The 72,089-nt window shown below is 39.4% G+C and overlaps 2 protein-coding genes across 2 annotated transcripts in view; one reads left to right on the top strand and one right to left on the bottom strand.

Annotated features, from left to right (window-relative positions):
- LOC110202527 (uncharacterized) overlaps positions 1-18,931 on the top strand; it is a 28,005-nt gene extending 9,074 nt beyond the window's left edge. The window contains exon 2 of the mRNA XM_020978730.2: positions 12,482-18,931. Coding sequence (XP_020834389.1) covers positions 12,530-14,380 — 1,851 coding nt within the window. The 5' untranslated portion in view covers positions 12,482-12,529 and the 3' untranslated portion in view covers positions 14,381-18,931. The remainder of the gene's footprint in view (positions 1-12,481) is intronic.
- Positions 18,932-48,597: 29,666 nt separating this feature from the next.
- Positions 48,598-71,274, bottom strand: LOC110202523 (uncharacterized). The gene is made up of 5 exons (XM_020978726.2): positions 71,070-71,274; positions 63,984-64,077; positions 56,434-56,560; positions 55,229-55,324; positions 48,598-51,456 (listed from the first exon to the last, which is right to left on the bottom strand). The coding sequence occupies exons 2-5, from the start codon at positions 64,017-64,019 to the stop codon at positions 49,166-49,168; spliced, it is 2,550 nt and encodes an 849-aa protein (XP_020834385.1). The 5' UTR covers positions 64,020-64,077; positions 71,070-71,274; the 3' UTR covers positions 48,598-49,165.
- Positions 71,275-72,089: the final 815 nt, after the last annotated feature.

Here is a 72,089-nt window from a genome sequence, read left to right as displayed (position 1 = left end):
CAACAACCCTGTGCGGTTATGATACTCATTTTGCAGTGGAGGAAATGGAGTTAATTGACTTGCTGGGTCACACAGCTAGGAAGTATATGAGAACTCAGGCCTTTGTAACTCCTTGGCCTTTATGACACTTAGCTTCAGTGTCTAAAGTATTTATTGATATATACCATATTAGAAAAAAAAATGGATACAATTTTAAAATGTTTATTCATTTAAAATTATAAACCCATTATATGCCAACATGGACGTTTCTATGAAAATAATTTTTTAAAAAAATTTCAGTGAGAAGAGTGGCATTGTTTTACGTATTTTTATAAATCTCTTTAATATCTAGCTTAATGAAAGATAGCTAGATTCTCATTTCAGTTTCTGCATGTGTTTGGTTGAAGTACATAAAGAGAATCTGGCCTCACTCAGACATGTCGTTGGAGAAGGCAGTGTTTTCTTGGGCATCTTCCATCTTAGTATTATTTTAAAAATAGTTTTGGCCTCAGGGTGTCCCTGGGCTCTGAGGACAACACTTTGTAAACCGCTGCTCTGTACCACGTTCATTGCCTCTTCATCTCTCCCTTTGTAACTGGGATGCTGTAGTAACAAAAGCAGGCAGAACATTTACAGATTGCAGAGGTAGGTGCTCCTCGTCCCTTGTGCCAGCTTCAGATAGTTAAGTACTGTCCTACTTCTTGATTGGGTCTGCCAGTTCATTCCTGTGTGGGCCAGATGTTAGGTCAGTTCAAGGTTATTTCTGGTGAATTTCGTTTAGAAAGATTTTGGGGTGTCTAGAAACATCTAGATCCTTCCAGAATATGTTGTTTTAGGGATAGAAGCCAGAGCTTCCAGCATGCTATGTTCTTATATGACCTGCCCTGCCCCCTCTTTAGGGAAATAACATCTTTGACCCCTTGGCTGCGGCACCATCTGGCCTCTCCAGAGTTCTCCCCTTGAGCCTCAGGTCCCGGTCACTGTTCGTGGAGATTGATCATTCAGTGTGCGCTCTGTAAACTGTCCTAGAATTTGCACTGTTAGGCAGTGGGGGTGATACGACAATATGTCAATTGTAGGGAGATTTCTATACTCTGTTCGTGGAAGTGCGCTCCTCTCCACCACCTTGCCTTCTCTCCCTGTTGCCCCAGATTTTGACCCTGTGTCTTTGCTGTGCCTCTCATGGCTCCCATGTGATTGGTGCTGGGAAAACCTGTCACTGTTTCTTTTGCTCTCCCTTCTTGACCAGCTTCTGTCTCTCTGCTTTCTGCTTCCTCTAACTCACACGCCACCCCCTGCTCTCAACCATCATACCCAGGGAGCAACTTCCTAGAGGTCTAGGCTTGTAGTTAGAACAGTTCTTTAGCACATCCCAGAACACCCTTCCTAAAGGGAAACAGCAGGATAGCAATTTGGCAATACTTCATGAGAAAGTGCCCCAAAGAAAGTGACTGAATCTTTGAATCTGTGGGTGGCGCCTGGCTGGCTGTACTCTTCCAGATACCTTCAGATTGCCCTTTGCTGCTTCTTCCTCTTTCAGTAATTGAAACTTACTTTTTTGTGTGAGCACCAGAACTCAAGACAAGTTAGCTTCTGAAATTTTGGTTTTCTCTTTTTCTTAATTTTATTTGTAACTACCCAAAGTTTGGCAGGCAGCTCCAAAGTTAAAAATATCATAAACTAGGCCAGTGGAGTATAAAAACCAGAGAGAGAGACTATTCAGAAGTGCATACCATAGAAGGCAAAAACCAGCCGTCGCCAGGCCTTCCAATCAGCTGACCACTGAGTTTGCTTGTTAGTTTCTTGGCAACCCTTTGGGTCATGTAGTAGTCATTGGCCCATCCAACAAAAGAACCTCAAACTCAAATGTAAAGACCTTTTTTTTTCTCCCATGAACAAAACTCAAGATACACAAAGGCTGTTTGGGTGACTCTAGTCTTTAGCTTCTGTGAGAACAGAATATTAAATGGTCCCCCAGTAAAGGGGAAGTGGCAGAGCTCTTCCCTTTGGGGTCAGAGCTGCTTTAGGTTGGGACTTGGTAGTGTCCTGTACCCTCCCTGCAGAGCTCCCTTGGGAACTTGAGTGACACCAGAGACAGGAGTCTGAGAGCGTTGTTGTGGGAGCTGGCAGTTCTAGGGTCTTCTTCGTGCTGTGCCCACTCAAACACAGTGTGATCCTGCCCAAGTCGCTGCCTCGGGGGCTTTCTCTTTCTTCCTCTTTTAACTCAGGTGGTTGGATGATCTCAAAGACCTTCTGGGACTGGGATGGTTCTGGTATCTGGGAGAGAAAGTGGCTGAGACAGGCTCCCTTATTTTTGCCCCTTATTATTTTAGTTTAATAGAGGCAGCTAAATGATGTCGTAAATAGAGGGCCGAACTTGGAGTCACACAGACTTTAGTTCTAGTCTTGCTTCAGATACTTATTGACTCTGTGACCCTGGACAAGACACTTAACTCCTATGCCTCAGTTTCCCCATCTGTGAAATGGGGAAAATAACACCTGCCTTCTAGTTAAGATCAGATGAAATAGCATATATGTGTAAAGCATTTCACAGACCTTAAAGGACTATGTAAATGTTATTATCATATAGGATTTGAACTTGGAAAGTCTAGAGGAAGGAGTACTTAACATGTCCATTAAACTCTTATTCTGTAGTGCTAGACGTTTTAAGCCAACTTTTGGCAAAATACTGCAATTCCGTTTGTTGAAAGTGAGAACTGTGCATCTTGTGTGCCAGTTTGAAGTCATTAAAACTTTTATCTGTATGTACAGTATCCTGAGTCTTGTCCTAACGTGCAAGTCTTTCCCCTTCATCTGTATTCCTGCTATGTTTCTTCCTTCATAATCCCTCTCAGACCTTAGCTTTAAAAGGCTTAGGCCTTCTGCATCCTGGGCCATCTCCAGTCGTCCTGATGTGTATCTTTCCACTGGACCCAGAAGGCTGCAGAGGAGAAAGTGAGGCTGGTGACTTTGCACAGCCTTCCCTTCTTTAAATCCAATTCACTTGAGTGTCATGGCATCACCTCCCCTGATGTCGTGGTCCTTTTCCAGAACACAAAGGGCAAATAAAACAACAGCTATTAGGCTCTTGCCTCAGTTGGTGTGAGTTCAACACAGGTCTAGTTGTGGTCTGTTTCTTCTGGGTCTGCTTCCTTTTAGAGTCCTTGTTTTTTGTTCCTTATTCCTGCTGTTTCCAAGAGCTGCTCTCTTCCTGGGTTCCTTCTTTGTCCAGATGTCAGGGCAACTCAATTTCAGACAGTGTGGTGCAGGAGAAAGAGCTCTGGATTTGGGTCAGAGGATCTGAGTTCAAATCCTAGCTCCGCCACTTACTTGCCTGTGTGATCTTGGGCAAATCACTGACCTTCTTTGGTCTTCAGTTTCCTCTTCTGTAAAATAAGGGGTTACAATCAAATGATGTCTTTAAATTTCCAGATTGTGAACCTTGGTTGAAGAAAACCCCTCCCTCAGTCCTTCTACTCCCTTGTGGGTAGAAAAAGACCAAGAGTATCATTAATTAGATTAAATATATTTCATTTTAAGTTGTCTTTTCACCCCTTTGCCCTCATAAATGATTTGGCATCATCAGTCTGTCAACAAACATTTATGCTCTAACATGTCATGATCTGTGGATCCTGTCCTTATTCCTAGTAGTCATCCCTCAACTGTGGGTTACCTCCAGATTTGATAAGAATTCCATTTATGCCTGTATTTAAGTCATTGATAAAAATATTAGGGCCAGGCAAACATCTGTGGAGCATTACCTTGATGCCCTTTTTTCAAATTGACATTAAGCTATTTGAATGAATGACTACCTTTTGAGCCTGGCCGTGTAACCAGTTCTAAATCTGTGGTATTGACTTTCATGTTACCTGCATTTCCACAAGAGTAGCACAACCAAGATAAACCGTAGCAACATCAATTCCTTTACTAGTCTAGTCACTGTCAAAAATGAGCTTAGTCTGGCCTGGCCTGGCCTGTTACGAATGAAGCCACACTGACTCTTTGTGATCAGCATTTCCTAATCATCTCTTTGATAAAACATTTTAGCATTTTGCCAAGTCTAGCTCACTGGCCCATATTTTTTCCAGTTTTGTTCTTTCTGTTTTTAAAAACTGAGTTGAACATTTGCCCTTCAGTTGTGTGGTTTCTCTCCCATGCTCCAGTCTTCTGATATCACTAATCCAATGAGTCAGCTAGTGACATGGTCTGGATCTTGCAGTACCTTGGGATGTAGTTCATCTGAGGTAGTGACACAAATTCATTAGTAGCGGCTAGGTATTCTCTTACTGTTTCTTGATTAATCTTTGGTTTCACCTCTTTTTTATTCCTTTTTATTCTGTCCTTTCAATTCCGAAGTTCAAAGTTTGTTCTTCCGGACGTAGAAGACAAGAAGCAAAATAAACCTTGGCCAGTCTAGTCTGCCTTCACTGTCTTCTATCACCTGTGTCCAGTCTACCCTGAACAGCGGTCCTGTTTCTTGTTTGATCTTCCTTTTTTCCATCATGCATTAAAAACAAGGCATCCAACCCGAACTTCTTTGTTGCCTCTAGCTTTCTTCACCAGCATCTGCTCATTCTGAGGTTTCGTGCTCTTGACACTGGTGCCTCAGAAAAAAGCCTCTTGTTATTTTTGTCTGCTTTCACCGTCCTCAAAATAAGACATATTGGTGATCACTTGGTGTTTAAGATTGGACTGAAGCCAGCAGCATATTCCTCGTGCGAGAGAGAACCAGGTGTGCCAGATGTGTGGAAAATCCAGTCCTACGTGATATTGAAGAGAAAACTTTTATAAATATTGTACTTAATTTCTTTAACATTTTGAGTTCCAAATTTTCTCCCTCCCTTAGTCACACTCTCCACCCATTGAGAAGGCAAGCAGTGTGATACCCATTATACATCTGAAGTCATGCAGAACATTTCTACATTAGCATGTTGCCAAAAAAAGAAAAAGAAAAACTAATAAAATGGAAAAGAAAAATGAGTGCTCCAATGGGTACTCAGGGTCCATCAGTTCTTTCTCTGGAGGTGGATAACTTCTTTCATCCTCAGTCCTTTGGAATTATTAGGATCATTGTATTTATTAAAGTGCTGCTATAAAGGGGTTTTTTGTTTGTTTGTTTTTGGCTAGGCAGTGGGTTAAGTGACTTGCCCAGGGTCACACAGCTAGTAAATGTTGTGTCTGAGGCCGGATTTGAACTCAGGTCCTCCTGAATCCAGGGCCGGTGCTCTGTCCACTGTACCACCTAGCTGCCCCTAGAAAAGTCTTATGTATTTATTTAATTTTTTTTTTTGGTGAGGCAAATGGAGTGAAGTGACTTGCCCAGGGTCACACAGCTAGTAACTGTGAAGTGTCTGAGGCCAGATTTGAAGTCAGGTCCTCCTGATTCCAGAGCCAGTGTTCTATCCACTGCACCACCTTGCTGCCCCTGTCTGCTATAACGTTTTGAAAACATGTTAAAACCAATAAGGCTATACTTTAGAATTATAAATATCTCCAATTTAAAAAAAAAAGGATAGAGCATATATCACTGACCATCCCATTGATGATACATTGTAGAATTTTCCCCAAGAAGTCCAGTCTGGCCTCTAGTTTAAAGACTCCACTCTCTTTCTCACTGACTTTTGTGACTTCATTTAGTCATGGTTCTATTGCTGGTAGTGTAGAGGTTATGTTTTGGCTTTCTGACTAACTTTATCAAATCAAGAGCCTCAGTCAAACTGAGACCTGTTAAAGACTTTAGCTTGAAAAGACTAAGGTTCCCCACTGCATCCTGGGCCATTTCCAGTTGTCCTAAGCCGATTCTGGCCACTGGACCCAGATGGCTCCAAAGGTGAAAGGTTGGTGACTTTGCACAGCCCTCCCTCACCTTCCCAATGTCATGGCCCTTTTCGAGAACAAAGGACAAAAAGCATCAGATGAAGAGATTGTGTAACCAGTTACCACTGTTTCCTCTGGGCTTGGGTTGGTGGATGGAAATAATAGAGTTCTCACGATTCCGTTCAGTTTGTGGATGTGAGAATTATGACCATAAATATTGAGTTTCCTAATAAATGATCACTTTTAACTTGAGGTTATCCACCTTGTAAGTAGTAAAGATTTGTTTGTCAAAGGATTACTAACTCTTGCCCCTTGGTTAGAGATTCTCACTAGTTGCCATCTGATATAACAAATAAGTGGTAATGAGTTGAGCAGATATTTTCTTATTTGAGTCAGTACAAGAGAACTGTATTGCTGTGTGAGCCTGCAGTTCAGAATTTTGTTTACTTGCTTAATTTCTTCAGTTGTAAAATCACTGATGATATACAGATTTGAATACTTGGACATTGGTGAGCTGAACCGCAAATTAAAGATTCATTATAATACTCTAGTAATATATGAAATTTGGTCTCATTTAGACCTAAAGAATGTAAGCTTCTTGAGGGAAGGGACTATTTTGGTTTTGTCTTTTTGTCTCCAGTACCTAGCCTGGGGCCTGCCCCCTAGAAAGCACTTAATATATTTTGAATTGAATTGCATTGAACTTGAATTTTGGAATAGAAGGATAAATGTGAAAAATGGAACTGCTGAGTTGAAGCATCGGTCAGTGAATATAACAATTTCAGATATTCTTGAGCTTGAAGGTATGACTTTTACCTTTGAATTGTGAAAATTACCAAATCTAAGGAAGTCATTTGCTGCAGACATAAAGGCAGACATCACCTCAAAGCTTATGGTCTTTGGAGGAGTAAACATTTCCATTGTTACTAAATAGTACAGATGAATGAATGATTATGTCCCCTAATAATTTGTCTCAGCTCTTATGTAGTTATTCATGACATATCCCCCATAACTCATGATAAAAAAATGCTATCCACATCCAAAGAAAGTACTGATGGAGTCTGAATGCAGATAGAAGCAGACTATTTTCACTTCCTTTATGTGTTTTTTTTTCTTTTGGTCTGTTTCTTCTTTTACAACATGAGTAATATAGAAATATATCTTACATGATTGAACATATACAGCATCACATTGCCTACTGGCTTAGGTAGCGGGGAGGTGAGGGAGGGAAGCAGAAAATTCGGAACCCAGAATTTTTTTAAATGAATGTTAAAATTTGTCTTTACATGTAGTTGGAAAAATTAAGATACTATTTTAAAAAAGAAAGAAATATATCTAATAGCTATAACTGATGTTAAAAAAGAAGCAGGAGAAGGAGTGGATAATGATAGGTTTTTTTTAAAATTTATTTTGATTTATCAACAATCACTTCCATAAGCTTTTGAGTTTAAAATTTTTCTCCCCATCCCTCCCCACTTCCTTCCCCAAGACGGCACTCAATCTGATATAGGCTATACATATACATTCCTATTAAACATATTTTCACACTAGTGATGTTGTAAGTAAGAATTAGAACCAAAAGGAGGAACCACCAGGAAGAGGAAACAAAACACAACAGAAGAAAAAAAAATAGCAAATAGTATGCTTCGATCTGCATTCAAACTCCATAGTTCTTTCTTTGGATGTGAATAGCATTTTCCATCAAGAGGCCTTTGGAGATGTCTTACATCCTTGTATTGCTGAGAAGGGTTAAGTCTGTCGATATTATTCATCACACAACATGGCTGTCACTGTGCACAATGTTCTCCTGGTTCTGTTCACTTCACTCAGCATCAGACCATACAAGTCTTTCCAGGTTTTTCTGAAATCTGCCTGCTCATCATTCTTATAGCACAGTAGTATTCCATTACTTTCATATACCACAACTTGTTCAGCCATTCCCCAATTGATGGGTGTCCTCTCAGTTTTCAATTCTTTGCCACCACAAAAAGAGCTGCTATAAATATTTTTGTACATGTGGGTCCTTTTCCCATTTCTATGATCTCTCTGGGATATATCCTTACAAGTGCTATTGCTGGGTCAAAGGGTATGCCCATTTTTATAGCCCTTTGGTCGTAGTTCCACATTGCTCTCCAAAATGGTTGACAACTCCACCAGCAATGCATTAGTGTTCCAGTTTTCCCACATCTTCTCCAGCATTTATTATTTTCCTGTTTTGTCATGTTATCCAATCTGATAGGTGTGATGTGGTACCTCAGAGTTGTTTTGATTTGCATTTCTCTAATCAGTAGTGATTTAGAGCATTTTTTCATATGACTATAGATAGCTTTAATTTCTTCATCTGAGAACTACCTGTTCGTATCCTTTGACCATTTATCAATTGGGAATGACTTGTAGGATAATGATAGTTTTGCAAAACAAAAAAGTAAAGTGTCCATGAAATATTGAAACAATAAAGAGCAGGACATTCAGAAGAGAACAAAGGGAAACAGTAGTTTTGGGACTGTCATTCAGTGTTAGTCAGCTAGTGTTTATTACACAGCCGCTAAGTGCTGTTCAATGTGACATAACAAAAAAGTATCATGAGAGTTCACAATTTAATGTGCAGTCTTCTTTTTCTCTTTTTTGTGTGATGAAATGTCCATTTTTTATGTTAAGTTCATGATAAAGAGATAAAATTAAAGGAGTAACATATCTGCATAGGCTTTTAGATATTCAAGCAACTAAGCTGTTATATGCACACATATGAAAAATGGCCAAATACTTGTGGTCTGATCATTGTAATAGCAGTATTCATAAAATTTTGATTTACTCAGTGGCATAGTAGAGCATTCAGGAAGATAATTAAGTTATTGCAATAGTGAGTTGGATGCTTTTAAAAGATATTGCGCAGGTAGGATCAACAGGACTTGGCAACTCATTAAATATGGTGGGTAAGGGACAGGGAAGTATCAGAAATGAGCCCAAGGTTGCAGTCATGGGTGATGCCCTGCACAGGGTTCTCTCAATACTCAGATCCAAAATTATTTATAATGCTTTTTCTTCCTTTCAGCCACTAGATCAGTTTCAGATCATCCTTGGGCATTCTTGTTTAGCAAAATTGCCAGGGAGCTAGAGAAAGAGAGAAGATTCTTTCTGCCTTGGTAATGCCACTGATCCAAGTCTATGCTAATCTTAGGAGCTGGGTAGGGAGGACTTGACGGTTACTTTTCTCCTACAACTCAGTTCCTGTTATGAATTCTTTAATTCTTCCTGGCAACAAAATCCTTGATCTCTCCCTGCTAGGATAAGAGATTGAGAGTTGCAAACCGCCTTAGAGGATCCTCCAGAGCCTCTAGCCTTCTTGTTGTATAGTGAGAAAATGGAAGTGCAGAATGGAAGTGACATCCCCTTGTTCATCCAGGCAGTAACCCAGGAGGCATGGCCAAGACAGTGGGTGACAGAGCTTGTGTCCAAAACATCTTGGGTTCTTTCTCCTGCTCTGATAAATACTGGCTGTGTGACCTCTATAACTAATATAAGTTGCAAGCCCATTTCCAGTCTTTATTGGGAGAGAGAGTTTTCTCACTCTGGAGTCCCTTATTCTCTTAAACACTGGTCTGTCTGAATGCCTCCAAACCTTGTCCTCCTCGTGCTGTACCCCAGCCCCCCAAAAAAAGAAGTCCCAAGACCTAAATGGGCAGATCCAGGGGTATACTGATAGCCCTGTATATATATATGCCCAGTAGGTATAATTTCCCTTGATTTGGGGTAATTGTTTGATAAATATCTCATAATGTTCTTGAGGAAAGATGGCGAGATATGAACTAAGTGATTGAAGTGTTTGGACCTTTGGACGGTTGCACTTAAAACAGTTGTTAGTGGTTCAGTGTAAGCTGAGCAGGTGGTCTCCAGTAGAGAGTGCCTGGTGATCAGTGTTTGGTCTGTTCTCTTTCACTTTTTTTTTTCATTGACTTGATTAACGGCATAGTTGACAAGCTGATCAAAATTGCAGATGATGCAAAACTGATGGGGATAGCTAACCCAATAAAGTATTACAGTCAGTATCCAGAAGGATTGTTGAGCTGAATTTAATAAAAAGGAAACTAGAGGCAGTGGGGTTGCACAGTGGATAGAACATTAGACCTAGGGTCGTGAAGACTTGAGTTCAAATCCTGCTCAAAAGCTAACTAGCTGTTTAACCCTAGACAAGTCACCTAACTACCTCGATTTCCCCATCTGTAAAATGGGAATATTAATAATGCATATCTATCAGAGTTGTTGTGAAGATCATTTAAGGCAGTATTAATAAAGGGCTTTATAGCCCTTTAAGTGTGCATAGGTACATTATTGATTTTATTATTGATATTGTTGATTTTATAGGTTATCTAGAAGCTGTTTACTGGATGAATTGATGAATTAGAAGGTCAAGAAATGGGAAGAGGGCAGGCAAATTTCTCATTAGCACATTGCTAGAATGTTCTGTGTGAGATGTGGAGGATCTGATCCCAGACTATTTATAGCAATCTCTTTTCATTGGTATTTCCCCTTATTCTCATTCTTTTTCATTAGCTGATTTCCCAGTAACATTTGCCACTCTTCCTCACTAATGGATTGACTTGTGTTCAGCCTTTTTTCCCATCTTCTTCCCAGATTGCAGAGTCAAAGCCACAGGCTCTTCATAGGCATTAGCTTTCATTTCCTTATTCCATTCAAATGACAGCAGTTCATGCTACATACTGGAAAGCTCTTTTCGTCATTCCAGGGTATAGGTTTGCATGGTAGGCTTTAGAAATAAATTATTATTCAACTTGTATCACTTTTAATTGTTTCAGACATTTTGCCTTCACCTGCCATATGCCTAATGAACAGTGGTTCATTCCAGACAGGTGGAGAGAGCATTTCAGAAACCTGATGTTCAAGAAAACCCCTTGAATGTGAAGGAGATGCAGAATTAGTTAGCCCTATTGTTCTTCTTTCTTTGTTTTCTCAACCCTTAGGGATGTGTCCATGACAAATAAGGGAAATTTGGAAACCTGGAGTCTTAGTCATGTCAGAAAAGTGAATGCCAATTCAGCTCAACCTTTCAGACTTCTCTGGATCATTCTTTTTAAATAATTTTCTTTTCAACCACTAGAATTCCACTCTCCCTTTCTTTTGTCCCCTTTCCCCCTCAATTGAGAATGAAAGAAAAACAAATCTCTTATTACAGACGTAGTTAAGTAAAGCAAATTTCCCCATTGGCCATATCTGAAAGAAAAATATGGCTAACCATATGTATACACACACACACATATCCGTGTGTCATTCGACACTCAGAACCCTTCTCTACATCAGGAGACAGGCAGCGTATTCCATGTGCTGATCAGAGTTCGCAAATCTCTCAGAGCTGCTGGTTTCTGCGTTCTTGTCACTGTGCGAACTGTTGTGGTTTTGTTCGCTTTGCATCAGTTCATAGAGGTTGACCCAGGTTTCTCTGAAACCACCTCCTTCTGTTTTCATAGCACAGTAATATTCCATCATATCCAAATGACCACAACCTATTCAGCTCTTCTCTTTTGCCTGAGATTCCTGCCCAAGTTATCCTCCAGGTTTTAGACTGGGCTGGAAGCTCGCACTGAAACTGCTCTGCTGGAAAGTGGGGAGGGCAGGGGCAAGGTCTAAGCCACATTGCTCCTTCTTGCATGTGAACTTGCTCCTTGCTCAGTACGTAAATAGGACTCAAGATTGTTCCTTACCAAACAGTCTTATACCCGTGTGCAGATCCCTTCATCCACCCTGAATCTGTAACCCAAAGCTGAGTAGTGGGAGGTGATACCTGTTCCCATATCCCATAGGGCCCCAATATGGGTCTGGAACCTTTTGCCCTGGTTTTGAGCTTGGAGTGTTCTCAGCAGCCATGCTCTTGCCCAGACCTTGTCCTTACTGTTCACAGATCTCTCTCTCTCCCTAAGCTGACCTGTGTTGGAAAAATAACTCACTTGACTTTTTCTTGGATGTTGCCATCGGGATTTTGTCTGGTGCATTTTTTAGGTATGTTTGGATGAGTTCAGTGAGATGGGAGGGAAGCTAACTGTACTTCTTGCTACTCTGCAGTCTTGGCCCTGCCCTTATCTGTATCATTCTTCAATGTTGGTTTTCCAGCTGTAGCATAAATATTTCTGGCTGAGAATGGATTTATTCTTTTGTGTGTAGGTAACAGTGTGGTGAAAAGACTATTGGGTTAAAAGATTAAGTAATGTTGTGTACTAGAAAGAGCTTTGGATTTTGGAGTCAGTAGAAACTGTTTTGGGTCTCAAATTGGACATTGTTTATTAACAGTGTAACTTTAGGCAGGTTGCCCACTCTGAACCACCCTCATTAGCAAAGTAACTGAACTACCGGCTTCATACAGTTGTGAGTTTCAGTGTAAGGTATTTATAAGATGTAATGACTAATAATTTATGTTTATGTCTCATTTTAAGGTTTGTAAAGCACTTTCCTTACACAACCCTGCAAATGTAAGACTTTTTTGTCTTAATACTATCCTTTGAAATTAGAGAGTTGTTACTGGTTTGGGTTTTTTTTAATGAATATAATAAAAAGGGAAATCAGTGTATAGTACAGGGCATTAGAGATACTTAGATTTTTGTTTTTCTTTCAGATTAGGAGACTAGGCTAGAAACCAAAGTTACTATGGAATATTGACATTTCTTCTGTCTTTCAGATTGGCAGATTTGACCTGTAAAGAAAGCTACTCCAAAGCTGGGCACCTATGGAAGAATCATCCCAGGAAAAACTCACAAGCGATGGTCCTTGTGACTCTAAATTGAGTGAAGCCTGGGAATATGAAGTCAAGTTAGAGGAGGAGCAGAGTGATGAGGAGAAAACCCAGCATGTAAAAATCATCCAAAGGAAGGCACCTAGTAAATTGAGAAGCCATGAATATAATAAATATGGTCGACTCTTTGGTGTAGGACCAATTCTCTTTCCACAACAGAGAGTACCCATAGGAAAGAATCTTCCCAAATATGACACACACAGAAAGAGCTTCAGACTGTATTCAGACCTAAGAAAATACAATAAAATTTCCTCAAAGAAGATATTTTCTAAGTATAATGAAAGTGGAAAATCCTTCAGTTATCATTCAGACCTAATTGAATACCATAGGCTACATACTGGAAAAAAACCTTATGAATGTGGGAAAGCCACATTGTGGAGAGCACAGCTTATTCAACAACAGAGAATTCATACTGTAGAAAAACCTTATGCATGTATTGAATGCGGGAAAGCCTTCTGCAAGAGGACACAACTTACTCAACATTTCAGAATACATACTGGAGAAAAACCTTATGAATGTACTGAATGTGGGAAGACATTCCGACAGAGTGCACACCTAACTCGCCATCAGAGAATTCATACTGGAGAGAAACCCTATGCATGTAATCTGTGTGGGAAAGCCTTCAACCACAGCTCTTCCCTTGCTTCCCATCAGAGAATTCATACTGGAGAGAAACCTTATGGATGTGATCGATGTGGAAAAGCTTTCAACCACAGCTCTTCTCTTGCTTCTCATCAGAGAATTCATACAGGGGAGAAACCTTACGAGTGTAATGAATGTGGAAAAGCCTTCCGCCAGAGCACGGAACTTACTAGACATCAAAAAATTCATACTGGAGAAAAACATGAATGCACTGAATGTGGAAAGGCTTTCCATCAGAGTTCACACCTTACTCGACATCTAAGAATTCATACTGGAGAGAAACCTTATAAATGTAATGAATGTGGGAAGACCTTCAATTATAGTTCATCCCTTGCTTCTCATCATAGAACTCATACTGGAGAAAAACCTTATGGGTGTATTGAATGTGGCAAAGCCTTTGGTAAAAGGACACAGCTTATTCAACATTGGAGAATTCATACTGGAGAGAAACCTTATGACTGTAATGAATGTGGAAAGGCATTCCGTCAGAGCTCACAGCTTACTCGACATCAGAAAATTCATACAGGAGAAAAACCTTTTGAATGTGATGAATGTGGGAGAGCCTTCCGCCAGAGATCACAGCTTACTTACCATCAGAGAATTCATACTGGAGAAAAACCTTATGAATGTAATGAATGTGGTAAGGCCTTCTGTCAAAGCACTGAACTTACCCAACATCACAGAATTCATACTAGTGAGAAACCTTTTGAATGTCATGAATGTGGTATGGCCTTTCGCCTGAGTACTGGACTTACTCGCCATCAGAAAATCCATACAGGAGAGAAACCTTATGAATGCAGTGAATGTGGGAAGGCCTTCTGTCAGAGAGCAGAACTTACTGTACATCATAGAATTCATACAGGAGAGAAACCCTATGTGTGTAATGAATGTGGGATGGCCTTTCGACAGAGCTCACAACTGACTCCACACCTCAGAATTCATACCGGAGAGAAACCTTATAAATGTAATGAATGCGGAAAGGCCTTCAATCGCAATTCATCCCTTGTTTCCCATCACAGAATTCACACTGGAGAGAAACCTTATGAATGTAATAAATGTGGAAAGGCCTTCCGCCGGAGTACAGGACTTACTCGACATCAGAGACTTCATATTGCAGATAAATCTTATGAATGTAATGATTAAGGGAAAGTTTTCCTCCAAAACATATCTTAACATCAGTTCATTAGTGAAGTCTTATGTTTTGATCCCTTTTAAAAAAAATATGTAGTATTACATTTTAATGCGAGACACCTTCCAACAAACATCCTCCAGAAAGTTTTTTGCTTTTGTTAACAGGAAGATTGGATGTTCTATTTACTTTGGATAGTATGGTAGTAACATTGGCCATTGTATTTGACGAGTGTTTTTTTGCTTCATAATTCTGACTTTTATTAACGTTGTTGTAGTCATTGTGTGTTTTGTGTTTTGGCTCTGCTTTCATTACTTTGCAATGCTTCATGTAAGCTTTTCTCCATGGTTTTCTGAATTTTTTATTCTTCCTTACAGCACAGTAATACGTAATTACATTCATATACCACGACATGTTCAGTTATTTCTTTGATTGTTGACCGCGTACTTTGTTTCCAGATTTTTGTTGTACATCATGATGTTACGAATATTTTTGAGCCTCTGGGTCTTTTTGTTGTTAATGCCCTGTTTGGGGTATGGTTACCAGGAGTAGAATCTCAGCGTCAGAGGGTACGAGCAGTTTAGTAACTTTTCTTTTTTCAATTTTCAATTTTCTCTTCTTGTTTGATTGAACCATTTTATAGCTTGATTAGAAGTGAAGTAATCTGTCTGCCTTCCCAAATCCTTTCCAACTATATGTTTCCCGTCTTTTGGGATTGAGGTGATTCATCAGAGTTATTTCAATTTGAATTTTTCTGATGATTAATGATGTTGAACATTTTTCAGGTGAATTTTGTTAAATTATATCTTCTTTTGAAAACTGTTCCAATCCTTTGATCATTCATCTATTTCAGAGTAACTGTTGATCTCAGATTTGTATTCCTTTAAGGTTTTGGATGCAGTGCTTTTATACAGAGACGTTTAAAGGGAATATTATTTCTCTCAACATGTATCTTCTGGTTCTAGATGCAGTGAGTTTATTTGTGCAAAGGTGTTTGTGTTTTTATTTTGTCATTTTATTTGATTGAAAATGTCTATTTTCTGTTTTGTGATCTATCCCATAACTGGTTACAAATGTTTCTCATTATCCTTAGTTATGAAAGAGACTCTACTGTTCTCTTTTTGATTTTGTTTTGCTTTTTGTTTTGTTATTTTTTCTTTTAATGGTATGACTTTTTATATTGTTAGTTGAGCCATTTGGAATAGAGTGTGGTACATGCTGTAAGATGGTTATCTCACCCTACTTTTTGCTAGATGTTACAGTTCTTCCAGCAGCTCTTATTAAATAAAGAGTCCCTACTGCTGTAGTTGGTGTTCTTGAGTTTATCAGGTACTAGACTGCTCCTGCGTGACTTCTTTTCTAGGCTTTGCTTACCTGTTCTGTTCTATTGATAGGCTTTTAAATTGTTTACCGAGCGCCAGGTAATTTTGTTGCTGATAATAGTTGTTGTTCATCGAGTTTGAGATCTGATATCACCGAGGAACCTTCTAACTACCATTTTTTTCCCCATTATTTCCTTTAATATATGAGCTTTACAGAAATTGTTTTTAAAAAGTTTTTCTCCCCAGTATGAACTGATATTGATATGAGGGTTTACTTAGACAACTCTAAAGAAGCAATAAAAAAGTTGAAACAGCTTCAGTAAAGTAGCAGGATATAAAACAAATGCACAAAAATAGTACTTTTCTGTATAATAAAAAAAAATCAGGAGAAAAAATCCATTTAAAGTAACAGAATGCAGTAAATATATGGAAATTAACCTACCAATATACATATAGGACTTGCATAAATGAAAATTTTACAGAAATAAGTCCTAAATAATTGGAAAAAAATTCAATGTTGATTACTAGGCTGTGCCTGTGGATAAATTATATTTAGTTGTATATCAATATACATACCAAAGGGATATTTTATAGATTTAGACAATATAAAATTAATTTCAAGGCATAAAACATCAAGAACGTCTAGAGAAATTTTAACAAGATCTTTAAATTTGTGAGGTTACATAATGTTTAGTAAAATTTAATGACAGTAGCACTAAAATTGAACTGTGGCCATTGATTTTTCATATTATCCATAAGAAACTGACTGCATGGTGGACTGAAGTGTGAATTATTCTGAGTTTTGTGATCTATTTTCTAAAGTCTGGATGCACATTGAATTATGCATGGATCTTTTTGGAACCTGTATTAATGGTCATTGAACAGTTAGAGGATCCCTTTTCATTTAATAGTTTTGATTTGTTTTGACCCAATAGCTACCTCTTCTATATTGTTGCGTACATTGTTTTACTCTTGTAATTTTTACCGCTAATATTTGATTCGGAATATGTCATCATTGTGTGGCATATTATAGTAATATGATGGGAAGAGTTCTTGATTTGGTGACAGAGGACCTGAGTTTAATTCCAGTTCTGGCCACTGACAGCCTCTTACCTTGGACAAGTCAGTATTTCTTCAGGCCTCAGGTTCCTCTGTAAAATGAGGGCACTTTACTAAGATGTCCTCCAAGGTCCCTTCCAGTGCTAAGTCTGTGATCCAATGAAGGAGAAGTGGGACTGGAAGTTTAGGGAGAGCAGAGAAGAGTTAGGAGCTTTGGAGATTTCATAAAAGTTCAATAGATTGAAAGAATGCATCATCCACCAAGTGCTGGATGCTCTGCTGTGGCTATAAACCGATTAGGCAGCTAGCTGAATTGGATGTAAAGATAGAGTAGTTCGTCTGCATGACTATAGGTAGTTCAGTGCATCTTCAATGCATGTAGATTGTGGCATAGCTGACATTTATAGCACTTTGGAAAATGCGCTGTGTATGTTGTCCCATTTGATCCTCACAACCCTGATTGATGCTATTACCTCCATTTTATAGATGTGACAACCAAGGCTCAAATAAGTGACTCATCTAGGATCGAATGCTAGTAGTGTCTGAGGCAGAATTTGAACCTAGGTCTTCTTAACTGCAAGTACAGCACTGTCCACTACGTGGAGCTACCTCTTAACTCAGTTGGGAGAATTGCTTCTTTTTCCCTATGGTAGTTTGGTCATTGGGATTACACATTGGTGCTAGAAAATATTATTGGTATTGTGAATCAGCAACTCACCAACAAATTGAAAGATATTGGTGGATTGCTTTACTAAAGGGCTTCTAAGAGACATTTGGAAGTCATTGCTAATAGTTCTGAGCACTGTGTCTAAGTATTGACTCTGTCCCTGGTAGGTGGATATGAGCAGAAGGAAAGGTTGGAGAAATTAGCCTGCAGCTATATTTTTCTGAAGATTCTATTGTTCTTACTCCCAACATGGTTAATCACGAACTTTACTATTGTATTCCTTGAACACTATGCAGATCTCTCACATGAATTGCATGGATCAAAACAAAATTAAAAGAAATTAAGCCCATAAAAAGCAAGTCCAGTCTAATTCCCAGACCAAAATTTAGCAGAATACAACCCATTGTCAATCTAAGAATGCCCTTTCCCCTCCATGGGACATTCTGATTCTTAGAAAGCTATGTAGCTGCTCTCTAATGAACTTTTGTGATAAGGTCTTACATAGAGGTGAAAAAATAAAAAGTTTGCAAAGCCAGACTGATGTTTGAAGAAACCTGCTAAAACAAGAACACTTGGAAGGTGGTCCAACCTTGGGAATCCACAGGGGCAGCAGTGGGGAGAGATGAGGCAGGGAGTGGAAAATGGGAGAAGTGTACCAGTAACAACTTCAAAATTCCCATAATTTTTCCTTTTTTTTCCTGCCCTCATGTATGCCATTTGTAGACCTTCTGTTTTTAGCGTGCCAATGAAGCCCAATCTCTCAATGCCAGGATTAGCTGGTAAAGGCATAGTTGTAACAGAGGCACTGCCTCAGATAACCTGAGCTGTAATTTGCGGTCCTGATCAGGTTTATTTGGGATAGTCCCCTGCCTTTTTATTTTTTGTTGCTTGTGGCTTTGGTACCACGAGCTCACCTATTCGTGCCTCCTCAATGACGTATTATGTTATACGTGAGGGACAAATGTGTGTTATCAAGGAGTAGACTAACAGCAGAAAGGCAAGATGCTGTTGTAATTACCTTCTATATTGTAGACATTCTATTCAGAATTCTGTTCTTCTGCTTAAATTTGTTTCCCAGTAATCTGCTTATTAGCTCCTGGCTTTCCCACCGGATTGGGAAGGTATGGACTACTTATCTTGAACTCCTTTTTTTGCAAGTGCTCAGTGCAAGGCTACCGAGAATATGAACTTGAACCGATTAAACTCAGGGTCAGAGGTTCAGTTGTATTCCTTCACCCTGTGGGAAATATTTGTCTCAATACTTAGCTAACCCCTTAACTTCTGGGGTGTGGGCTTGATTGGAGGGGCTCTGAGTCATTCCTTGCTTGGTAGTTAGCGTCTAATTGGTTTTATCATTGGGGCTCATGTGCCTCAGTGATCTGAAGTCTGGGGTGATGCATACCTGTTTGGACTGTTGGTCCGAGTCTACCTGCAGTGACCTGCACTCTGCTTATGGGACTGCTGATGGACAACCTGTTCCTGTTTATGCCTTTAATAAACCTTACTTGGTTCCATGATGGTGTCTCGTGTGTAATCACTTCCTGTATCTCTTAATTTGAGTCAGATCACTGGTCATCTTGTCCCATCAGGCTCACACAACCTGGAGTCGTGTTTCCACTTCTGATATGTATTGGATGTGGGATGCTGAGGCAAGTCGCTGAGTATACTCAGACTGGCACCGCATCTCAGTTTCCTGATGTATGAAACACATAATGACTGATGCCTGCCTCACAGGGTTGTTAGGTGGTGTTAGTATGTAAAGCACTTTTATCAGTCCAAAGATACTCTGTAGGTGGCACCAAGTAGTGGCGATGCAGGAGCAGCTAGGTGGCACGGTGGACAGAGCACTGGACTTGGAATCAGGAAGACTCATCTTCATGAGTTCAAATCCAGCCTCAGATACCTACTAGCCATGTGACCCCAGGCAAGTCACTTAACCCTGTTTGCCTCAGTTTCATCATCTGTAAAATGTGCTGGAGAGGTAAACGGCAAACCACTCCAATGTCTTTACCAAGAAAACCCCAAATGGGGTCATGAAGAATCGAACATGACTGAAAGATGACAGAACAATGAGCCTGCCCACTCAGGCCCTTACCTGACTGGCTGCTCAACTGCCCTAGTCACTTCAAAGATTGTCCTTTACTCGTTTATCCTCTCCATCCCTGCCACTTTGATATTAGCTACTAATGGATGACTTGATTGGCACTGGAGGTCCTCCGAACCATCTTTTACAGTTTTCCTCTGTCTGCTTGTGTTTTGTGATCTATACAAACTGGCCTAATTATGGTCCCCAAAACTAATGCTGTAATTATATTGCTTCTTTGACTTTGTTTATGGTGATTTGTCTTCCTGGAATAACTTCTCGCCATCTTCACCTGTTGATAAGCCCGAACTCTAACGCTACCTCAACAAGCACAGACTTTGTGTTTGGAACTTTTAAAACGTGAAGACATTCGCCTGCAGGAACGGAACTCGGCTGAATAGGTTGTGAGTAGAGACCAACCTTCTTGAGTTTGAGTCTCGGTGATCCAGGTGTGTTTGAATTTTTACTTAGGCACTAGCTGCGAATTTTAGTTTCAGCATCTATAAAATGGAGGGAAAAAGTCTTCAAAATATTCTAGGAATCACTTGAGATGTTTGCAAATCTAAAAATGTCAGAAATAATCCAAGATCAGTTTTGTCTAATCACAGTTTTGAAGATCTTTTCAAGTATAGCAATACCAACCACAAAATGCTCTGTTTTCTCATGGTGGGTTTTCTTTTTCTCAGTTTCCTGTCTTTGTTTACAGAGCTTCTTCTGTAAACAAAAGGAAAAAAATATGACTGCATTCCTAGACCTATTGATCTGGACTATGAAAGGCAAGAAAGGGATACATAGTTATAATGAAAGTTTATGCAGAGTCCTCAATGGCAGCTGACTTAGTGAATTTACAAACATAACCCTGTTTGGTCAAGAACTTCGTTTTACAAATCAGGCAGAAATGTCTGTAGGATGTCTTATGCTTGACTGGTTTCCATCTGCTAGTGGATATGGCATAGTTTGGGGGAAGAAATATTCAACATTCAACAAGCATCAAGTGCCTGCATTGTATTGGAGGTACAAAGGGAAAAAAAGCAAAATGAACCGAGCCTTGTATCTTAATGTTCTCTTGGGGGAAAACAAGAAAATAGCTTACATTCTACTGACATTTTCTAGGGTTATGTTTTTGGTGTAGAAATGTTAATTGATAGTAAAGACATTACATAGTAAAAAGATTTTCCCTGAAGAAGCCAGAAAGCATTTCAACATTCTTCACAGATTCCTTCCCACCCCCCACAAAACTCTGTACAAGTATGTCACTGATAAAGTAGCATTTGGAATGTAACTAAGGCAAAATGCTTTACGTACCTAATCTCATTTGAGCTTCATAAGTCTGCAAAGTAGGCCTTGCATAGACCCCCATATTCTGGGTGAGGAAACCAAAGGTAAGAGAGGTTATGACTTGCCCATTGTGGAGACAGGCTTCCTAGTTCTTCCTGATTCCAAACCTAGCCTTCTGTCTATTATACCCAACCCTGAGCATGTCGTGTAGCTTGTCTCTCCATTTCCGCAGCTTAAAAAATTAGTGAGTTGGACGACATGGCCTTTTACGTGCCTTCCAGTTCTAAATCTGATCCTAACTCCTAGTGGAAGTGCTTAAGCTCCACCCTCCACCCCCCACCCCCCACCCCCGTTAATAACACAAGACTTTAGAAGAAATGACAAAGTTCTAAACTACTACCATTATCTTAAGACAACACGGTTACTTGACATGTTACTGTGTGCTACCTTGTGGATGGAATAGAGCGTTGTCATTCATTCATTCATTTAGAACATTTATTAAGCATTCACTGTTATAGCACTGAACTTGGCATCGGGGACATTAGAAACAAAACCAAGGAATCCCACACTCCAACCCCAGTTAACATAACTTCACGCTCTAAATTATAAAATGTTCTACACTATCTGAATTAAAGAAGCCAAGCTGAAGGATTCCTAGATATCCCTGTTGAATCAATCTGACAAAGGCATAAACCATCCAGGTGTGAACAGCCTAGTTAAGTTGGGAAGGAGTGAAGTATTTTGGGCCATTGGATGAAATCAGATGGTGAAATGTCTTGGGATTTGTTGAATAAATTAGATAACACCTCTACCTCTGAGTCTCTGTATAAGATGAAGAGGTGATTACAGTAGAAAACATTCCAGCAACAGCTTTGGTAGTCAAGGTTCTGAAATACTTTGAGAAGGTCAACCTTTTGTGCCTGTACTAGAGGGCAGCAAGGGAGGGGAGGAGTGATCGCAGAGGGGTTCTTAACTCCAGCATTGATCACGGCAGCAGACTGCATCAGTTATGAACCGTGAGTCTAGCTGTGAGCTGAGAAGACAGACACATGAAAAGAGGCAGCTTCAGTATTCAACAGGTCACCCTCAGGGTGCACCAGAGAACTCCACATACCTTAGGGGGACAGAACTGCAGGGACAGCTGTAAACCTGTTCTGGGAGACAGACACCCCAGTTCACCCCTGGCATCTTCCCACTGAGCCCCTCAAGTCCACAAGTGGAGCAGGATCACTGCTTACCTCCCACCCCAGTAGAGTTCTGCCCATGCCCTTTGCCAAACTTTGCTGTGGACAAGATTTCTTCTATCTCCTGCCCTCAGGGCCTTTTCTAGAACTAGCCAGAAAATATGGTTTCCCAACCAGGCTCCCATACCTACACCTCTTCCTGCCTGCTGGGAGGCTGGCCTCTGGATCTGATAGGATATACCTGGAGGGGGAACCTCAACTGTGGAGCCCAAACTATCTAATCTCATGCCTCCCTCAAAGAACTTAACTCCAAATACTGATACTTTGCCAGGACTAATAAAGGCTCAGTGGTTAGTATGTGCTCATCCCCTCTTACTCTATGCCAGTAATCCTGAAACTCCAGCAGCTAATGTACACTTTCCCATCCTTGACTAGATACTTCTTCAGACCTATTCACTTCATTCCTGATCTCTCAATGTGCCTGCTACTTTCACTGTGTCCTCTGGAATGCATGTTCTATAATTAATAAACTTTCTGTTGAGGTATGACTTCTCCTGACATTATTTCCCTTGCTATCCTTTGCAATATAAGGTACACTTTTTCCTCCTACCTTCCTTTCCACACTGCACCCCTACTCTCTGCCCCTTATGGTTGTGGTACTCTTTACTCTCCACTGCCACTTTAAGACTCTTCTTCAATCACCTTCACAAAGCAAAGTCCACTGAGGATCACTATAAATATGCCACCCATCCGAAATCCTGGTAGCTGTTATCTATAGAGCATTCTGTTACCTTACATCATTCTTCCTCTCTTAATGGGTTCAGTGTTTTACTCAGAGTCTTTCTTCCCCATTTATCTTCATACCAGGAAATGTGAAAATACATACTGATATTTCCCCATATAGCCTGTCTTAGTTCCTCTGTCTACACCATTCCCACTGCCTTCATCTGGATTATGTTTCAGCTACACAGAGAGTTGATCACTCTGTTGACTTTGACATTGTCTACATGAATTTTACTTCAGAGTGTGTGTGTGTGTGTGTGTATGTATGTATGTATATCTATGTATGTGTATGGGTATATGTGTGCATACATATATGTATATAGCATCTGTTGTCTATGTATCTTGCATATCAAACTCTTCTGAGACACTTGATACATTTTTTTTTCCTATTAAGCTGCTTCCTTTCTTACCCTAGATGAACTAATACTGTTTGTGGAGAAGCTTTTCAGATTTACATAATCAAAGTTATCTATTTTATCATTTGTGGTTGCCTCTATCCCTTGTTTTGTTGAAAAACAATATTCTTTCCTTGTCTGTGGAAGGTATATAACATGCTTTTCTAGTTTTTTTTTAAATCATAAAATCTTTAATATTAAGGTCATGTATTCATTTTGAATTTGCTGTGGCATATAGCATAAGATGTTGGTGTAAGCCCAATTTCTACTAGGTAGATTTCCAGTTCTCCCAGAAATTTCTATTAAATGTGGAATTCTTTCCTAAGTAATTATGTTTTATATTACACTAGATTATTTTATTTCCTTGTTTCTGATTCTCCCTTGTCTAGTGTAGTCTATTGATTTACTTCTCTTTTCAAATCAGTATCAAATAGTTTTAATGACTGCTGCTTTATAACATAATTTTTATAAGTTCTATTAACAATTGTTATAAGTGCTGTTCCCCCCTTCTCTACCTCTTCATTATTTCCCTTTATATTCTAGATATTGTTTCACCAAGTGAATTTTAAAAATTGTATAAAGTTCTGTACAGTATCCTTTTGATAATTTGATTGGTATAGCATTAAAATTATAAATTTACTTTGGTAGTATTGTCATTTTAAAAGTATCATGGCCTAATGAGGAACATTGAATATTTATCCATCTATTTAAGTTGTTCTACATTTTATAACTGAGTCTACAAAAGTATTTTGTATGCTTTGGTAAGTTGAACTCCAAATATTTTATGTAATCTGTATGTTTTTAGAAGGATATTTCTCTTTTTACTGTTGCCTTGTGGGTGGGTGTTGTTATATAGAAATGTTCTTGATTTTTGTGGGTGAGACCCACATTCTAGTAAATGATTCATGATATGAATAATTAGGTAAATAGAAATATAGACAGAGTAGATGAAAGATGATCTTAGGAACACGAGTGAGTTTGATGATTAGGAAATGTTCAGAGTATATTCAAAGAGAATAACATAATAGCTTTTTAAAGAGAAAGGGGAGCAAGAACAGCTCTTAGTGGTATGTGTCTACTCTGAATAGAGGGTTGGTTTGGTCCTGCTCTGTGATTTTATTTGAGTTAGGGAACTCCAAAGTTGGAAACTCACTTGATCTTCCTGTTTGGAAATCCCCTCAATAAATACAGATGAGTTATTTCTTTGTAATTTAGAATCTTAGAAAATTCGTTATCTTGGTACCAAGCAATTCAGTAACGTGCCACTGGTCACACGGTTGTATTAGAGGTGTAGTTGAGTCCAGATCTTTCTGGCCCCAAGTTTGTTTCATTACACTAACATTTGTTTGTTTTGTAAAGAAGCTTGTATTTAATACTTACTATTTTTGCCAGGCCATAGGAATCCAAATAAAAGCAGAAAGAAAAACAGTTCTTGCTCTCTAGAAGCTTTTATGCTGATGAAATGTAGGAAGGGGGAATGAAGGTACACACCATGGTGGAGATGGGGGAAGCGAGGTATCATTGAAAAAAAAAAGTCCTGGAGAAGAGTCCTGGAAAGAAATAAAAAAAGTAAAGGGTAGAGGCTTGTGAAAATATTTGATGAAGATGAGATAGGCTGACATTGGCCTTGGAGACAGAATACCTAGGAATCAAGCCTGCCTCCTGCCAACACACTAGATCTGTAACCATGAGTAAGTCAGTCATCCTCAACACTCCCAAGAAACTCAGAGATGATGTGTTGCTGATCAATACCAAAGGAGGGAGGTTCCAAACCTGAAGTTCCTCCACCCTGATGAAATCACAAGTCCACAACAATGAAAATAAAGTAAGGACAGAAGTTTGGCAGCCAGAGTTATGAAAGACAAAACCAATGTCTGTAGGTAGGCCAAACCTATCTGGTATTTTTAGAGCTATTAAGCATGAGTGAATTTTGTCTTTTCAGAATGTTTCACTCTTTAAAATAATTTGTTACAAGTAAAACACATCTCATTTCAGCACAAAGTTCCATCTAATTCTATGGCAAGGCAAGAAAAAACGTGGCTGTTGATTGATGGGTTTTCCCATCATCCTCCCTAAATAGAAACTTTGATTTGTGTCATGAAAGGAATTTCATAGGAATCCTTCTCCACCTTTACTGAGTGTCTCTATTTGTCATAAATTAGGCATAATAAATCCCAAGGGCAACCAGGATGAGCAATTCTTTTTATTTCATTTTCCTTTTGTACTAGTTTCCAGTCAATAGGCATGAAGAGGAGGTAGAGAATTTGTTGTCCATATTTCAGAGGTCAATAAAAGTTTAAGAAGATATCAGGCTTAGTGGCATACTTGTCTTCTTCAAGCTGATTATGTACTGATTCCTTCAATCAGCTGAACGCTTACTCAGCACTATTTTCCAGTCACTCAGCTAATGCCTGGGAGACTAAAGAAAAACTGTCCCTGCCCTCAAGATGCTTACATGAAAGGTGTAAATAACCAAGTAAACACAAGATACATATGAAGTAGAGGAAAGATAGTGTCAGAGAAATGCCGAAGTAGTGATGACAATTTGCAAAGCAGTATAGGGCCTAGGTGGAACGTGAGGATCAGGATCATGAACTCGTCCCACTACAGAAGATGGGATTTAAACGGGGGGGTAGAAGACAGCAAGGACAGGTACATGGAATTAGGACAGTATCATGTATAAGGGATGTTAGACCAGTGCAATTGGATCAGAGTGGTCAGAAAGGAATAAAGCATAAATGTCTCGAAAGGCAGAAGGCAGGTTGTAAATGTGGCCTTTTACCTCTTCATCCAGAGAGCAGGAGTCAGCAAAGTCCTTCTCCATCATTTTCCCAGGGCCACTGAATGCTACTCACCCTAGTGTCTCCCTCCTTCCAATAAGACAATAATTGTCACCAAACTCTTTGCTTAAAATAGGCAAATCTTTAGGAGGCTCTGCAATGCTCCAGGGCTTGATTATTCGCTGTATCATCTGTAAATGGAAGCATTTGATGGATATTAACATCTAAAAGAAGTGAAGTTCAAATTGGCTTCTGTGCTGGCTGTATTGCTTTATGATTGCAAACAGTTTATACAATTACTCATCTGATGTCATCTTTGAGATTAATAACCAGTGTGAAGCCCAGGTTTCCATTGCTATAGCTTTCAAGGAATCTCTTATGATTTTGACCTGCAGGAGACTTACCTTGTGGTTGTCAGGACAACATTTTGGTCTATTGAATTTGGTCTGTTGAATCAATTGCCTTCTGTAGCCCCCCAAAGAATTGCTATAGTGCAAGTGTGTATTCTCTATGCTGTCTAGTTGACTCCCTTTGTATATCACTGGCAGGTACCACTGTGGGCAGCAATATTGGCTGTTTGCTACTAACTCTGGTCTAGACATTTCTCTCATCTGGAAAGGTATGGAACTGTATCTGTGTGGGATCAGCCATCTTCTTTAATAAGGCTGGCCAATGAGAGTGGGCAATGCCCTACCCTCCTGGTCCTTTTCCTAATCGTTTCCCTGTTAGTCCAGAATTTTAATTAAAATAAACCCTATCACAATTCACTAACTCTAAGCCTAGCAGTAATAGAATGGCCCTCATCTCCACATTATCCATTCTCTGATACTTTATGTTGTTTCTGTCTGAGGGAAAGTTATTAATATCTCAGAGTCTCCCCCCTCCTTAGTCAGGAAAATTCCTACCATGTAGACTGAGCTATAGCTCACTGCTCCAATTTCAATTTTTAATTTAACTACCTAAACCTTGAGTTCTTCCATGGGAAGGCAGAGAAAGGAGAGGGAAAAGGAGCTTGCTGTTCATTCAACCATTTTGTTTCCTGATCTTAACTCTGCCTTAGGTGAAGTGGATAGAGCTCTGGGCCTGGAGTCAAGAGTTCAGAGTTCAAATTTGGCCTCAGATATTTACTAGCTTTTTGATCCTGGCCAAGTCAAGTTCTCTTTGCCTCAGTTTCCTCATCTGTAAAATAGAGACAATAATAGCACCCACTTCTCAAGGTCAAATAAAATAATTGCAAGTACTTAGCACAGTGCCTGGCACACGGTAAGTGCTAAGCAAATGTCAATTATAATTATTCCTACTGAAGTGACCCGTGACAAATCACTTCCCTTTTCTGATCCATGGTTTTCCCATGTGGAAAACTTTGTATCACTTTATATCACTTACAAGTATTTCTGAGACAAGTACTATGTCAGTCATAGAAAATGGTATGCCTTCTCATTCCGATTCTGTTATAGTCCCCTTCTTAGATTATTTGTTGTTGTCATTCAGTCATTTTTAGTCATGTCTGTGACTCTGTTTGGGGTTTTCTTGTCAAAGATACTGAAGTGGTTTGACATTTCCTTCCCCAGCTCATTTTACAGATGAGGAAACTTAGGCAAATTTAAACTCGGGAAGATGAGCCTTATTTTTTTATTTGGTATTTTGTTTTTTCCCCAATTACGTGTAAAAATGATTTTCAACCTTCATTTTAAAAATTGAGTTCCAAATTCTCTCCCTCTTTTCCCATCCCTTCATTGAAAGTGCAAGTAGTTTGCTATAGGTTATACATATGTAGTCATGTAAAAACATTTCTGTATTGTCATTTTGTAAAACAAAACAGAACAAAAAAATTTTTTTAAAGTAAGTAAAAAAAGGATGCTTCTGTATGTATTCAGACTCTATCAATTCTTTCTCCAGGGATGGGTAGCATTTTTGATCATAAGTCCTTCAGAACTGTCTAGGATCATTGTGTTGCTGAGAATAGCCAAGTCATTCACGGTTGATAAGCATACGCTGTTGCTGTTCCTATATAGAATGTTCTCCTGGTTCTGCTCATTTCATTTTGCATCAGTTCATGTAAGTCTTTCCAGCTTTTTCTGAAAGCATCCTGCTTGTCATTTCTTTTAGGACAATAGTATTCCATCACAATCATATACTACAACTTTTTCAGCCATTCCCCAATTGATTGGCATCCCCTCAATTTCAAATTCATTACCCCCAGAAAAGAGCTGCTATAAATATTTTTGTATGTCCTTTCTCTTTTTCTTTTTTTATCTCTTTTGGGATACAAACCTAGTAGTGGTATTCCTAGGTCAAAGAGTATGCATGGTTTTGTAGGCTTTTGTGCATAGTTCCTAATTGTTCTACATAATGGTTGAATCAGTTCAAAACTCCACCAACAGTGCATTGGTGTCTCAATTTTCCCACATCCCCAACATTTGTCATTTTTCTTTCCTATCCTACTATCCAATCTAATAGGTGTGAGGTAGTTCAGATTTTTTTCATTTGCATATCTCTAATCAGTAGTGATTTAGAGCAGTTTCTTATATGGCTATAGACAACTTTGATTACTTCATCTGAAAATTGACTTCATTGTTTTTTTATCATTTATCAATTGAGGAATGACTCTTATTCTCATACATTTGACTCATTTCTCTATATATTTGAGAGATGAGGCCTTTATCAGAGAAACTTGCTTCAAATTTTTTAGTTATGATTGCTAACTGTATTTCCCTCCATCTTTACCTGGTAGTCCATGGCTATCAGAAATAAAGGACTTGTTACTTTGTCCTTCATGTTCCTTGAATAAATGACCAGTACAGATGTCAAAGGGGGTTGCTGGAGGAAAAAAAAAAGTTGCAAAAAGGAGACACCCTGATTTAAACCTCTAATCCCATGGCCTAGAAATATTCACAAATGTGAAATGTAGTTTTCGATTTTATTTTTTGAGACTTACTCATTAGCCCAGTTGACAGTTTGACAGTGAGTTAGGGATACCAGGATTCAAATCTTACTTCCCAAAGTTACAATTTGTAAAATGAAAATCAATTTACTTAAACTCTCTAATTCTTGTTTTTCATATCATTAAAATGAATGAAATACTTATTGTAATTCACTCCCACAGCTGTTGTAAGGCTCAAAGGAAATAATTTCTATCATTATTACTTTGTAATCTAAAAAATCCTATATCAATTTCTGATCTTATTTCCTATTTTTCAACAATTACAACAAATATCTTCAGAAAACACTATCTTGGCAAAAATTAAGAAGAGACCAAGTTCTCACACAATGTACACACCCACACACACCATATGCTCAGTCTCAGAAATTGAGACTAATTGAAAGGCTCCAGGTCTTCAGGAAAAGTTCCCTCCTATCCCCACAAGAACTCAGTCTCTGTCCTCATCTCATTTTCAATCATAAATATCCTCAATAAAAGGTGTCCCTCCCCACCTCCAAAACTAACCCACTCTACATAGTGGGTTCACAAATCTGCATCTCTGACTTGGACTTCTTCCAAACCCCAGATTCATATCTCCAAATCCTAACTGGATTGCTCTAACAAGATGATCCAGAAGTAAGCCACTCTTGAAATGTTAAAAAACTAACTTCTCTTCCCTCCAAACCTGCTCCTCAGCACAAACCATATCCTCTCCTACAAGGTCTGTCTTCCCGCCAATCTAAGTGAGGACTTAACCACCATAAGCTTACCTACTGGAATTCCTTTTGAGCCAAAGGAATGAAGACATGGTGAACAACAGAACCAGAGAACAAAGGACAGAAGCTCTTCCGAAGGTGGGAAAGTTGGGAGGGAGGAAGAGAGAAAACTTGGAACCCAAAGTTTTAAAAACATACATTTAAAAAAAATGTTTTCACATGTAACTGGGAAGTAAGAAATACAGGAAGTGGGGTACAGAAGTCTCTCCTGCCCTACAGGAAAATAGAAGGGGAAGGGGATAAGAGAAGCAGGGAGAGAGATAGAAGAGAGGACAGAGTAGGGGAAGGGATATTCAGAATGCTTGCCATCTTGGGGTGGGGGGAAGGGTGAGATGGGGTGAAAATTTGGAACTCGAAATGTTGTGGAAGTAAATGTTGAAAACTAAAAATAAATAAATTTATATTAAAACAATAAAAGAACAAAGTTGAGAAAGTTTCAAGAGCTCAGGCACTCTGGGCTGGGAAATGCAATGCCTTCCTCCCCAAACCCCTCACCCCCAGGCTTAAGAGCCTCCAGTGTTTACCCTCTTAGACAACCTTGCCATCCATCTGCTCAACAGCCTACAGCTGGCTTTCTGCCCCCACAGATGTGCTCTTCACCTGCCGTGTATGTGATCACTCATCCCCTCCCTCACACATGCTTCTGTCTTCAGCAACTGATTTTACAATGGGGAAACTGAGAAAGGAAGTATTTCAAGGTCTTCCATACACTAGGTGGCATGACCAGGATGTCAGGCTCAACCCTTTGATTCCAGATCCACTATTTGAACCAGTACATTGAGTCTCACATGACACAAGAACCCAAGTACTAGTGAGAAAGACAGCATAGGCAGGCAATTGTGAGGAAGGGGAGAGCTGAAAATGGTATTCCCAGTCAAATGGAGGCTTCTTGAGGACAGAGTATACCACTTTTATATTTGTGTCCCTTGTGCCTACTTCAGTATCAGCTTAAAAATACTTTTGTGATTGAGAGTAATTCAGACAGAGGTCCAGAGGTGGATAAATAGAGACAAAGTCTCCCAGTAAAGGGGGAACATTGACTGTCAATTCCGCTGTTAATTATTGAGTGCAAAGGATTGAAAACAGAGATCCCAGGAAATGAAAAATCCTTATAGAGAAAGCAGCAACCCAGATATGTTCCTTGGGGAAGGATTTGTACCAAACTCCTGAGTTAAAATTTTGAGCTGAGGTAAATATTCTCACAGCTATTCCATAGTCATTCTCAGGTCTCTTGCCTAATAAAGCAGATGATTATTGTTTTATAATTCACACAAGATTTTAGCATGTCTGCCCAAGGAAGCATAGTTTTGAAATGGATCATGCTAATGCCCACTCTCCAAATAATCAAAGGATAAATTTACAAAATGAATGCAAAGCAGATCAACCACTGAAGTAATAAATACAACCAGAAGCTGGTTCTTTAAAAAATAAAATAGACAAATCATTAGCTGATTAAAAAAAAAAAAGTCGGGGCAGCTAGGTAGTGCAGTGGATAAAGCTCTGGCCTTAGAGTCAGGGGGACCTGAGTTCAAATCCAGCCTCAGACACTTGACACTAGCTGTGTGACCCTGGGCAAGTCACTTAACCCTGATTGCCTTACCAAAAAAAAAAAGTAAAAAAAAAAAGAAGAAGAAGTGGACCCAGGTGATTCTGGAGGAGAAAGTGAGGCTGGTGATTTTGCACAGCCCTCCTACACTCCAATCCAATTCAATGCAAATCATGTCATCATCTCCCTGAAGTTATGGTCCTCTTAGAGAAGGAAGGACAAACCACACAAACCACCTCCTTTATTTACCTCTCCGTGGAGGTATATTGACTATAACTCATTCTTCCATTTACCTGCTACTTCCTGTCTTCTAGTCTTATTTGTAGCAAAAAAATAATGTTGACTTGTGTGACTGAGTTTGTATAACAGTATGTCTACTTGTAGCTCACTGGACAAGATTCTTACCTTTGAGCACCAAAAGGTAGTTTAATGTTTGTGGATGGGCTGAAACATTCTTATTCTGGGTACATTAATAACTACTTCTTTAATTCTGCACCTGGTCACCATTGAAAAGGAATTGGGCTGCATGAAGCAGTGGGCCACTTTGAAATTTTCTTTTGTTCATGGGTTGTCATGCCCAAAGAAATCATTACTCAGTGGCTAACCCTCTTGGAGGTGAGCGCCTCCATATTCACTTAGTCTTGTCCTCAGAAAGCAGTCACAGTCTATTATCAGGAATATATGCAGTCTTCCCAGTATGGTAGAACCTGAAAGAGCTACCAAAAAAATTACATTTACCACTTATAAATATAATAAAATAATTCAATGCTATGGAATTCTGTTATATTTACAATTGGCATTTTTAAATTTTTGATTGCTTGATTACGATTATCTCCTTGCCCTCTTACTTATTCAATAAGAAACAAACATTCATTAAGTGATTTCTATGTGAAAGACACCGATCTAGGATCTGGGAATAAATATAAAGAGCTAAAGCATTGTAGACTCTGGGATAGAGAGGCTTCATTTTGGATGTAACAGAGTAAATGAAGGCAATTGTGTCTTCTGTGCTGATTTTTACAACATATGCTTTTTTAAAAAAGATGATTGCACACAAAACTGCAAATCTATTATGTACAATTTACTATTCCTTTTAAATTATAATAAAGTTGTCACTTAAAAACAAAAAGAAAAAAGAATCCCTAATTACCATTTCAAAAATGAAATCTGAATTCACAACCAATGAAAAAGAACTAATTCTTAGAAGAGGTATTTCACCTAACATTGTGCAAATAAAACTGATAATCTAAATTAAATGGATGAATATTTAGAGAAAATAAAAAAAATACTCACATTAGCAGAATAAGAAATAGAGAATTTAAGAAAACTAGTACTTAATTATCTTAGATTGGACAAGTAATAAATGAAATCACAAAGAAGATAAGCCCCAAGACCATTGGTTTACAAGTGAATCTAGCAAACATTTAAGGAGCAATGAATCCCAAAACTGCATAAACTACTTGGCATGAGTTTCTGAGTTATTTACATGTAGTGCTTTCTAGTGGGTATCCTTTCAGACATCACTTGACCCATATGCCAGGTCACTTACATTGAGATATCATACCACCACCACTCTATCCCTCTACTTATCCCTCAAATATGTAATGTCTCAGATTGTACATTACAAACAGCAGTTATGAGAATACAGGGGTGGGATCTGGTGGGTAGGGGAGGTCCCATGCCTCCTTTCCATTCTCAGCATCTGTGTCTCCTGCCACTTGCAATGTCCTCTATGTCCACTCTACAGCAAGTGTCCCTGCATGCCCAGACCATGGGGTATACTGGGTATAACCCCTCCAACAATACTTCCATAATGTGCTTACCTTCCATGGGAACCAAATAGCTGTCAACAGTCAGTTTTTTTTATTCCTGCAGATATGGATTGAAAGTGCTTTAAAGTATCATTGATCTCTTAAGGTGCGTGCATATGTATGTGTGTGTGTGTGTGTGTAGGGAGAGAGAGAGAGTGAGACAGAGAGACAGACAGAGACAGAGAGAGAGAGACAGAGACAGAGAGAGACAGAGAGAGAAAGAGTTGTTAATTGTAATTTTTGGCCCAGAGAGCAGTGACTTTCTTTCCAGAATTCTCAATTGCTTTTCAGATTGAGGGAATGAATTCCCAGGTCCACCACCAAGACTGTTCCTGCTCTACCTGATTTTTCAGGTCTCCCTGATAATGACATTCATTGGCCTTGTCAATAACCTAGGAAGCAGCTCTTCTGAAGAAAGTGACTCAACTGGGCCAAGTGCAGCTAAATGCATTTAAGCTTTGTGTATCTGGAATGTAAACTCCCTATTAATCAGTTTTATTCTTTCCTTTCTGTCCCCAAAGTCATTTGATTCACTGAAAAATCAGCAAAAAAAAAAAATTACTGGGTTGTTCCTGAGTGCAATCCAGCCAGGCTTCTTTACTGAAAGTTGACTGACATTTTATTGTGAAACAAAAGTTAGCAGACACCCTGCTATTCCACCTTGCTCGAGGTAGGAGCCCACTCGAACCACATGCAGCTACACAGTCTTGCCTTGCCTCCACCTGAATATCCTCGTGTCTCCTCCCCCCCCTTCCTAGCCACACAACTGTTTGAAGACTTCAGTCAACTCCGCCCGAGCATGAGTAGCTGTAAACAATGATACCCTGCATGAATGCATCCCTCAGTGACTAACCTTGATCCGCACCATCACACAAACCCATTCCAGTGATTCCTTCTCCACCCCCCATTGAGTGCTCCCTTTTTTCCATCCACTTCAATCTAATGCACCAAACTCCTCCTCTTACCCTCCCACTGTGCACAAATATAAGCTCTTCTTTACAAACTCCAAATACAAAGTTCTTTACAACCTGACCTGCACTTATGCTTTACTCCCAACTCTTTCTTTCATACAAGGAAAATTCAATGTACTCCCCTCAAAATACTCTTAAATTCCCAGTTCCTCAACCTACACATTTCTTATAACATAGTTCTCCACCGTTCTACAGATATACACAGAGATGGTCATAATCTTCATCTTGTCACCATTCACAAGTATCCAACATCCACATTTGTGAATTCTGAATTTCCTTATCTGGTTACAATCTATTATCATTCCACTTCTTCTAAACTTGCTCCTCATTCTCACCATGACTTCCAAACTATCTATCCATCCATCTCTTCCAGGCTACCCAGAAAACACTCCTGTCACTTCTCCATCTTGACTCCTTAGTGGACCAGCACAACTTTACACTGTCCTCTTCTCTGGAATCCCTTGTGTGCTTATACTACTGCTGATTTTGTCCTGCCAAGCCCCAATCTCTCCCAACGCATCTGTTCCTGTTCATGTGCTTCTGAACAAAGCTGGAAAACTCATGAAAATATATTGTTGACTGCTTATGTTTAAAATTTTGTTACATAATCTCCATTAGGGTCTCACTGTGGCAAAGCAATCTGAAGCTTCCTTATCAGTTCACTATCCAACTCACCACAGTGGTTTTTTCCAAATATTTTCATCCCTCTTCGATCTTCCCATAGTTTTCCCTCCCACCAACCTCTCATCTGAGAATATTTTACTGAATATTTTACTCAGCTTCATATTTTACTGGAAAGTGTAAGGCAGTTTGCAGAAAGCTCCCTCTTTTGTCCTGCTCTTCATTTCATATCACTCGGATGCTTTCTGCCAATATCTCATCCTTCACTTGTTTCACATGAATGTAGGGACCGTCTTGCCAGGTCAAACCGTTTCACATGCACAGGTCATCTCATTACATCTGTGTTCTCTAGCAAATCACCTTCTCTATCATCCTACTGTCTCATTAACTTTCAAGAGCTTCCTGTCTACTGGCTGCTTTGCTACTGCCTACAGATATGCTAATGTCTCCCATATTCTCAAAAAAAGGCACGTATTGATCCACCCATACCGACTAGCTGTCATGTGATGTTGCTCCTATATTTTGTGGCTAAATTCCTTGAGAAGGCCTTGTACAATAAGTGTCTCCACTCCCTTTTCCCTTATTTTCCTTTCAATACTTCACATTCTGGCTTCTGATCTCACCATTTAACTAAAACATCTCTCCAAATGTACTAATGATTTCTTAATTTCCTAATCTGATGACATTTTCTTAATTCTCAACCTTCCTCAACTTTCTGCGGCTCTTGACTCTGCTGATTACCCCCTTTTCCTTGAAACTCAATTTTCTTTTTAGGGGCAGCTAGGTATCTTACTGCTATAGTGCCAGCCCTGGAGTTAGGAAGACTTGAATTCAAGTATGGCCCCAGACACTAGTTGTGTGGCCCTGGGCAAGTCACTTAACCTAATAACACCCCCTACCTCACAGCATTGTTATGAGAATCAAAAAGATAATTGTGAAGTGTTTAGCAAAGAGCCTGGCACATAGTAACAGTAAGCCCTATGTAAACCTAACTTATTGTTATTGTTATTATTTTCTCTAGGTTTTCATGACACTGTATTCTTCTAATTCTCCTCCTTCCTGTGTAACCAATTTCCTTAATCCAATGATGTATCTTTATCTAGATCATGCCTACTAAATTGTTGGAGTCCCCTAAGACTCTCTGGGGATTTCTCTCTATATGCAATTTCACTTTGTAATCTCATCAACCCTTCTGATTTCAATAACCATCTCTAGGCTGATGGCTCTCAGATCTGCTTACTAGCCCTAACCTCTTTCCCAACCTCCAGTCTTTCACTTCCAACTGCCTATTAGCCATCTTAAATGGATATTCCATAGATATATTAGGCTCAGCATGCCAAAAGCTGAATTCATATTATCCTCCCCAGCACTTTCCTCTTCCTAACTTTCCTGACTTTGGTACTGCCATACTTCCAGTTACTCAGGCTAGCTAATCTAGGTGTCATCTGTGATTAATCATTCTCCTTTTTTACCTTTGTAACATCTCTCCTAGATACTATTTTCTCTCCTGTGGCATTATAATCACATTGGTGCTGGTCCTCATCACCTCCCACCTGGACTATTGCAATAGCCTGATGGTTGGTATGCTTGCCACATACTGAAGTCTATTTGCCACTTTGCTCAACTCTACTGGAATGAAATAGGCTGTATGTTTCCAACATCCTCCCTCCCCAAATTTCCCCTTGAATACAGGGTATTTTTCAGATTATCTTTCTGCTGAGGTGTTTGATATATGAACTGTCAAGGGATCAATTTCTCGTAGCCACCTCCAAAGCACCTTGCACATGGTGCCCAGGATAAGGTTGTCTTTCTCTCCAATCATTTGGTCACTGTTTAAAGCACATCAACTCCCTCACTTATTACAAGATTGCAGTGCCCTGTCTTGGGAGTCCCTCCAATGTCAAGGAGTTTTAACCTTCCCCTCCACATTTCTTTAACACTGTTTAATCTTTAAAACAAAAAAAAATAGCTGTTTAGTATTGCCCTTTCTGCTTTTCCCAATATCCGCATTTACTAAGGACTCTGACATAGTTTGTGCTGTTCTCTTCCTTATCATTGTATAACAGTGTTGCTATCCCCATCTTCTCATCTGTCTCTCCATCCTTCACCCCATAGATCCTTGATCCCAAGATCATGTCATTGGGTTCATGTCTCTCCAGAGAACTCTTACACATTATGTTGTCATTGTTCCAAAGAATCCAACATTTCCTCTTTCCCATATGGGCATATCTGGGTTACTGCTTTCTCTGTAAGTGAGTATGGCTTCTGACACTAGTTGTATGACCCCGGGCAAGTCATTTAATCTCACTTTACCTTAATCTTGCAGTTCTGATTAAAATAGGAATTGATTTCTAAACATAGTCTCTCTCCATCTGGCAGAATTTACTTCATTTGAATTTTCTTCTCCACAAATACTATTAAGAGTTATGTGATAAGTATGTGGGTGTCAAAGTATTCTAAGATATTTAATCCAAACCCAATGTATATGGCCTTTAAGAGTTTAAAAATAAGACCAAAATATACTCTTAAAGCCAATGACACACCTATGGAGGATGCTGTAAGTAAGGTGAATTTTAGTGTGTGTAAAGTGGATTTTTGTTATTTTTCTTAGAGTTTTCTTCCCAGGTTCCATAGCCATGACACACTCTACTTTCCAGGTGTTAGATATGAGTTCTCACGATCATGGTTGAAAACAGTTTCTACTGCACAGTTGTAGTAGATAGAAGGATGAAATAATGTAAAATTGTGAGACTATTGTTGGCAATGTGCCTTCTTTGTTGCCCTATGAAGCAAGTGGTCACTGATTGAGGGCAGGAAAAGAACACATCTATGGGGCAGAGAGCCAGGTATAGGCCTAAGTCTTCCTGAAGAGGCAGGAAATTGGAGGCTCTTAAATCTGTCTTGAGGGGATGTTGTAGCTCCTAACTTAGAGTTCAGAGCTCTTGATACTTTCCTGTATTTGGAAAGGACTCTGTCCTTAAGTCTTTTTGGTCTTGTTGTCTTCCATGTCTTTTCATTCCTCTGATCCAAAAGGAAGTTTCCTTGGTAAGCCTATGATGACTAAATCCTAAATTAGATTGGAGGGAGCAGAGGACAGACTTTGTAAGAGAACATTTGCCTGGTATAGAGGGATGATGAGAAGCAAGTTTTGGGAAAAGAGAAGCTAACTTTTGGATGTGTTGAGATACAGATAATCTAGGCAGAGATGTCCTGTTGGCATTAGGAAACATAAGCGTGGGGATATAAATTTGTGAACTCTACATATAGAGAAGCTAGCTTTGCCAGAAGGGGAAATACACCTTTCATTAGAATATTTGTGACTGATAATGAGATGGAAAAAGAGGTTTTGTGCTATGTGCTGGGGATACAAAGAAAGGCAAAAGATAGTCCCTGCACTCAAGAATTCACAATTCAATTGGTGAGCCAACAACTGAACAATTATATATGAATCAGTTATATATAGAACAAATAGGAAACAAAGTAGGAGGAGGTATTAGAATTAAGAGGACAAGCAGGTGGTGCAGTGAATAGAGCACCAGGCCTGAAGACAGGAACACTGATCTTCTTTAGTTCAAATCTAGCCTCAGACACTTGCTAGCTCTGTGACCTTGGACAAGTCACTTAACTCTGCTTGCCTCAGTTTCCTCAACTGTAAAATGAGCTGGAGAAGGAAATGGCCAACCACTACAGTATCTTTTCCAAGAAAAACATAAATAGGGTCACAGAGAATCAGACATGACTGAAATAATTGAATAACAACAACTATTATTGAGTGGTTGGGTGAAAGTGAAGCCAAGATGGCAGGGAAAAGGCAGGAGTTTGAGCTCCCTCCAATTTCTCTTAAAACAATTTTAAAGCGTGTCTCAGAACAATTTCTGAAGTGGTAAAACCCACAAAAAGACATAGTGAAACAATTTTCCAACCCCACGATAACTTAGGAGGCCTACAGGAAAAGTCTGTCTCACTTGTGTAAAAGGGGAGCATAACCCAGTGCAGGCAGTGTTGAGGCAAGCCAGCAGAAGGCATCTAACCCCAGCACAGATCACCAACCAAGGCTCCAACTCAGCCAGCCAACTGTAAGACCTCCCACCCGCTCGAAGCAGGCTAATGGTCAGGCCTGGCAGGTCCAGTGACCCCAGCAGAACAGGTGAGCCAACAACCCCAGAGGCCCTAACACAGCAAGCCAGTGACCAGACCCCAGCCTTGGCGTAAGAAGCTTGGGACAGTGCCCCTTGTACCCCAAAAGCAGACCTCAAATAGGCTGGAAATGAGCAAAAAAACAAAAACAAAAAACTCTGACCATAGAGAGTTACTAAAATGACAGGAAGATCAAAACAGAAACTCAAGAAGATGACAATGTCAACACAAATACATATGAAGCCTCCGAGGGAAATATGAATGGGTCTCAGACCCAAAGAGTCCTCCTGGAAGAACTCGAAAAGAAATTTAAAAATCAAATAAGGGAAGTAGAAGAAAAATTGGAGGAAAAAAAAAGTTATGCAAGCGATTCATGAAAGAAAGACTTAACAGCTTGGTAAAGGAAGCACAAAAAAGGGGACAAAAAGACGTACAAAAATCCACCAACGAGGAGCAGCTAGGTGGTGCAGTGGGTAAAGCACCAGCCGTGGAGTCAGGAGGACCTGAGTTCAAATGCAGCCTCAGACACATAACACTCACTAGGTGGGTGACTCTGGCTCTGGGGTTAAGTCACTCAACCCCAATTGCCTCATGTAAAAAAAAAATCTACCAAAGAAAACAACTCCTTAAAAAGCAGAATTGGCCAAATGGAAAAGGAGGTACAAAAGCTAACTGAAGAAACTAATTCCTTAAAAATTAGAATTGGGCAAGTGGAAGCTAATGACTCTATGAGACATTAAGGATAATCAAACAAAATCAAAATAATGAAAAATAATAGAAGAAAATATAAAATACCTCATCGGAAAACAACTGACCTAGAAAATAGATCCAAGAAAGATAATTTAAGAGTTATTGGACCACCTGAAAGCCATGATCAAAAAAAAAAGAGCCTGGATGGCATTCCTCAAGAAATCGTCAAGGAAAACTGCTTTAATACCTTAAAACCAGAGTGTAAAATAGAAATTGAAAGACTCTGCCAATCACCTCCTACAAGAGATCCCAAAATGAAAACTCCCAGGAATGTTATAGCCAAATTCCAGAAGTCTGAGATCGAGGAGAAAATACTACAGGAAGCTAGAAAGAAACAATTCAAATATTGAGGAGTCACAGTCATGATTACACAGGATTTAGCAGCTTCTATATTAAAGGATCAAAGGGCTTGCAATATGATATTCTGGAAGGCAAAGAAGTTTGGATTACAACCAAGAATCAACTACCAAGAAAACTGAGCATAATCTTTCAGGAGAAAAAATGGATATTCAATGAATGGAAAAAATGGAATTCAATAAAGGGGACTTTAAAACATTCCTGATGAAAAGACCAGAGCTAAACAGAAAATTTGATTTTCAAACACAAGACTCAAGAGAGGCATAAAAAGGCAAATAAAAAAGAAAAAAATAAGTTATTCATTAAAGTTAAACTGTTTACATCACTAAATAGGAAGATGATACTTGTAACACTTAATACTGAATTGTGTCTCTATTAGGGAAGTTAGAATATACATAGTCAGAGGGTGCAGCTATAAGTTGACTTTGATGGGATGGTATAAAAAAATCTAAGGGGCAAGAAAGAGGATTGCACTGGCATATAAGGGAATGGAGAGGCAGAATGGGATAAATTGTATCACAGGAAAAGGTACAGAAGACCTATTGTAGTTGAGAGAAAGAAGAGGAGGGTGAGCATTGCTTGAACCTTACTCTCATTGCATTTGGCTCAAAAAGAAAATAACATATACACTTAGTTGGGTATAGAAATCTATCTTACCCTATATGTAAGTATGAAGGGAGTGGTTGAAAAAAGTTAGGGCTCATAAAATGGAGGGCAGATTGAGGGAGATGGTGATCAGAAGGAAAACACTGGTAAGGAGGACAGGGTGAAAGCAGATGGAGAGACAACTATAAACAGGAAAATAGGATGGAGGGAAATACACAGTAATCATAACTCTGAATGTGAATGGGATGAACTCTCCCATAAAACAAGTGGATACCAGAATGGATTAAAAAAACAAACAAACCAGAATTCTACAATGTGTTGTTTACGAGACACACATTTGAAGCAGAGAGACAAACAGAGTAAAAGTAAAAAGCTGGGGCAGAATTTATTATGCTTCAGCTGAAGTTAAAAAAAAAAAACAGGTGGCAATCATGACCTCAGACAAAGCAAAAGCAAAAATCTAATAAAGACAAGGAAGGAAACATCTTGCTAAAAGGTACCATGGACAGTCACGTGTTATCAATATTAAACATATTTGCACCAAATGGGATAGCATCCAAATATCTAAAGAAGTTGAATGAGTTATAGGAAGAAATAGACAAACTGTACTAGTGGGGAACCTCAACTTTCCTCTCATAGAATTAGATAAATCTAACCACAAAATAAACAAGAAAGAAGCTAAGGAATTGAATACAGTTTTATAAAAGTTACATATGACAGACCTCTGGAGAATATTGAATGAGAATAGAAAGGAATACATATTTTTCTCAGCACTACATGGCAGCTACACAAAAACTGAGCATGTATCAGGGCATAAAAACCTCACAATCAAATGTGGAAAGGCAGAAATATAATGCATCCTTTTCAGATCATGATACAATAAAAATACATTTAATAAAGGGCCATGGAAATATAGATTAAAAATTAATTGGAAACTAAATAATCTAATCCTAAAGAATAAGTGGGTCAAAGAACAGATCAGAGAAACAATTAATAATTTCATCAAAGAGAATGACAACAATAAGACAGCATACCAAAATTTATGGGATGCTCCTAAAGCAGTACTTAGGGGAAAATTTATATCTCTAAATGGGTACATCAGTAAAGCAGAGAAAGAGCAGATCAATGAATTGGGCATGCAACAAAAAAAGTTAGAAAAAGAACAAATTACAAATCCCCAATAAACACCAAATTGTAAATCCTGAAAATCAAAAGTGAGATGAATGAAATTAGAAGTAATAAAGCCATTGAACCTCTAAATAAAACTAAAAGCTGGTTCTATGGGGGGAAAACAATAAAATATGTAAGCCATAGATTAATTTGATTTAAAAAAGAAAACCAAATTACCAAGATCAAAAATGAAAAAGGTGAATTCATCACCAATGAAGACAAAATTGAAGCAATAATCAGGAGCTATTTTCACCCGTTGTATGCCAGTAAATCTGACAAACTAAGTAAAATGGATGAATATTTACAAAAAATGCAAATTGTTCATATTAACAGAAGAGGAAATGGAATACTTAACTTCATTTTAGAAAAAAAGAAATTGAATAAGCTATCAATGAACTCCCTAAGAAAAAAATCCCCAGGGTCAGATGGATTCAGAAGTAAATTCTACCAAATATTTAAAGAAAAATTCATTAGAATACTGTATAAACTGTTTGGGGAAATAGGCAAAAAAGAAGTCCTACCAAATTCCTTTTTCGACATAAATAGAGTGCTAATACCTAAAGTAGGGAGTGCCAAAACAGATAAAGAAAACTATGAACCGATTTCCCTAATGAATATGGATGCAGAAATTTTAAAACATTAACAAGGAGAATGCAGCAATATACTATGATGGGATGAGATTTATACTAGGAATGCAAAACTAGTTCCATGTTAGAAAAAAAAACTAGCAACATGATTGACCATTTAATAACAAAATCAACAGAAATCATATGATTACCTCAACGGATGCAGAAAAAGGTTTTGACAAAATACAACATGCATTCCTATTAAAAAAAATACTAGAAGGCATAGGAATAAGTGGAACTTTTCTTAAAAGAATAATTAGTATATGTCTAAAACCATTAGCAAGCATTGTCTGTAAAGGGGATTAGCTAGAAACTTTCCCAATAAGACCAAGAGTGAAGCAAGGATGCCCATTGTCACCACTGTTATTCAATATTGTACTAGGAATGTTAGCTTTAGCAATAAGAAAAGAAAAATAAATCAAAGGAATTAGAATAAACAATGAGGAAACAAAATTATCCTTCTTTGCAGATGGTATTATGGTTTACTTAGATAATCCCAGAGAATCAAATGAAAAAACAATTACCAACTTTAGGAAAGCTGCAGCATATGAAATAAATACACATAAATCATTGGCATTTCTCCGTATTACCAACAAAGCCCAGCAGCAATAAATAGAGAAATTCCATTTAAAATAACTGTAGACAATATAAAATACTTAGGAGTCTACCTGTCAAGACAAATCCAGGAACTATATGAACACAATTACAAAACACTTCACATTAATAAAGTCAAATGTAAACAATTGAAAAAAAAAACCCATCAACTTCTCATGGATAGGCTGAGCCAATATAATAAAAATGACAATTCTACCTAAATTAATTTATTTATTCAATTTGATGCTGATAAAACTGCCAAAAATTGTTTAACAGATCTAGAAAAAATAATAACATTTCATCTAGAAGAACAAAAGATCAAGGATATCTGAAGAATTAATGAAAACAAATGCAAAGGAAGGTGGCCTAGCAACTCCAGATCTCAAACTGTATTATAAAGCTGCAGTCATCAAACCTATCTGCAGCTGGCTAAGAAATTGACTGGTGGTTCAGTGGAATCTATTAAGTATACAAGACTCAGTAGTAAATGATCGTATTAATTTAGCGTTTGATAACTCTAAAGACCTCAGTTTCTGGGATAAGAACTCAGTACTTCACAAAAACTGCTGGGAAGACTGGAAAACAATATGGCAGAAACTAGATACAGACCAACATCTTACACTGTATACCAAGATACCCAAAGTGGGTATGTGATTTAGACATAAAGGGTGATACCATAAGCAAATCAGGAGAACAATGAATAATTTAACTGTTAGATCTATGGAGAAGGAAAGAACTTTTGACCAAATTAGAGGTAGAGAGCACTATGAGATGTAAATTGGATAATTTTGATTATATTAAATTTAAAAGGCTTTGCACAAACAAAGCAAATGCAACCAAGATAAGAAAGCAAGCAGAAAACTGGGAAACAATTTTTACAGCAAGTGTCTCTGATAAAACCCTCATTTCTCAAATATATAGAGAACTGATGCTAATTTATAAGAATACAGGTCATTCCCCAATTGATAAATGGTCAAAGGATGTGAACAGGCAGTTTTCAGATGAAGTAATCAAAGCTATCTACAATCATTGAAAAAAAATATCTAAATCAACATTAATTAGAAAAATGCAAATTAAAATAACTTTGAGGTACCACCTCACACCTATCAAATTGGCTAATATTACAGAAAAGGAAAACGGTAATTGTCGGATAGGATGTGGGAAAATTGGGGCACTAATACACTATTAGTGGAGTTGTGAACTGATCCAAACATTTTGGAGAGCAATTTGAAACTATGTCCAAAGGGCAATTAAATTGGGCATACTCTTTGATCCAGCAATACCACTGCTAGTTCTGTATCATAAAGAGATCAAAAAAAAGTGGGAAAGGACCTATGTGTACAAAAATATTATAGGTTGGTTTGTTTGGGTTTTTTTGGTAGCAAACACTTGGAAATTTAGGGAATGCTCATCAATTTGGAAATGGCTGAACAAGTTGTTGTATATGAATGTAATGGAATACTGTTGTGCTAGAAGAAATTGTGTGAACAAGTGGATTTCAGAAAAACCTAGAAAGACATACATGAACTGATGAAAAGTGAAGTGAGCAGAACTAGCAGACACAGTAGCAGCAACATTGTGCACTGATCAGTATGAATGACTTAGCTCTTCTCAGCAATGATCCAAGACAATTCCAAAGAACTCATGATAGAAAATACTACCCACATCCAGAGAAAGAACTGATGGAGTCTGAGTGCAGATGGAAGCATGCTGTTTTCACTTTATTTTTGTTTTGTTTTGTTTTGGTCTGTTTCTTCTTTCACAGCATGACTAATATAGAAATGTGTTACATGATTGCCCTTATATAACCTGAATCAAGTAGCTTACTATTTTAGGGAGGGGGGAGAGAGAGAGAATTTCTAACTCAATGTTTAAAAATAAATGTTAAAAATTATCTTTACATGTGTTTGGGAAAAATGAAAAACCATTTAATAAAAAGAGTTATTGGAAAGGGTTTCCTCATCCTCCTCAAGTGTTTTGATTCTGACCACTGCCTCCCTTAATCCACTCTCCCCTTCATCAGTTTCTTCCTTCTCTTATCCCTTTTCCCTCTTATTTCCCTCTCGTGTAAGATAGATTTCTATATCCAACTCGTGTGTGTGTGTGAGAGACACTTCCCTCTTCCCTTTTTGAACCAATTCTGAGAGTGATGTTCAAACAATATTCCTTATGTATGTAGTTTGATATACAACCAAATACATAATTTGGCCATTGGCAAACACTGGATCTTTCTCCATTTAGTTAGGATAATTGGAGACTAATTCTGCAAAATTTTCATTTCTGCAAGTTCTGCATGTGTGTCTTGGTAGGTAATTTCTTGATAGTTAATGCATTGTTATTTTAAATGGAATTTCTCTATCTCTTCTGTGAAAAAAAATTATACAGGAAATAATTGTTTTCTGCATTAATTTTGTATCCTGCTACTTTACTGAAGGTATTTGTTGCATCAGTTTTTTGTTATTGCTTCACTGAGGTTCTCTAAGGAAACTCTGATATTAACATCAGTTCATTAGAAACATAATAACCTTTGAATGTATTTGTGTGATGCTCATATGGCAAGGGAAATGATGGGGAAAAATTTAAGTAGGAGGTTGCTTGTCGATATTCCATCTCAAACTCTACTAGCAGTAATTATCAAAATTTTCTGATACTAGAAAAGATATAAAAACCAGATCTGTACAATAAATAGGTAAGCAAAACCTAGTCCAGTGTTTGATAACCTCGAGAACACAAAGTACAAGAGTAGGGCCTCTCTATTTAATAAGAGCTACCAAAAAAAATTTTTTTAAAACCTAGGTCTAGTAAAAAGTTGGTCTGTATGGCCATTGTACAGCATATGCCACAATATGTTCCCAAATCCTCAACTAACTAAATATAAGAAGTCATATCATAAACAATTTCATGATATTTATTTCTACTATCCAACAAAAATCCTGGTAGCTGTTATATACAGACCGCCAGGACATTTCCCTTCCTTCCTCAGTGAGTTCAGTACAAGGCTCAGAATTTTCTTTTCCTCCCCAACTCCTGCCTTTATATTAGGAAACTTTAATATATGTATTTACTCTTTCTCAAACACCCTAACAACTCAGTTCTTCTAGTTACTCATTTCCAATGACCTAGTCCTCCATCACCTCATTCACACACAAAGATGGTCATAACTTTGACCTTGCCACCACTCACAAATGTACTAGCTCCATGCTCAAGAATTCTGAAAGTCATTATCTGACAATAATCTACTATATTTTCACCTCTTCCTCTGCCTTCCCTTACCCAACTCTTCTTCTACACCATGACCTCCAATCCTTTGATCCTTCAGTCCTCTATCAAAGCTATTTTCTCTATACTATCCACATTCTTCCCTTTCCCTCATCTTGACCCTTTAGCAAACCAATAAAACTTGACACTGCCCTTGAGTCCTTAGCCACCATAATATTTTATCGTTGTACCTTGCTAATCTTCAGTCTTGGTTCACTCTGACTGGGTCCACTACAAATATATGTTAAATAACCTAAACTGGGCCCTCACTGCTGCTAGGCAAGCCTAATATACTTCCATCTTCAATTCACTATCCTACTCTTCACAACTATTTTTCCATTCTTTGCCATCCCCATCTTCAAATTTCATGTGGCTCCCCCTTCCCCACCCTGTCAGCTGAGAACCTTGCATCATACTTTACAGAAAAAAATTGAGGCCATGAATGATGATCTTGGTCTTCTTCCCTCTTCCTCATCTCATATAACTCACGTTCCTTCTGCCACTGTCTTCTTCTTCACCCATTTCACATGATGAGGTGGTCTTACTCTTTACCAGGTAAGAAATACTTATACCCTTCTGCCTGCTCAAGAGATCCCTTTCCCAAAGGATTGGCCACTTTGTCATACCCAATCTATCACTTATTTTGAAGCTCACCCTTTCTACTGGCTCCTTCCCTGTTGCCTACAAACATGTCCATTGTCTCCCCATCCTGGACAAAAACAAAAACAAAAAACCTCAACTTGATCCTTCCATCCCTGCTACCTCTCATCTCTTTCATCTTTGTGTTTAACCTCTGAAAACGCATCTACATTAAGTGCCTCTGCTTTGTCTCCTCTCACTCTCTTCTTAATCCTTTATGATCTAGCCCTATCATTCCACTGAAACTGCTCTCTCCAGTTACTCATGATCTCTTAGTTGTCAAATCCAATGGCCTTTTCTCAATCCTCATTCTCCTTGACCTCCTTGCAGCTTTTGACAGTGCTGATTACTCTCTCCTTGAAAATCTATTCTCTCTGGGTTTTCAAGACATTCCTTTCTTGGTTCTCCTCCTACTGATCTGACTGCTCCTTCTCTGTCTGCTTTGCTTTTTTTTCTTAAATATAGTTCAATGTTTTTATTCTTTGCCCTTCCCCTTTAGTCTTTCCCTGCCTCTTCCTACAAAAAACGTCCAGGTTATGCCCTCTAACTACAAGTGTCCCACAGATTTCTGCACAGGGCCCTCTTCTTTTACTCTACTTCACTTAGGTGGTCTCATCAGCTCCTGTGGATTTCTATTTCACATTTGCAATAGCTTGCAATTCCCCTTTCTTTCCTCTGACACTGCCCCCCACCCTGGTGCAGACTCTTATCACCTCACACCTAGACTATTGCAATAGCAACTGGGTGGGGGGGAGGGTCTGCCTGCTTCAAGACTTTCCCCACTCCAGTCCATTCTCTGTTCAGCTACTAAAGTGATTTTTTTTAAAGTACAGGTACAACCACGTCACCCCACTACTCAATAAACTCCAGTGGTTCCCAGTAACCTCTGGAATCAAATACAACATCATGTTTGGCATTCAAAGCCCTTCATAACCTAGATCGCTCTTTCTTTCCAGCCTTCTTATACTTTATTCTCTGCCATATATTTTTCAGTCCAGTAACACTGACCTCCTTGCTATTTCACAAATAAGACAACCCATCTTTCATCTCTGGGCATTTTCACTGGCTATCCCCCATACCTAGAATGTTCTCCATCCTCATCTCCACCTATGGCCTTCCATTTTTTCCTTTAAGTCCAACTAAAATCCTGTCTTCCACAGGAAGCCTCTCCCAACCCCTCTTAACTCTTGTGCTTTCCCTCTCTTTTAATTATTTCCTATTTATTGTGTATATTTGTTTGCTTTTAGATTTCATTGGATTATGAGCTCCTTGAAGGCAAGGACTGTTGTTTTGTTTTTTTGTTTGTTTGTTTGTTTGTAAGTATTTATGGTGCCTGGCACATAACAGGCACTTAATAAATGCTAGTTGACTATTGTTTATCAGCTATTGTTCTCCTTCACAACTAAGAGGAAGGGAAATATGTGTAACTAGTTATAGGATAGAATAGACAAAAGAGGCATTCCAATTAGATAAAATTTTTCAAAGTTTTGCACAAATAAAATCAATGTATCTAAAATCAGAAGATACATATTAGAAGGAAAAATATTCCCTTTAAACATCTCTGATAAAAGTATTGCGTGTAAACACAAAAAGGAATATAAATATGAGATTAAGAGCAATTCTGAAATAGACAAATGGTCAAAGGTTAGGAACAGTTCTCAAAAGAAGAAATAGTTTATCAAAAATCATCTGAAAGATGTTCATCACTAATAGAAAAATTCAAATTAAAATGACCCTGAGGAATCACCTCAATCCCCCAAAATGGGGAGCATATTGTTGTAAAGCATTTGGGAAGGTAGGCACATTATTTCACTTCTGATGAGTGTGTAAAATGATTCAATTCAACAAGAATAAAAACTTGGAATTATGAAAGAAAATTTATTGAACTGCTGGTACCCTCTGACCCCAAATTCTATTCCTGGTACTATACCTCAAATAAGTTATTAATAACAACAAGACCCGTATACTCAAAGAATATTCATAATACCGCTATATGTAACAAAAATCTGGAAACAAAGTCTGCCCAACAATCAAAGAAATAGCTCAACCTGTGTGGTATGAATGTAATTTCATATTACTGGGCTATAAGGAATGAAGGATAATAAAAATTCATAGCACCACGGGGAAAGACTTATATGAAACATTGCAAAGTAATGAAAACTGAGCCAAACTTAGCATACACAATGATTGTAATAATGTTAATGAAGTCAGCATTATGAGGCAACAAAACTCTGGTCAAATACAATGATTGATGTCACTACTATACTATCAAAGGTAAATTAAACATTAATCCTTTCTGTTAACAAGCAAAACCTCCCTAGAGGATATTTGTTGGGAAGTGTCTTTTGTCAAAATGTAGCATTACATTTTTTTAATGGAAACAAAAAAGGGCACATTCATAAGTCTCCATTTCACTGCAAACTAATGTTAAGTAAGATGTTTACTTTCCAGGAAAGCCTTCTTTTAATCATTACATCCATAAGATTTATCTGCAATATGACGTCTTTGATGTCGAGTAAGTCCTGTACTCTGGCGAAACGTCTTCCCACATTTATTACATTCATAAGGTTTCTCTCCAGTGTGAATTCTGTGATGGGAAACAAGGGATGAATTGCGATTGAAGGCCTTTCCACATTCATTACATTTATAAGGTCTCTCTCCAGTATGAATTCTGAGATGTGGAGTCAGTTGTGAGCTCTGTCTAAAGGACATTCCACATTCATTGCATACATAAGGTTTCTCTCCTGTGTGAATTCTATGATGTACAGTAAGTTCTGCTCTCTGACAGAAGGCCTTCCCACATTCACTGCATTTATAAGGTTTCTCTCCTGTATGGATTTTCTGATGGCGAGTAAGTACAGCACTGAGGTGAAAAGCCATACCACACTCGTGACATTTGAAAGGTTTCTCACTAGTATGAATTCTATGATGTTGGGTAAGTTCTGTACTCTGACAGAAGGCTTTCCCACATTCATCACATTCATAAGGTTTTTCTCCAGTATGAATTCTCTCATGGTAAGTAAGCTGAGATCTTCTGCAGAAGGCTCTCCCACATTCTTCACATTCAAAAGGTTTCTCTCCTGTATGAATTTTCTGATGTCGTGTAAGCTCTGAGCTCTGGCGGAAGGCTTTTCCACATTCATTACATTTATAAGGTTTCTCTCCTGTATGAATTTTTTGATGTCGAGTTAATTGTGAGCTCTGGTGGAAGGCCTTTCCACACTCATTACACACATAGGGTTTCTCTCCTGTATGAATTCTGTAATGTATGGTAAGTTCTGCTTTCTGACAGAAGGCCTTCCTACATTCACTACATTCATAAGGTTTCTCTCCTGTATGGATTTTCTGATGGCGAGTAAGTCCAGTACTCAGGCGAAAGGCCATACCACATTCATGACATTCGAAAGGTTTCTCACTAGTATGAATTCTATGATGTTGGGTAAGTTCAGTGCTTTGACAGAAGGCCTTACCACATTCATCACATTCATAAGGTTTTTCTCCAGTATGAATTCTCTGATGGTAAGTAAGCTGTGATCTTTGGTGGAAGGCTTTCTCACATTTATCACATTCAAAAGGTTTTACTCCTGTATGAATTTTCTGATGTCGAATAAGCTGTGAGCTCTGACGGAATGCCTTTCCACATTCATTGCAGTCATAAGGTTTCTCTCCAGTATGAATTCTCCAGTGTTGAATAAGGTGTGTCCTTTTACCAAAGGCTTTGCTACATTCAATACACCGGTAAGGTTTTTCTCCAACATGAGCTCTAAGATGAGATTTAAGGGATGAACTATAATTCAAAGTCTTCCCACATTCATCACATTTATAAAGTTTTCCTCCATTATGAATCCTCAGATGTTGAGTAAGATGTGAATTTTGGTTGAAAGTCTTCCCACATTCATTGGAATCATGTTCCTCTACAATATGAATTTCTTGAGGTCTAATAAGTTTGGTGCTCTGGTGAAGGGCCTTTCCACATATATTATACTCATGAAGTTTTTCTCCAGCATGAATTCTTTTGCTGGGAGAATATAGATTACATGTACAAGGTTTCTCTCTAGTATGAATTTTCTGATGGCAATTGAAGTGTATACTCTGTTGGAAAGTTTTCCCACATTCTCTGTGTTTATAAAATTTCTCTCCAGCAAGAATTTTGAAATGTTGAGTAAGTTGTATCCTGTTATAGGCTTTCCCACATTCAATATGTGCATAAGGTTTCTGTGTAGCATGAATTCTCTGTTGTTGAGTAAGTTGTTTTTTACATAATGTGGCTTTTCCATGTTCATGATGTTTCTTTTCCCTATGCGTTCTGTGATATTCAATAAGGTCTGAATGATAACTGAAATATTTCCCTCTTATATTATACTTAGAAAATTTCTTCTTTGAGCAAATTTCATTATATTTTCTTGGATCTGAATAGAGTCTAAATCCCTTTCTATGTGCATCACTTTGGGGAAGATTCTTTTCTATGAGGACTCTCTGTTGTGGAAAAAGAATTGACCTTACGGCAAAGATTCGACCATATTTATTATATTCATGGCTTCTCAATTTACTCTGTATTTTCCTTTGGATGATGTTTCTTTGATGAGTTTTCTCCTCATCACTCTTCTCCCCCTGTGACTTGGTTTCATATTCCCAAGATTCTCCCAAATTAGAGATGTAAGGACAAACAGTTGTGAGTGTTTCCTGAGATGATTCTTCCACAAGAATGCCCAATTTTTTAATGGGCTTCTTGTTTACAGGTCTGATCTCCCAACCTGAAAGAAAGAAGAAATATCAATTTCCCATAACAAACTTGGTTTAAGCCAAGTCTCTTAATCTTAAGGGAAAAATATCTAAATATCCTTTACTCCCTCTATCACATTCATAAAGAAAAAATAACTCTCAAATTTCAAAAGATAGTAATTAGACAAATAATAAGATCTTACATTTATAGAGTTATTGTGAGGAAAGTGTTTTTATAAACCTCAAAATGTTACATAAATTCAAATTATTATTATAGTCATTACAGCTTATAAAATACTTCACCTTGAACCTAAAACTTTGCAAATGAGAATGAAGTTTACAGTAACTTAGCAACTTACCCAAAGGCACACTGCTAATAAGTTTCAGATCTGGAACTCAAACCAAGTTTTGTGACTCCAAATCCAAAGTTCTTTCCACTACATAATAATACTTCTCTAGTCTTCTATCCCAATGGTCTTTTTTTTTTTTTACTACACTGTTACCTGCTCGTAATGGGATAAAGTTGTTCTCAGCCAGAAATATTTAAGCTATAGACGGATGACCAACAGTTAATGATGATAAGATCATAACAATGATCAAGATAGAACTAAAATGGTAGAGTAGGAGGAAAAATATATAGTGAGCTCCCCTCACAAAAAACCTCCTCCCAGTAGATTCCAAAGTGCACTAACCCAAATCCTCATGGGCAATCTAAGAAAAAGTCAGTGAGTCATTTTTCCATCTGAGGTCAGCACAGAGAGGTCTGCATTCACTGGGGATTAAGTCTGGTCAGGAGTATGACCACGCAGAGCATTCCAACTCAAGGGAGAAGCTGTGCACCAGGGCAAGAGGACCCACACTCCAACCAGGGTGCTGTAGGGCGTGGGAACAAGTGCCAACTGAGAGTTCTGTCTCTCACTATCCAGCCCTAGGTCACAGATCCAGGGCAGACAAAGGAAGGGACCTGTGGTCTGTGGTAGCATTCCATAGTAGTGAGAGTCCTAGAATGTGAACCAAGCAAGGAACAAGTTAAGAAGCAAGCAGAAACAGTGAGGCTCAGACCACAAGGACAGAGCAGGATCACAGTTCCAGTTTCTAGACCAATTTGAATCCCACAGAGAAATAACCTGGACATGAATCATAGATGGAAGGGAAAACTAAACTTTTGTCACTATGAAGCAGTAGAGCTTTCCAGTTGACTGATGGGGGCTAAGATTAGGAGCAGTCTATTGCTGCTTAAACCTAAACACAGTTCAAGAACCCATTCAGCTCAGAATAACATGGGTATGATCAGACTTTGCTCTGGATTGGGCCACTTGGGGAGCACTAAAAGTTTGCATATCCTTAACCTGAGCTGATTCCAAGAGTCTACAATAACACAACACTCAATATTCCAAGGAAGCAGCAAAAGGATGTAGACCTTCCCTACAGAAGTGCCAATAGCCTGGCTCTAACTTAAAGGAAGAACTCAGGAAGTAAGCAAGAAGAATAAGCAAACAGAAAAAAAAAAGAATCGTACCATAAAAAGCTATTATGGTGACAAGGACATTTAAGACACAAACTCAGAAGAATATGACTCCAAAATATCCATAAGTTAAGCCTGAAGGGGAATACAGCTTGAGTACAAGCTCAAATAGAATTCCTGGAAGATATAAAGCAAGAGTTAAAAGTATTGATTTGTTTATATATATATATATATATATATATATATGTGTGTGTGTGTGTGTGTGTGTGTGTATGTATATGTACATATAAATGAAATAAGACTATTAGATGGAAAAATGGAAAAGAAATGAGAACTAAGGAAGAAAGAATTGGAAAAGGATTTAACAACTTAGCATAAGAGGTATAAAACCTTGCTCAAGCGACACACTCTCAGAAAATTAAAATGGATCTAATTAAAGCCAATGACTCCAAGAGACAATAAGAAATATTTAGATAAAGTCAAAATACTGGGAAAAAAAGAAGAAAATGTAAGATATCTGAGGGGGGAAAAAAATCACCTGGATCACAGTTTCAGGAGGAAAAAAAAATTAAAAATCCTACCTGAAAGCTATAACCAAAAAATGAGCCTAGATGTAGTATTTCAAAAAATGCCAATATAACACTGTTCAGATATCTTAGAACCAGAGTACAAAGTGTAAATTGAAACAATCCTCCAGTCCTTACTGGAGAAACCTCTAATATGAAAACTCCCATGAACATTACAACCAAAATTCGGAGCTTTCAGTTCAAATAAAAATACCACAGTCAGAAAGAAGGAATTCAAGTACTAAAGAAGCCACAGTCAGAATCATACAGGATTTAGCAGCCACCACAATAAAGAGGTGGAGAGCTTGGGATATGCTATTTCAGAAAACTGAGGACACGGGAATAGAGCCAAAAAAACCTACCCAGAAAAACTAAATACAATGCTACAGGGAGGGAAATGGATCTTTAATGAAATAGAGGACTTCCAAGTCGGTGGTTGTTCTTCATTCTCAAAGAGGAACAAAATGACATCACTATGTTAGAGTGAAGTCACAGTGTGTCCAGCTGTGGCTGATCAGACTAATATAAGTGACTCATTGATACTTAATGGCATGGGGCAAAGCAAAAGTCCATATGACACTACATTAGAATCTTCCTACCAAATTGAAATCAAACAATGAATAATGACACTTTGGATTTAGCCACTGAACCACATCTGAATCCATCTCTGTGCATGGCACCTCTCCCCCTATTTTCAGAAGACCAGCATAAGAGACTTTATCAAATGCTTGCCTAAAATCTTAAATTATATCTACAGCATTCCCCAAATTGCTAATGTAGCAACCCTGTCAAAAAACCATGGTGTTTAGTTGGGGATGGTGCAGTCTTCCTGAATCCATTTGTCTTTCTGTGATCCATGGACCCCTGGGTAGGCATTTAATAACCGGTGTTTTAATAATTCCCTCTGTAATGGTTCCAGAAATCAAACTGCAGTTTGCAGACTCCATTCTTTGGCCTTCTCTAATTGCAAGGTACCTTCCCCATTCTCCACAGTCTTTGAAACATCACTGATAAAGTCTCAGTAATCACATCGGGCAGTACTTTTAGCAATAGCAAAGGGTGGGAATCTAGCCAATGATCGGTTGTGGCTGAATAAATTTTGGGGCATGAATGAATTATTTCATCATCATAACTGATGGTGATGACGATGATAACTAGCATTTAAGGTTGGAAAAGCAATACTACATTTGGCCTCCAGCCCAAAGCCTTCCCATGTTATCTCATTTAATCTAACATTCCTTATGAACACAGACATAGAGGAGTAGAATCATAGGAAGTGTCCTAAAGAAGAAAGAAGAATCAGAATACACACAGTGCATATAAAAGTATATAAAAATAAAGCGACATAATCCAACAAATACATGGAAGGAAGAGATTCCACAGGAACACTGAGGCAGACATTACATTTGTATTATTATTACTCCCAAATAAATACACACGTTTTTGAATGGGAGAAATTATGAACGGACTTGGGAGATGAGGCACGAGAAAAGCACCTGGTCATGAGGAAACCCCAAAGAAAAGGGACAGGACAAGCTCTATCCTCTGTGGAAACTCCTCTTTCTCTGAATTCGGGGGTGCAAAGGGTGGTCAATCAGCGGACGACCTCTGCTGTGCTGGAGATGAGACTGTATGGACCAGCTCATGTCAGACAGTCTCAGTTCTTCCCTACATGTATGGGGAAGTTTCAGGAAAGCCCTTGCTCCCACATTTTAAAGCTTTCCCCACTTTGAATGGGTACTTAGGAGTTGTAGGAGGTTTTCATTCACTCACCTGGGCAGCTGTTTCTTTGGACTTGCCTCTCTGTCATCCAAGGTGCTTCCTTTCCCTCTAACTGGGAGATGACAGCTGGCTTATTCAATACAAGCCCTGTTCGTCATGAAAAAGGGAAAGTAGTAATGAAAGTAATGCAGAATAAAACTGTCCACTGGGGTGGTGCAAATGAGCTGTGGCGGGGGGTTTGTACTGAATTCTTAGCAAGATAAGGTGCTTGCTCACTTATTCTGGGAAATGAAATTAATTCTGAAATTTAAAGTTCCTCAGGTAATTACCTGGCCAGCTGCAGGACTTCGTCCTGCCCCTGCACTGGGTAGCTAGCCTCCCTTTCCTCACCACTGCCCTGTTTTTCACTCTCTTTTTGTGTGTTCTCTTCCCCCCTCCATTCAATTGTGGCTTCCTTGAGGGCGGGAACCATCTCATGCCGTTCTTTGTATCTCTAGTGCTCAGTATAGTTCCTGGTACGCAGTAGGCCCTTAATAAATGTTGATTCTGACTCTCACAATGGTCATTGGAAAGCAGTCAGAAAGAAAAGCAGTTCCTTTGACCCACTCCCTGCTAAGAGAATGGGAACCTTTCAGGTCTTCAGTTATCTCCACTAGGGCTTTAGGGGATAATCTTAAGCCAGGGAAAAAAGATGGTGGGGGAAATATGACATTACAAAGCGGTAAAAAATGAAGGAAGGACCCAACCCTCTTCCCCCTGAGGACGCCAGTATTTATCAGACCAAAACCAACCCAGCAGCTTCCCCCTAAACAGTGGGACAGCTAGGATAAAACAACAGCCTTGGAGTCAGGAGGACATGAGTTCAAATCCAGCCCCAGATACAGAGTAGTTGTGTGACCCTGGGCAAGTCACTTAACCCTGTTTGTCCCACTACCTCATCTGTAAAGTGACCTGGAGAAGGAAATGGCAAACCACTCCAGTATCTGTGCCAAGAAAACCCCTAATGGGGTCAACGGAGAGTTAGACATGACTGAAATGACTCAATAAAAACAATTAACAAAAGACCTCCACCTGAAAATTCATAGCACAAGTATCCTGCCCTTTGACCATTAAAGAAAAAATAAGACTAACAATCCCTGTTCTGGGCTACTAAATACTAACTGCTCAACAAAATAATGTGCCATAGAGTTCACCGAGAGAGAACCAAAGACCCTTCAATGAGCAAATTTTGAGATCCAGGTTGAAGCTGTCCTTACCCAGGCAGACCAAGTTCTTGTAGTTCTCCATCATCACATCATGGTACAGCTCTTTCTGAGATGTGTCCAGACACCTCCACTCTTCCTGAGTAAACTCCACGGCCACATCTTTAAATGCCACCGATTCCTGAAATGCCAAATATGTTTGTTTTTATAGAAGTAATAGGATTTGGCAGTAGGACGGGGAGACAGGCTAAAGTGTGGCACTAGCCATGTGAATGGAGAGAATTGGATATGTGTGAGAGATGTTGTGCAGATAGAATCAACAAGCCTCAGCAACTCTGCTTCTAAGGTTGTAAACCTAGGTGACTAAAAGCATAGTGTTACACTCAGTACAAAGTTTAGGTGAAAAGATGATTTCTCTTCTGTATATACTAAGTTGGAGATACCTCTGGGACGTGCAGTTTGAAATTTCTAGCACGCAGTTGGTGATGTGGCACTGAAGATAAGGAGAAGAACTAGGGCTGTCTAACTCTTGGAGTGGTATACAGGGAGAGGAAAATGGAATCCAAGGGAACAGATGAGGTCACTAAGAAAGAAAGAGGGTATATGGTGTCAAGATATTAGGAGACATTCAGTTTCCCAGCACCTTTCAGGAGCAGAGGAGATGAATGGTAGGAGTGGCTCATGGGTGGCCTTTGGCAAGACATAATTCTACCAGAGGAACAATTCTCAAATTCTCTGCAAACTTTGTGTTGGTTTCAGCACAAGGTGCTATTGTGACTCCAGACATGTTCTTTTTCTAGATCTTGCCTTGAATTCCTATTCACTTATTCTACAAATGATACTTTTTTTAAAATAAAGATTACCTTCCCCACTGTACTCTATAGTAACACCTAACATATCTCAAGAATGGTAAAAATAGTCATGAAATCAAACCAAACAGAGACAATTACATGGTTCTATGTACTCATTTCTGAATACAAATAACATACAATGCCTATAGACCCATTGGGAAATTTCAGTGGTGAAAGTGCAAGATGAACAAATGTCGAACAGTTGTTTGTGGGCTCTTTGGAAGGGAAAGAAAGTGGAAGAGTTGGAAATCTATTGTTTGTTCTACTGTTTGGAATTGTGGCTTTGACACGTATCACTCATATGAGCCCAGGTGAGTCATTTCACTTTTATATGCCTCAGTTCTCTCATCAATAAAATGGAGACACTATTATTTGCACCATCCACAAGTACTTGTGAACAAAATGCTTTGCAGCATAATCTGAAATTTTGGTAATACTTTACTTCTTCATCCTTCACAGAACCAAGCTCAATATTCAATTCATAGGAGAAATGGATACTTTGATAATATCAAAATTTTTTCAAGAGAAACAAAAGGTCAAGAATATTAAGGGTAATAATGTAAAAAAAAGTGGGAAGGAAAGGAGTCTTTCAATAGCCTATTTCAAACTATACTACAAAATAGTAATCAGTAAAATAATTTAGGAGTTGTTAAAATACAGTGGTCAATCAATGGAGTGCAATAGGTACATATTATACCAGGAAGAAGGGAACAAGCCTTTATTAAACCCCTATTATGTGCCAGACATTTATTAAGCACTTTACAGGTATTGCATTTGATTCTCAAAATCCTGAGAGGTAGGTGCTATTATGATCCTCATTTTATAGTGGAGGAAACCAAGGCAGACAGGTCAAATGACTTGCCCAGGATCACATAGTGTGACTACACTGAGGCTGGATTTGAATTCAAGTTTTCCTGACTATAGACTCAGTATGCTATCTAAAGTGCCACCCAGTTCCCTACAAAAGCAAAGAAAGATGGTATCATAGTGTTACATAAATTCAAAGACTCCCAGTTACAGGGACAATTACTATTTAAAAAAAAATTCTTAGGAAAATTGGATTGCTGTCTTGCAGAAATTAGGGTTAGACTAGCATCTCAGACCATATACCAAGATAAGCTCCAAATTCATACATGACTTAGATCTAAAATATTACATTATAAACTAATTAGAGGGTCAAGGAAGAAATTACCTTTTATACCCATGGATAGGGGAAGAGTCAATGACTAAACAAATGATAGAACCACACAAGATAAAAAGGGCAATTTTGATTATATAAAATTTATTAAAAAGTTCTTGCAAGAACAAATCAACTAGAGTCAAAGTTAGAAGAGAAACAGATAAATGCAAAAACTGAAGAAAACTTCTCATATATGCAGTATATATATACACACACACACACATATAGCAGTATATATAAAGTATATATACTTTTCATATGTACAGTATATATAAAGAACTGGTTAAAATTTACAATACTAAGATCCGTTCTTCAAAAGAAAACTGTTCAACGACTATGAAAAGGTGGTTTTCAGAAAAGTCTAAACTATCAACAACATGAAAAAAATGCTATAAATTGCTGTTGGTGGATCTGTGAAATGGCCCAGCCATTCTGGAAAGCAATTTGGAGCTATGCCTCCAAAGGTACTAACTGTTCATATCACCTGACCCAGTTATAGCTACTACAAGGCTTAGACCACCAAATAAACCAAAGAAGTAGGAAAAGGACCTATATGCACAAAATATTCAAGTAGCTCTTCTTGTAGCAATCAAAAACTAGAAACTAAAGGGCAGGGGATCCTCATATGGGAGACTAGTTAAAAAATTAAGGTAAAAGAATTCAATAGAATATTATGGAGTCATAAGAAATGATAAAATGGACAGTTTCAAAGGAAATCAGGAAAAGGTCCATAACCTGATGCATAACAAAAGGAACTAGGAAAGCTATTTTTAGTGCCAACAACATTTAAGAACTCTGATTAACGCATGACAAACCATGAATCCAGAAGACTGACGAGAAAACATTCTGTTCACCTCCAGGCAGATAGGTAATTAACTTAAATGCAGAAAAAGACATCCATCTTCAGGCATGGTCAATGTGGAAATTTGTTTTGCTATAGTATACATACTCATGATTAGGGATTTGTTTTTCTATTTTTGTTCATTCAGTGGGGAGGCATGAAGTATAAATTTGTTTAAAATTAAATTCATCGCGTAGACTGATGGGGGGATTAAGTGAAATAGAGTTATCCCTTCCACATCTCGACTTTCCTTGTTATGTTTTTGCTGTATCATGGGTTGGCATAAGAACTTACATGGGAATTTTGAGGGAGTTTTTCAGAAGTTGCAGACAATTACGCAAAAGCCAGCAGATGACACAGAAAAAGTTTAGAAACTCAGAAATGCATAAAATATGTGTATAGTATCGTATGGTATCAACATATTTTATTTTTTAATGCCACAATAATTCAGACTCCTTTTCTGGTACAAAGGGAGTGCCAAAACATTTTCCTCAGATTTTCCAGATGATGAGGGCTCTAACCCCTGCAATATGGAAGGGATAAATGTAATATAAATGAAGCACTTTGAAAACCATTAAACACTATATGATATTAGCTACTATTATTATTCTTCCCTGGTGCATGAATTTCTATACAGAACCTATCTCTTTGATATATAATGCCACTCCATTTTTTAATTTGATCTGTTTCTTTTGAATAATAGATTTTCTCCCTTTCTTCCTTCCTCTCTCAGCTATTTGCCAGTCGTAGGTCATGTCCTAACACCTCAGTGATTTTTAGAAGGTCTAATTTATCTTCTTGAATTATCTGTCACTCATAATCATCATTTATGTATAAACATCTAAGGCCAGGAGCTTCATTACTGCCCCTCTCATCAGATACTGTCACTAATGGAACATAGAGGATAGTCTCAGAACTAAGAAGTCCTGGGTTCAAATCCTACTGCCTACATATACTGGTTGTAGACTTTTGGGAAAATAACTTAACCTCTCAATACTTTGGCAACTCTTTAAGACTGTAAGTTGCAGAGAAAAGGCTAATCAATCAATATTTATTAAGTGCCTACAAAGTGTCATGCACTGTGCTAAATGTTGGAGCTACAAAAAGAGTCAAAAGACAGTCCCTGACCTCAAGGAGTTTACACTCTAATGGGGAAGAGAATATGCAAACAAATATATACAAAGCAAGCTATATACAAGAAATGGTAAATAATTAACAGAAGGAAGGCACTGGAATCAGGAGGGATAGAGAAGGCATCCTATAGAAGGTGAGATTTTAGTTGAGGCCAGGGAGGTTAGTAGTTGGAGCAGAGGAGAAAGAGCATTCCAAGCATGGAGGACAGCCAAAGAAAACGCTTGGAGGTGAGAGATGGAAGATCTTGTTCACAGAATAACCAGGAAGCTGGTGTCACTGGATTGAAGAGTACATGATGGGAGTAAGGTCTGAGAAGACTGGAAATGTAGGAGGGGGCTAGATTACAAAGGATTGTGAATGTCAAGAGTCTTTTGTATTTGTTTCTGGAGGCAATAAGAAGCCACTAGAGTTTATGAGTAGGGGAATGCCATGATCACATTTGAACTTTAGGAAAATCACTTTAGTAGCTAAATGGAGGATGGACTGGAGTGTGGAGAAACTTGAGGCAGGCAGATCCACCCAGAAGCTATTGCAAGAATCCAGACATGAAGCGATGAGGGCCTGCACAAGTGGTGTCAGTGTCAGAGGAGAGAATTAAGTGTAATCAACAGGTACAGGTAACAGACTGAATATGGGGTGTAAGAGATAGGAAGGAATCCAGGATGACTCCTAGGTTGTAAGTTTGAGAGATGGGGAGGAGGGTGTTGTTCTCTACAGTAATAGAGAAGGTAACAGGGGCAGGGGGAGGATTTAGGGAAAGAAAATGGGTTCTGTTTTGGCCATATTGAGTTTAGGGATGGCTACTGAATATCCAGCTCAAGATGTTTAAAAGGCAATTGGAGATGAGAGATTGGAGGTCAGCAGAGAAGCTGGGGCAGGATAGGTAAGTTTGAGAATCAGCAACATGGAGATGGAAATTAAATCCATGGGAGCTGATGAGATTCCCCAAGTGAAGTAGTCTAAAGGGAGAAGAGAAGAGAGTCCAGAACAGAACCGTGAGGCACACCTACAGTTAGAGGGCATGATCTGGAGGAGAATCCAGCAAAAGAGAAAGGGCAGGCCTGGTAAGATAGGTAGAGGGACATCAGGAGACAGTAGTGTCCCAAAAACCTAGAGAGAAGAAAGTATCAAGGAGGAGAGAGTGATCAGAGGAAAGGTCGTTAGATTTGGCGATTAAGACATCATCATAACTTTGGAAACTGCAATTTCAGTGGAATGATAGTGTTGGAAGCCAGAGTATAAGAGGTTAAGAAGAGAATAAGAGGAGAGAAAGGGGAGCAGATGGAGGAGTTTAGCTACAAAGGGCAGAAGAGACATAGGATGGTAACTGGGATGGAAGGATCAATCTTCATCAGCAGATGGAATTTCCTCATTTGGAAGTTCCCAACTGATGAAATCACTGATGAAAAAAGGCCAAATCCCTACTCTATATAAGGATTTTTTTTCCTTTGTCCTGCTTGTTCATCTCTGTTATATTTAGCTTCTAGATACATATGGAGTTTTCTACCCCTTCTACCTTTCAATTTAAATTCCTTGATTTATTTTGAATTGAATGTTTTAAATGGCCTTCCTCCCCTGATAAGCACCCATTATCTAAGGATTTAAACTATATTTTGAACTAAATGTTTCTGGCAAACTAATTCTAGCCATGGGGCTGATGGATACAAAAAAAGCATTAATTCCAAGTTGTTGCTTGTTGGTTTTTTTTTAAACATTCCTCGATAGACTTTGTTGATTATCTGTCTTACAGAACTCTTTAGCCTTAGGCTTTACCATGTGCTTTGAGTTTCATTTCCACGCAACCCAACTCAGATGAGGCAGAGCCCTTCTTGCTAGAGATTTAAGATGTAACAAAAGAGGAGCAGTTACTGTCCCAAACTGTCTATGGCTGCTCCTGCCTCTCACTTCCTCCTAGGCCCTGATCAAGTGTGTTAATAAGTAGACTGTGGGCTGGTGTTGGTTCCCTTGGAGGCTGGAGAATTGCATGGGTATGGAGGATACATACATGGCCATACTTCTAAAAATACTTTGTTTTATGACATTATTTCAAAATAGAACTTGAAGATCTATAAATGTGACATTTTAATGAAGAAATGCTTGAATAATTCAAAGATCCATGATTTTATCACTGCTTTCTCTGAGGTCACTGCAAATACAGAACCTTACATTGGATGATTAGATATAATTTCCTGTGTAATCATTCAGTGTTAGCTGATAGCATGAATAGTTTGTTAAATGGAACGAGGCGTTCGCATTATAAAAACTTAACCACCAGGATGCTTTGACAAATGTTTGGCCATCAAGCAGCATTGATACCTACTACCCTGACATTATATAAATGAATAGGATCATGAGCTGGTGAGCCATACTCACCCTGGCAGTTCTTCATCCCATGGAAGGGGTACATAGGGGAGGTGCCTAGGATTTTCACATAGCAGTCAGCCTTGTCTCTCTAAGATACACTGCTATCTGGTTGGTCACACTGACCTACTCCCTGAACTTACAATAATTCACTCATCTGTTATCGTAAAACGTTGTCATAAGGGAATTGACTGTCCCCAGGAATGTCTAGACATCTTGGATAACATAAACATCTTACTCTTGGCATAGAAACAATAAGGGCAAGAAAACAATGGCTAATAAAACATCTGCCCTGTGTAGCCTATCCCAGGCAGTCCACAGATGCTACATAGCTTGTTCTAAACCCATTAGTTCTAGGGAAAGCACTGGTTGCTTCAGTTACTACATCTGTGAGCAGGCAAAAGACCAGACAATACAACAGCATTCCATCATTGTCTGACTTCCTTCAGACAGAGTTAGTGTTTAGGTGAAGGAGGAGCCCAAATCTCTCACATACAGCACAAAGCATGCTCTTTGAATGTAGTACCAACTAGAACTCATGACAGCTGTTGCTTTTGGGTTTAGTGTCCTATCCCTGGAAGGCATCAGAGTGCTTCTCAATACTGCTAGCTAATTCTCCTAACACAGGGATGTGGGCAGGGACAGGCCAGAGATAGAAACACTCTCCCCTCCAGCCACCATCTTGCCTCTTCTATCTCTCATTCATTGCTGCTCTTTTACCCTACATTCAAATTTACTATGGTCAAGATGTATGTTCCCCCTGTCCCCAGCCCCAGCCCCTTCATGTCTAATGCATTTACCTCACCTGTTGTACTCCACCTTGATGATGTTTTATCACTTCTACCTGCCCTTGTTCTCTCACTCCCCCACTCCATGCAGGAGGGAAGTACAAAGAGTGAGAGTGAGATGGAGATGAGTGATTACATTGGGTGAAAAGAAAAGTAGGAAGCAATCCCTAAGGAGTACATTACCTAGGAAGATGACATAGTATTTTGGAAGGAGAGTTCTATGTGGACTCAAGGGACCTGAGTTCAAATCCAGACTATGGCCTCTGGCAAAGCATTTCCCTACTTAAGCCTTTGGCTGAACAATAGCTAGATTAGATGATCTCCAAGCCCTTTGCCAGCACTAAAATTAGGATTCGTTGAAGGTTTATTGGATTGTGGAATATGAGGAAAACGTGTCCATACTTTGAGAACCAACACATTATATTAGGAAAAAGGAAACTCTCACTTACTTGGGGGTCCTTGGCTGGAAGAATCACGGGGCCCATTTTATCTTCCTCAGTACTCCCCTTATTGGGGGAAATGTAGAGATGTAGGGAGATAAAGCTAGGGAGGAAAAGAGAACAATAAGAGAGAGACATAGGCCATAGCGTACAGCTCCCAAAATCATGGTGCTATAAATTCTTTGCCCCTTCTCTGTTCAAATTAAGATCAGAGAGAACCCATGGATGGCCTAGCAAATAGGATATCTGTGTTGAAATGCAACTTCCACCCTTCCTACCTATGTACCCTTCCTACCCATGTGAACATGGGTAAGTCACTTGCCTCTTCTGAGCCTCAGTTTCCATATCTGCAAAGAAGGAATAATGATAGCTACTGTACCTTGGGTACAGCAAATGATAGGACTCAAATGACATAGTGTATGTCAGGTGCTATTTAAATGTATTATTATCATTATTATCCTATTCTCATCTTTTGAATGGCATTTGAATAGCTATGGTCAACATGCATTTATCAAGCATTAGATTATGAGCTTCTTGAGAGGGGGGATTGTTTTTTGCCTTTCTTTTTGTTCTGAGAATGAACTCATATGATGCCTGGAACATAGTAGGTGCTTAATAAATATTTAATAGCTAAGTACCAGCTGTGTGCCAGGCACGGTGCAAATCACTGGGTATACAAAGAAATACCAAAAGCCTGCCCCTGATCTCAAGGACTTCACAGTCTAGTGTGACAACATACAACCAACAATATAAAAAGTTTTCAAAAGGAAGTAATGAACAGAGGAAAGAGACTAGCCCTGAGGGAGCTTGGGAAAAAGTTCTTGTAGAAGGTGGAACTTCAGCTGAGACTTGATGGAAGCCTGGTCCTGGGACAAGTCACCGTCATGCTGGTTTTCATTATTTTGTGCTCTGTGTGCAAAGATACTAAGGGTCACAGATTTCTGAGGTGAGAGAATTCAGCGTCCATTTAGTTCAACCCACGTGCCCACATCAATCTCCACTACAATGAATAAGTCTTCCAATCAATCATTGCTTTCCAACTATGACCAGGAGTGAGGTTGAGGGTGGGGGTGGGGGTAGGGAGAGAAGGAATGCTTAACCCTTAAGCTAGTAAGACCATACAGGATAAAATAGACAACTTAAATTACAGGACATTGAAAATATTTTGCATGAACAAAATGAACACATCTCAGATAAAGGAAATTGCCTACTGGGAGAAAGAGAAAGAGAGAAACAGAGACAGAGAGACAGAGAGAGACAGGGATACAGACAGAGACAGAGATCTTGACTTCACATCAAGAAAAACTCCTGAACACTTAGAGCTGTTCCAAAGTGGAAATCCTGATGGGGCCCCCTCCCAGAAGGCCTTTGAGCAGAAGTAGGGGATATTATGGTAGGGATTCCTTTGGTGTATTCTTTGGACTGGATGACTGCTGAGGTCCCTTCTATGATTCAGTGGCTTTTCTGAGAAGATTGAAGAAATCCACAGGTCTCAGTTGCCTTCTTCCATCTTTCACTATTTCTTAGAACCAGTCTCTCCTCTTTATCTCCTCTCTCAGGGAAAGAAGTCTCTTGACACTTTAGAAAGCCAAATCCTACTTGGCCTTTGATTTCACTACAGGTCACCTTCTCCAAGATCTAGCTTCAATAATCATATGCTTTCTCTAACTGGGTATCTTATGCCTTACATCTCCCACTGGGGCAGAGCATGTCCCCTCAGTGAAGGTAGTGAGGGGCTGGACCTGGTCTGGAGCAGGTGTCTTCCATCTGCCCCAAAGCAATGGCTTCCATCTGGACCAGCACAAGGCAGCTTCCACTGCCTGCTGCCAGTTTTGGTACACTGGATAGAGTGCCAGGCCTGGAGTCAGGATGATCTGAGTTCAAATCCAGCTTCAGATACTTACTAAATGTGTGACCATGAGCAAGCAGCTTAACTTTTCTAAGCCCCAGTTCCTTTATATATTAAATGTGGATAACAATAGCACCTGCATATTATTTTGAGGATCAAATAACACCTAATTATGAAGCCCTTAGCACAGTGCCTGGCACACAGTAAGCAATATATAAACGTTAGGTATTCCAGCCTTCTCAGGTGAGAAGACTTCCGACCACCCACACCTTCGTGCCTTGAGCCTTCAGTCTGCTGCAGTGTGTCTACTGAGGAAAGGTTGCTAAGGGCCTGGTGAGGCATCTTTTATCTGTTCCAAAGCAACTGCTTCCATCTATACCAGCACCTGTTGCCAGTCCAATCACCCAACATGGTTGTGGAGAACTTTCAATGCAAAAACTAACCTTCCCTTTCACTTCAGCCCTCACATTTCCTGTTGTAGCCATCCTCTGAGGGAATGGTGGTGGCACCCTCCACTCAATGATGAACATTTTCACACCTGGTCATACCATTCACATGCCAGTGACTTTAAACTTCTGTAGACCATCATCCATACCACATTGCATGCCCCTTACCACCCTATTCCTCATTACCATCCACCCCAAAGTTTCAGCTTACGTCACCCAAATCTTCCGCTGTTCTCTCTGGAATTCCTGTTCCATAGGTGACGAATCTCCCTTCATCTTAAATCTCCTCTTCCACTCCTTCCAAATCTTCCTATCTTTTACTGAAACCTGACTTCCCTCTGATAACACAGGGACCTTGGCCACCCTTTCCAGTACTCTCTGCACCTTCACTCATTTTCCTTAGCTCACTGATTGATGTGGGGGAGTTGGAATACTCCTTGCTCCTCATTTCCACGTCCAGGTTCTCCTTCTTCCTCCATCACTCGGTAACCTCTCCTCCTTTGAGGTACATGTTATTTAAATCTACCACACAATCAAAATCCCAGTAGCTGTTGTCTACAGACCCCCAAGTCGCTCCCCTTCCTTCCTCACAGAATTTGATGCCTGGCTTACAATTTTTCTCTCCTCCTAACTCCTGGTCTCATGCCAGGGGACTTGAACATACATACTGATTCTTCCTCAAATACCGAACCATTCAGTTCCTCAACCTATTTGCCTCTCATGAACTAGTCCTCCAACCAACCTCAGGCACAGACAAAGCTGGCCAAACTGTTGGTCTTGCCATCACTCACAAATGTATCATCTCTATTTTTAGGAATTCTGAAATCCCCTTGTCTGACCATGATCTACTGGCTTTTCATCTCTCTCTCTGCCTTCCCTTCCATGACCCTACTTCTTCATCTTCATAAGAGCTCCAAGCCCTAGACCCCCTCATTTATTTCCCAAGTCATCTCCCCTGTTGTGGCCCCCTCTCATCTTTTTTCCATCTTGACCCTCTGCTGACCCAATTCAACTCTGTGCTCTCTTCCTCTCTTCAATTACTAGCCCCCTTATCATATTACCAATTATGCCAGCTAAGCCTCAGCCTTGAATCACTGCCACTATTTGTTGCTTTCACTCTTTTTCACAGGCTGCTCAGTGAAGGTAGAGAAAAAACACAAATATTCTGAATGGGTCCACTACCAATTTGTAACCTCAGCTGGGCCCTTATTGCTGCTGGGCAATCCTGCTATACCTGCCCTATCAATTCGCTATCCCACTCTCCACAGCTACTCTTCCAAACCTTTTCATCCCTCCTCAAACTTCCCATGGCTCCTCCTCCCCCAGCTCTCTCAGTTAAGGATTACCTCATATTTTATTGGGAAAAAAAATGAAGCCATTTTCTGGGAACTCCCTCTTCTCCCCACTTCCTTATCCCCTGTCACTCACTTGTCTTCTGCCATTCTCTGCTCCTTCACCCCTGTCTCACAGGATGAAATGGCTTTATTGCTTCCCAAGGCTAACCTCTCTACTAGTTCTAGTAATCCCATTCCATTCCTTCTCCTTCAGTAGATTGCTCCCTGTGTTGTTTTTATTCTATCACTCTTTTTCAATCTCTTGCTGTCACCTGGCTCATTTCTTACTGCCTAGGAACATGTTCATGTCTCCCCTGTCCTGAAAAAAAAAAAAACAACCCAACAACCCTCACTCGATTCTTCCATCCCTACTATTGTCCTCTATTTCTTCTGTTCTTTGTAGATAAAGTCCTTAAAAAGGCTGCCTACAACAGGTGCTACCACTGTCTCATGTCCCACTTACTATCTGGCTTCCAACCTTGACATTCCCCTAAAACTGTTCCTCCAAAGTTTCTAATGATCTCCTAGTTGCCAAATCCAATGGCCTTTTCTCAATCCTCATTTTCCTTGATCTCTCTGCAACCTTTGACACTGTTGATCAGTCCTCCTTGAAAATATCTTCTCTCTGGGTTTTCAGAACATCACTCTCTTCTGGTTCTCCTACCTGTCTGACCTCTTTCTCCATTTCCCTTTGCTGGATTCTCATCCATCTCATGCCCTATAAGTGTAGATGTCCCACAACATTGTGTCCTGGGCCCTTTCTTTTCTCCCTCTATACTATTTAACTTAGTGAGCTCATTAGCTCCCATGGATTTAATTACTCTCAAATGTCATCCTATCCTGCCCCAACCTCTCTGGTGACCTCCAATCTCACATTTCCAACTGCGTTTCAGGCATTTCAAACTGAATATCCAGTAGATATTTTAAGCTCAGCCTGTCTAAAACCCAACTTTCCCCCGTAAACTCTCCTACCTCTTACCTACTGTCAAGGGCAATACCATCCTCCCCATCCCTTGAGCTCCCAACCTAACAGTCACCTTCAACTCCTCACTATCTCTCATGCCATCTCCTTTTCCAATCTGTTGCCCAGGCCTGTTGATGTCACCTTTGCACCATCTCTGCATCATTTCCCTCCTCTGACACTGCCCCCAACCTGGCCCAGGCCCTCATGGCTTCGACTGTTGTAACAATCGGCTGGTGGGCCTGACTGCCTCAAATCTCTCCCTGCTCCAATTCTTCCTCCACTCAGCTACTAAAATGATTTTCCTAAAGTGCAATCCTGAACACATCACCCCTATACTCAGTAAACTTCAGTGGTTCCCAAACACTTCAAGAATCAAATACGAAATCCTCCATTTGGCATTCAAAGCCCTCCATAACCTACCCACTTCCTATCTTTCTGATCTTCCTATACCTTACTCTCATGTCACATCTTTTTACCCCTTACACCATGTATTCTTTGTTCCAGTGACATTGGCCTCCTGGCTCTTCCACTAACAAGATACTCCATGTCTCAGCTCTGGATCTTTTCTCTATTATTCATGCCTGGAATTTCCATCTCTCCTCATTTCTGCCTCCTGCCTTCCTTTAAGTCCAAACTAGAATGTCATCTTCTGCTGGAAGCCTTTCCTAGGCCCCACTTAATTCTTAGCGCCTTACCTCTGTTCATTATTTCCCATTTATCCTGTATATGGCTATTTTTGTATATGTGTTTATTTGCTGTCCCCCTTGCCCCAGGATTGTGAGCTCCTGTAGGTTTTTTGCCTCTTTTTGTATCCCCAGCTCTTAGCACCTGCCTGGCACATAGCAGGCAATTAATAAATGTTTACTGATTGATTAATATTCTCTCTTATGAACATCCAGCCTTCTCTAGGGGCCTCCTTCTGCCCTCTCCAATGCCTGCCCTAAGAGATTACCTCCCACCTACTCTGTATATCTTAAATGTACATAGTCAATTATATTGTCTCCACAGCAGACTGAGAGCCTTTGAAGGGGCAGTGAAATCAAGGAAGGCTTCTCCTGAGAAGCCCCATAGACTTAGAGGTGGTGCACAGGTGAAGATTTATTAGATGAGCCCTGCCCTCATTAGAGACAAAAGTACAGTCACCTGCCCACTAACTGGAGGTGGCCCAGGATGCAGTGGGGATCCTTGGCTTTTTCATTTTCCAGCTAAGATCCTTAACAGGTCTCAGTTTGACAGCCAAACAGAGACCTGTTAAGGACTGAAGCAAAGAATGTCCTCTTAAAAAAAATAGACCTGGGAGGGGGAAGACCCTCAGGGTTTCTGGCCAAAACAGAAATAATTGCTATTTACATTCATTCTGGGATAAAGAGGGCCCAAACAATGGCCAAGTCTGGGACCTATTACCAGAGAGACAAAACCAGAGTGCTTTGGGGTTAAGGCAGGTGTGCAAGAGAAAAGGAGAAAGAAAGAAAGAAAGAAAGAAAGAAAGAAAGAAAGAAAGAAAGAAAGAAAGAAAGAAAGAAAGAAAGAAAGAAAGAAAGAAAGAAAGAAAGAAAGAAAGAAAGAAAGAAAGAAAGAAAGAAAGGGAAGAAAGGAAGAAAAGGAAGAAAAGAAAGAAAGGAAAAAAGAGAGAGGGAGGAAGGGAGGGAGGGAGGGAGAGAGAGAGAGAGAGAGAGAGAGAGAGAGAGAGAGAGAGAGAGAGAGAGAGGCGGGTGGGAGGGAGGGAGGAAAGGGAGAAAGAAAGAGGAAAAAAGAAAAAGAAAGATGTATGTTGCCCAACTGGCCAATTTCAGTTTAGTTCCTAGTGAGCAGCTCCTTTTCTGCTCATAGAGATTGCTGTTTGTCCTTAGTTCTTGAAGAGGACCAAGGCAGCAAGAAAGTGATGCCAAAAGGAATGTAAACTTTAATCTCTGAATTTTTTTTTCTCCTTTTCTCTTACACACCAGCCTTAACCCCAAATCACTCCGGTTCTCAATCATTGGCCAATAATAGGTCCCTGGCCAAGCCCACTTTGGCCATTGTTTGGGCCCCCATTGGCTCAGAGTGAATGTAAATAGCAATTGAGCAATTGTTTCTATTTTGGCCAGAAACCTGAGGGTCTTCCCCTCCCAGATCTTTTTTTTTTTTTTAAGAGGACATTCTTTGTTTCATTTCTTATTAAGCCTTAATCGCTGAATAGGCTTTACCTCAGTCAAACTGAGACCTGTTATGGACCTTAGCTTGAAAAGGCCAAGGATTCCCACTGCATCCTGGGCCACCTCCAGTTGTCCTGGTCTATATCTGGCCACTGGACCCAGAAGGCTCCGGAGTGACAGTGAGGCTGGTGGCCCTGCGCAGCCCTCCCCCACTTAAATCCGATTAACTTGCATGTCACGGCATCGCCTCCCTGCTGGTCCTCTTCCAGAACGAAGGAAGAACAGCAGCACCCGCCCGCCTCGCGCCCCGCCCCTCTCTAGATCTCCAGTCCCTCTCCCCCATCTCTGCCTCAGTTTCCAGGCCTACCTGGCGGTGTAAGGCCACAGACGAATTAATCAACTCATTTCTCACCACTGCTGAAGGCTGCGTGCGTTGTTTCCTTTTCTATACCGCAACATAGATTGATTTTTGCCCAAGGGCTGGTAGAAGAGATTTGTTGCTATGGCGACAATACCGCCCCCCCCTTTTATCCCCGCCCTCTGAAAGACCCGCGGTTGGAGGGGAGGAACTGCAGGAGCTGTCATTCGTGGACATAATGGCCAAATAAAGGCAATACCATAGTCCAACCTCTGCCCAGTGTCTATTTCTATGAGCTGACGTTTTATCACCAGGAGGGATTTGTAGTATCCTTGGTGCTCCCGTTGTTTCTGGTGCGGTTACATTCTATATATTCCTTCAGTGGTACGTTGTACCCACTAAGTTTGTATTTGTATCCATTGTGGCTATATCCTGTTGGGCGAGGAAAGAGGGAGAGGAGACGCTGGAGCCAGGACTAGCCTTCCCTCCCTCCCTCCCTCTCTTCCTTCCTTCCTCCCTTCCTCTTCCTTCCTCCTCTACTTTCTTCCTCCCTTCCTCCTTCCTTCCTCCTTTCCTTCCTTCCTTCCTCATTTCCTTTCCTTCCTTCCTTCCTTCCTTCCTTCCTTCCTTCCTTCCTTCCTTCCTTCCTTCCTTCCTTCCATCTCTCCCTCCTTTTCTTCCTTCCCTCTCTTCCTCTCTTTCCCTGCCTTGTCAGTTGGAAGACACTAAGAATTGCAGAGAACCAGGAGAGACTTCTTGAAGCAGGTGCAATTGAAATGAGTTTAAAGCAATCCAAAAGAAGGAGGTGAGTGTAGAGAACACTGCTGTGCAAAGACATCATACCAATGGGAGATGGAAAGTCGAGTACAGGGAAGAGCAGGCTCATCCATCTGGCAGTAGTACAGAAAGGACAAGCACCCGTGGAGTCAGCCTCGAAAGGTAGTTTTGCATGACAAACAGAATTTTGTGTTTTCTTCTGAAGGCAAAGGGAGCCACTGCAGCTTCTCCTGAAGATGAGACTTACTTGGC

Source organism: Phascolarctos cinereus, unplaced genomic scaffold (genome assembly GCF_003287225.1).
Source record: "Phascolarctos cinereus isolate Bilbo 61053 unplaced genomic scaffold, phaCin_HiC Scaffold_4;HRSCAF=312, whole genome shotgun sequence".
In the NCBI taxonomy this organism is placed as follows: Eukaryota; Metazoa; Chordata; class Mammalia; order Diprotodontia; family Phascolarctidae; genus Phascolarctos; species Phascolarctos cinereus.
Note: the sequence above shows the minus strand (reverse complement) of the source record. Positions and strands in the feature narration are given on the sequence as shown.

What these genes read in the sequence shown, in the direction of transcription:
- LOC110202523 (XM_020978726.2), bottom strand. Translation starts at nt 64,019, where the DNA reads ATGGGCCCCGTGATTCTTCCAGCCAAGGACCCCCAA. An exon ending in TTCCAGCCAAGGACCCCCAA is followed by an intron (nt 56,561 to 63,983) that starts GTAAGTGAGAGT and finishes TTGGCATTTCAG; the next exon opens with GAATCGGTGGCATTTAAAGA. An exon ending in CAAGAACTTGGTCTGCCTGG is followed by an intron (nt 55,325 to 56,433) that starts GTAAGGACAGCT and finishes CATGACGAACAG; the next exon opens with GGCTTGTATTGAATAAGCCA.